The following is a 72089-nucleotide window of genomic DNA, read 5'->3' as shown; positions in this document are numbered from 1 at the left end:
CGAGATCGTTAAAGAAATATTTGGTTTTCGCAACGAAGGGTGGGAAAATCCGTGGTTCGTTGCAGCGAAGGCCGTGTACGCTGCAACAAGTCAGTTGCAATGAGACTTTGGTCGCTGCAACGAAGCCCACTTAAGTCTAATGACTAGTTTAAATAGTTATTTAGTGTCCACACTTCTTATAATCCCCAAAACAGTTCTCAAGAGCATAAAGGCTAGTTTCTAAGGCTAGGGCACTATTCTCCATCAAAGGTAATCCTTAATCACTAACTTTCTTCGCTTAATGTTCATATTAGATTCCTGTTTCAATCAAAAGACTCTTAACGGGAATTGAAGGGTAGAACACAAAAACCAAGAAAACCCTAGAATACAAATGTCTTATTGTTTATTGTTGTTTAATGCTATTTAATCATCTAAGAGTAGATATTATCACTTCCTAGGATGAGAACTGGATATTCCATGATGGAAATTGCTAGTTGAGACCTAGGGTTCCAATAAAAATGAGAACTTTGACTAAAATCAGATTTGTAGGGTTCAATATAGAACCCATAAATGGAGTTAATATGATTGTTGAGACTAGAATTAGGACGAATATGTTCCTAAGAAAAGTGAACCATTGATTAAGGGTAGAAGTGGAGGGGTTGTCTTCCCTAAATTGTTATTATTGAGTTAATACTCCATTACTTACTTAGCTTTATGATTTCTACACTTTGAACGTTTTGAGGCATTTATTGATGATGATTGGGATGGGACATATACATCTCTTAAGGCACATTTGACAGGGGGTGACGATGTAGCCTAATTATGAGCTCGTGGTCCGAGGTTCATTCCGGAATAAGTGGTACATGGACACCATGGGTCCCGTGCAGGTCATGGCTAATTGGGTAAAACATTACCATTTAGCATGTTCGTATAGAGGTAGAGATTTTATCATATGTTGCATTACATTTAGCTTGTCTAGTGGTGTTCTTTGTTGATGATTGGTGATTGATTTCTGAGTGAGGACTGTTCGAGGATACTTGTTGTGGTTTCATGTTTGTTGCGCCTATCTGCCTACTTCATTTATTTTATGTATGTATGCATGATACTAATTTTAGCCAGCCTATGATACCTACCAGTACGTATTGTTTGTACTGACCTACACTTGATGTACTTTTTTTTAGTGCAGATTTCGAGCTAGAGACGTCTTCCAGACCTAGCATCTAGTTGAGGTTATTCGTTACCAATATCAAAGGGTGAGCTCCTATCCGTGTCATGCCGCCTGAAGTCCTTTCTTTATTTCAGATGTCTATTTTCATGCCAGACATTATGTTTATTTTAGACAGTTATCTCTTTTCTTTAGACATTGTTGGTTAGAGTCCTTGTACGATGACTTTCAGATTTTGGGGATGTAATAGCTAGATTTCCGCACTTGTTATTTATTTATATTATTGTTAGATTTTTATCATTTATTCTTGAGTAATGTTTTATAATTGATTTAAGTAATTGAAATTGACTTGATAATGGGTTAAGTGATTGGTTCACCCACTAAAGAACTAGTGTGGGTGCCATTCACGTCTGTTTGGGACGTGACACTTTTATTATGTAAACGGTATTTTTCCAAAGGGAGCAGAAGGTGGTGTGTGAACCCTGCCTTCTTCTTAATATTCTGGTCCTTTTATAACGGACCAATATAACAACTCGACAAAATACAAATAATAAAAATAGCCGACAATTTTTCTTGGCCTACAGAATAAAAAAGCAAAATGAAAAATTTGGCTCAAGCTTTTAGAAAAGTAGAAAAAGCAAAGTCCAATAATATATACAAAACAAAAACTTTATTAAAGTTTCTGCAAAAGTTTTCTATTAAAGTTTCTGCAAAGGTCTTCTCTCCACTTTATTGTGAGGTCTTATGCATCACTTCATGTTTTCCCTGCCTCTGTCTTTTGCGGAGGTGGAAGATTCTTCCAATTGGCCTTTGAATTTTTCAAAAAATTTATCAACATCTTTTGTATCATCTAGACTTTGGGATTCCCTGCTAAACAGGTCTGGTCTTCATCATCATTATATGTGGTATTACAAGCAGATGCCATGGATATGTCTGAAGGCATCTCTGTGTCTAGATTTTGCATTAAATATTTTTTGACTTCTTCCATATAGGCAGCTATCATTTCTTCTCGGGATATAACACCTTTCTTCATCTGAATTCTTTTGACGATATGCTGGAAGGGACTTGGAATTTTCCTTTGCTGCCTGGAATTAATATAATCTCGATAACTGCCTTAATCTGATCTATTAATTCTTGGCCAGGGATATTACCATCATCTGTTTTCTGAATAAGTTTTTTCCAGAATTTTGTATAAAAAATTCTATGGAGACAAGGAAGGTTTTGCGGAGTATAACCCACTACTACCGACCAATTCATGATCCATGGAATAGAGAATTCTATGAAGAAATACATATTAGCTATTCCTTCAAAAAATGTATTATTAGTTTCCAAGTCTATTAACTTGGGAGAAACTTCAACCCATTCTGTGTATAAACTCTTGAAGGGTTCCGGTAATATTTTGACTGATGGACCATAATTAATCCACCATTGACAAAACCAATTTGGTATGCGCTGTTTATAAACATTGGCACATATTTTTATAAACCAAGAATGTTTCTTATTAGCATTCTCATATAAAAAGGCTTTATGAAAGCTTTCAACATAATCCCAATAACTAAATTTAACTTGGACTTTTTGCTCAAGATGGATATAATCTCTTTCCTTGAGTGTGCTCAATCCCCATATAGCTGGAGAAAAAATATTTTTTATTATAATTTTTGAAAAGTTATAAACTTTTTGGTTATTAGCAGGATAAAAGTGTTGAATTTCTCTTGTTTCGGTGGAAGAGAGAATCATCTCATAATGCATTCTATACTTATAAGTAGTGGTAGCGTATGACGCTACATCCAAATACCTTTACAATATTTGCCAAGGTTTATCTTTCCATTTAAGGTCATGATTTTCAAATAGAAGTATTACCTCTCGGCTTTCATTTTGATCATATGAATCTGTGTCCTCATGATCATCCTCAATAAGGGCACCAGAATATGAAGGTGGAGTATTATCGTCCTTCTTTTTGGATGTTATGAAATCCATAAATTCTTGATACATAGGGTCTTCTTTATTAATATTACTATTAGAAGATCCTGCAATATTGTCGGCTATTAGCCTCTGGTTACCCATTTGGGCAAGAACAGTTCCTCTGTCTGTTCCTTTGGTTGATCCTTTTCCTCTCCATCCCCTATTAGAGTGGGGTTGAAATTGCGGTCTCATCCTGCAAATAATGGAAATAAGAGTTGTGAACTCAAATATTCTTTTGTAAGAAAATCAGGGAGACTATTATCTGACTTTTTTTTTATATATATATTGAATTGTAAAATCAAATGGCTCTAATAAAGCTTGCCACCTTGCAAACATTTGGTTAGAAACATCATCATCATCATCATCATCATCATCATCATCATCATAATAATAATAATAATAATAATAATAATAATAATAATAATAATAATAATAATAATAATAATAATAATAATAATAATAGTAATAGTAATAGTAATAGTAATAGTAATAGTAATAGTAATAACAGTAATAAGAGAATAGATATGCTGAGGGATTTAAAATAAAGTATAGTAGGAGAGCGAATGCATTTGGGGGAAATGGAGATACAATATAAATTCAATTGCTCGTAGAGATGTTGGATCATCTTGGCTATAACCAGCTTTTCATGAAATTTCGTTTACCATAAATAGTTTTGTCGTTGTGCGCACGGTTGTAAAATACAATAATTAGTATACTAATGGGTCGTTTGGTACACGGTATTAGCTGGGATATCCCAGCACTAACTGTGGGATTAATTTTATATCATGTTTGGTAGAAGGAATAAATTTATCACAGGATAAATTTATACCTTGTACCAAACAAATTATAAAGTGCATCCAAACTTAATTATCCCATTAATCCTGGGATTATTTTATTCTATCTCCAACATGGGATAAATTAGTCCCAATAGATGGGATAAATTCCCAAGAGATGGGATAAATTAGTCCCGGGATTATAATCCTGGGATAATTTTGTCTTCGTACCAACGACCCCTTAAAGCTTTATGTCAACAGAGTGGTGCTAGGAGGTAGTATTGTAGGCGGCTTGAAGGAGAAAAGGAAATGCAATATGAACAGTGTAGCAGCTAACTTTGTTCAATGGAAAACAGGATCGGTTTAATATAACATGGTGGTGAAAGACTTCATTAAGCATAAGTATGAGCATTCCCTAATATAAGTTTAATACAGATAACTTAAAGGCCATTTGGTGTTAAAAGCTGTCATTTTAAGAGCAATAATCTGGATCATAACTTAAGAGATTCGACATTACCACATATCCCATCAATTGAAAGAATTCCAAATAACACATGGGGACATACAAGTTATGAAGAAACATAGTAGTATAGTACAGTCAGCACGTTATACTTGCAGTTCCTTTGGGTCGCATGTCAATGCTTTGTATGGGCGGTATCATAATTTGAGCAAGCCTTATACAAGCTTTTCTCCAATAGCGTTCTCACACTCGGGCGGCAACAGATTGCCATAGGTCTTCTCTTCGTCTTGAAGCTTGTAGCTTTTACGACTTATGTTTTAATACTTTTGCTTTTGATATTGTCATTTTACTTGTCGATCGTTAAAACAAAAATTTATTGTGTGGCTAGAGACCATGGATTCTTGGTAACACTGTGCTCTTTGATTGTTAAAGCTTAATTTATTATGTGCCTGCAGACCATGGATTCTTGGTAACACTGTGCTCTTTGTTTATGAACTCAAGGAAATTGGCACAATAATTTATAATCGTTTAGCAATGCTCAATTTCACAAGAGGGGCATTGAAAACGAATGAAGGCAAAGATCCCCTAGCATCCTAAACAGAGGGGTGCTAGAACCTAGTATTTTATGCGGTTTAAAGGAGTTTTTCCCCCTAAAATTTTTGGAAAAAAGAGAAAAATGCAAATCTTGTGATTCTATGATGCCACATCAGCAGGCCGTTTGCCTGCTTTTATATATATATGATAACGACCATCACATACATTACCTTGCATTATATTCGAATAAATATAGAGCCAGAATAGATGGTTTTGTGTCCATTACCGGTTCTTATTGTTGAGCCCGTTCAATTGTAGGTTTATTCTTCAAATTGCGTATGTCTCATTATGTAACAACGATAGACGATACAATTTATCCGAATATTGTATTCATCAAAACAATACAATATATGATATATGAAACAATACATAACAACCATCTAAACAAAGGTATAAGGGGTCCTTTGGAAACAAGTTATCCAGGATAACTTATCTTGGGATTAGTTATCACGGATTAGTTATTTCACCCTCCCACAGGAATAAAATGACACTACAATCCCGGGATAACTAATCTCAGGATTAGTAATAGCACGATTTTATTTCAATCAAATATGGGATAAATTCATCTAAAATATAATTTCGGAATTATTTATCCTCATTCCTCGTACCAAACGAGCCAAATGTCTAAATCCACTCCACGTATAGGTACAAATGATAGCGAGTTCACTCGGATCTATCGAAGCCGAAACGGCACATCCGTATTCTTTTAAGTTCTCGAGTCTTACTAGTATATAGAAAAAGCTAACCGATGATTATCTGTACTTGATCTGAAGATACACTAAACGGAACAGGCTTTACTATCCTGAGGGGATTCACAATATACGCAGCTTGTTCTAACCAGCACTAGATTTTCGCTAGTTATTGTGGTGACACCTAGAATGAAAACGACACTTAAGAATCACTTATTGCTAACGTAATACTGTAAATATGTGATGATAAGAAGTACAGTTAATCTACAACTCCAAATGATCATTCACCTCGAGAGTTAACAGGGACTTTCACAAACTTATATTGTTTCAATATATTAGTAAGAGAAATAGAATATTTTGTGCAAAGTATTTATACAAGTCATGGAAATAACTGCACATAACCCGTCTTTCAATTCCTAAAATGAGCAAGGGCTGGAAGGATGACAAATGCTCCAATTTTACTAAAGATATAGAGTCATTTCTCTGAGATACTTCGTCCTGGTAGGCTTGCATTCTGGTGTTTCTGTTCCGTGAAATAGTTATGAACTTGGCATTAACCCTCTTCAGATTCTTACCCAAGGGATCACAATCTCCAACCAACTTAGCAACAAATTGTAGTTTTATAGAGCTACTATCACTTTCATAACCTGGTCAAGGTTCAAGTGAATGACGGTCAGGAATAACTAAAGGGCAATTCGGGACTCAAAACAATGAAAGCCAAAAAGGAGCAAAGATGGCAAGTTTACTTGAACTCTTGCTATAACTTTTGAGCAGAGAGGATAATCGGGATAATGAATGGCCAAGGTCTATGGTTCCAATCCAGATGTTGACTGGATAAACAAAATAGAAACGTTTTTCCTAAAAGATGTTTTTTGGAGAACATGTTCCTTCATACCAAATACACATTTATTATAATAAAATAACAATTCTTCTTGTTTCTTCTCTTTCCAGCAGCTTTGAGATATCTTTGGATCCAGTCCATGGATTACTGCATCACTTTTTGTAACAATATCTAAGATCCTAGTTGCCCGTGGTTGTATCTACTCTTTACTTGTTTCCAAATTCAGTCCCTTTGTAATACTTCAGTGTGAGGAAGTAGTCATCATCAATTTGGATGTGACAATATAGGATTAAATCTAGAAAGAAAATATAAGATGAATTATGTTTTGGGCTTATGACTTATAAGAAGGAGAAGTTAACGAAGTGAATGCTATTGCAAACATAGGACGAGATATCCGTGCATTACCCATGTTAATTCAAAAAAGAATAAAGACAAGATATTGGTAAAATGAACAAACCTGTCTTATCCCATTTAATCAACTTCACCCCTGTCAGAATTTAATCAGTGCATAAACACTGACAAAATTCTTCTCTTTGCCAAAACATGCTTTTCCTAGAGTGAGAAATTCCAACCAACTCATTCAACATTCTATAAAGTAATTCTGATAAAGAATCTGTCTCCGCATTGAAGGGAACCTACATCTTCATTATTGCCTCTCCTAATGATTGATGATGCAGTTCATCATCGTGCATGATATTGTGCCCATCTGTAATGTAAAACTAGCTGTAGCTATTTGCAGCCTGGACAAGAGGACTCAGTCCTGCACAAGTACAGAACAGAAGTAAAACCTTCTGGTTAATATACACACTTTTATCAAGCATTTTGAGATGAAGAAGACAAGTTACCAAAGGAAGACATACTGCTCATGAACATTACCTGCCTTTGATCAATAAGTTGGCGTCATTCTCGCCCCGCAGTATCTATAGAGTACCTTGGCTGTGTGCTCAGCTAGCACACAAGACAACCCTTCCCATGAAACCACTCCCCTGAGGGATGAGTTCCTTAATCAAAGACTTTATATGATCTGTGGAGTCTGCGCAATGAAATCCTCCAGCAAACCCAAAGGCCTTTATTGTGCAAGACCAACTTCAATACATTTTACCCAACACATGCAACTTTGGTTTCATGTTGTCATTTGCTGTCACTCTAACCAATTTATGCCATAAAATATCAAACAACTATGGCAATATGGAAAGCAATTCAATGAAATACCAGGAGTATGGTACATTTTAGTAACGTCAGGTTGAGGTAGCCACCAGAATAATTAATTCAATCCTTACAAGCTAAATGTTTCCCTTCCCATACTTCATACACGACATGCTGAACCTTTCCCATTGCTTTGTCTGTTTCGAAATGCCCCATTAAGCAACATCTCTTTCGCTAAGTTAGACAGCATTTGATCTATCACCAATAACCATTACATGAACTCTTCCCATCAGCAAAAACAAAGAAGAAATCTATATTTTTAATAACAATGGTGTCCGGGCCAGCTTGTGCACACCCCGACTAATTTACTTGGTAACTGCTACCTCCCACCAGTACAGGTACATGGGTAACTCTGTCCACACTATTTTTACAAATGGGAAGAAATCACCTAACATCTTGCTGGCTCTGCAGGGATTTGAAGTTTTCAACCCTGGTTTCCCATGGCCCATTCCAACTTCATTGACCACTGAGCAAGTGCACAAAATGATGAAATCTGCAGGAGCAGTCTCACAATACTTTTTGTCTACCAACAAAGGTTTACATTGGGTTTGATATTCTTAATTCTCCATACATTCTCCATACTGCTTTGATTTCATGGTGTCATTTGTTGTCATTCTAGCCGATTCATGTCATAAAATGTTTAAGAAATATGGAAAGTAATTCAAACAACAGCAAGATTATGGCACGTTTTAATAACTTCATGTTGGGGTCCTCATCTGCAACACCCTTGCACACTAACTGCCTCTCTCCCCATACTTCAGACATGACATGCTTGAAACTTTTTGATTGCTTTGGTCTGTCAATGCCTCATTAAGTAGCATCCCTATCTCCAAGTTAGACAGCATTTGATTTATCACCAGTAATCGTTACATGAACATTTACCATCAGCAAAATGATGAAATCTGTTGGAGTCTCGTAATACTATTTGTCTACCAACAACTTGTGATATGTATTTGAAGGCAGAGTGACAGTCCCCACAAACTCGAAGGTTTTTCATTATTCTTATCGGCATATCTGATTTCCGTGTAAGAACAAAGGCAACTGCAAGTCTTTCACTATGATAGCTAAGGAGTTCTTCCTTATTCTCCAGTTCAAGATCATACAAGGCATATTTGATCTGTGGTACATACCCTGCGTCCCTAATCCTCTTGTGCAATTCCTTAAGTTTTTCATAAATTGCATGTTTATCTGGATGTGATTGATCACCAGCAACAAAAACATGAACACCATCTCTCATGCTAACCCAGCTGCATCCAGCTTCTTTCCTTACCGTTGCTTCTCGCATTGCACGCCGAGCCTCTGCTACATCCTCCCACTTCCCTCCTGAAGCATACATATTTGCGAGAAGCACATAATTCACAGCATTATGAGGTTCCAACTCTATGAGCATGTGGGCAGCTTTCCTACCTAGATCTGTTTTACGACTGCTTGCTCGACCACAGGCTCCAAGCACAGTCCTCAAGATGAGTGCATTGGGCTTTAATGGCATTTTATTGATGAAGTCCTCCAACTTATTCATCTTCCCGGCCCGACCCAGGATATCAACCATGCATGAGAAATGCTCAATCCGAGGTGTCAGGCCATAGTGTTTGCTCATGGAATCAAAGTAGTCCATGCCTTGCTCGACAAATCCTACATGGCTACAAGCTGATAAGACACCAACGAATGTGACATGGTCGGGTGTTTGACCTTCCAGATTCATTTTTGTAAAAAGCTCTAGTGCTTTATGTCCATGTCCATGCCGTGCATAACCAGATATCATTGAGTTCCATGAATATATATTCCGTACAGGCATTAAATCAAAAAACCTTGAAGCATAATCTATTCTTCCACATTTGGCATACATATCAACAAGAGCACTCCCAACAACAACGTCAGATTCCAAACAGGCTCTAATCGCACAAGCATGAACTTCCATGCCATGCTCCAATGTTGCGATTGAGGCACATGCACTAAGAACAGAGGCAAATGTGAAGCCATCTAATTTCTGACCCTTTTGCAGCATAAGCCAAACTAAATCCATGGCTTTTGGTAAGACCTCATTGTGTAAATACCCAGAAATCATTAAATTCCAACTCACATCATCCTTCCTGTCAGACATCCCAGAAAATATGTTCTCACAGTCATCCATTTCCCCACACTTACCATAGCAAGCAAGAAATGTGTTTTCAATAGAATTAGCATGCATTGCATTATATTTTAGCACCAGAGCATGGATTTGACGAACAAGACCAATAAGAGAAAGAGGTGATATTGCTGAAAGGATGTTTATAAATGTCACATTGTTAGGACTCCATCCAGAACACATCATCTGTATGAAGTACTCTATAGCATCAGAAATAGATGTCTCAGAATCACCTAATGCGCCGATAATGGTATTCCATGAAACTATATCATGTTCTGGCATCAAGGTAAACAATATCTTGCATTCAGCCACACATCCAGTATCAGCATATAAAGCAAGAAGAGCATTAGACACTGAAACATCAAAATCAAGTCCTAATTTTATCCCTTCACTGTGCAGTTGCTTCCCCAATCCTATCCAATTCAGGCTTCCGCAAGAACTCAAAGCACTTATCAATGAGTAATTTGAAGCCATCAAACCAGTCCTCCTCATAGTTTGGAAGGTCGATAGTGCATTTTCAAAACAATCACTTTGATCTAGAGCAGAGATCATAGAGTTCCATGATACCGACTCCTTATCAACCATGACCTGGAAAACAGAATGGGCAATTTGGATTTCACCAAATTTAGAATACATATTAATCAGAGCATTTCCAATAGCAGCCTTAGAGTTGCACAAACCCGTTCGGAGAACATACGCATGAAGCTCTCTGCCCCTTATTTCCCCTTCTTCCAACGAAGAGAATTCAGGAAATGCACTGAAAAGAACCACAAACGAATCAGAATTTATCTTAACCAAGTCTCTCATCTCCATGAAAATCTTAGCTGCTTCTTCTCCCTGACCAAGTCTCACCAATCCGACCATGAGCCCGTTCAAGGACACTGCATTCCTTGCACCCATCTGCTTAAAAACCTTCATTGCTGTATCGAGGGACCCAAACCTTCCAAAACCACTAAGCAAAGCACTGCCTACATACAAGTCTTCTAAAAGTCCAGACTTTTCAATATTTCCCAAAAGCTGCTCCAGTAAAAGCAAACCACAATTAACATGATTAGCAGCAGCAGTAATTAAGCTGCCAAAAGTGAACTCAGTTGGTTTAAAAGTAAACCCCAAATCCTCTTTTTGCAGATAAGAGAAGAGCTCAAATGCAGAAACCGCGCCTCGCTGAGAGTAAACCGAAATAACAGAATTGCAAGATACTGAATTCTTATTCTCTATCTCTTCAAAAACATGCCAAGCAGAATCACCATTACCTGCAGGGGGCGAATGTAACAAATTAGGTAGGGGTTCAATTGAACACATAACTTTCGACGCGGTGCATAAATTTACGTGTAAAAATTTATGAAAATTACAATAAATAGTAGACATGAACCCACAATTTTAAAATACAATGAGTTCAATGCTAAGAATCTTAAAGGTTGAATCTGTAAAGTTTAAATCCTGGATCCGCCTCTGATTACCTGCACAACTTCCGTACATCGAGATCAAGACATTGGACACAACTTCATTAGAAGCATGTCCTGTTTTCAAAAGCAAACCATGAATTTGCATCCCTAACCTCAACCCAAAAACACCTAAACCCTGACAAGACCTCAAAGCACTACCACAAGCATAATGGTTAGGAATAAAACCCGACGAAACCATTTCTTGAAAAACTCGACATGCCTCATCAGGCATCCCATTTTGAGAATAACCCGTAATCAAACACGCCCAAGTGACTAAATTTTGTTCAGGCATTTCATCGAACACCTCATGAGCAGATATCAAATCAGCATTTTTAACATATAGATTAATAAGGGTGTTACACAAATACAAATCTTGATCAACCCCATGTTTTATAATATCCAAATGAAGTCTTTGAGCATCGTTTTCAGAATTTGAAAACCGGTATTTTTGCACTAAAAACTCACACTTGTCTTGATTTGTATTGTTATTTAAGAGATTAGTGGAGTCTTTTGATTGAATTACTGGTTCTTGGGTTTGATGAAAAGATATGTTTTTTGTTCTAGTAGAGTGATTATTTGGAAAAGAGTGAAGAATGGAAGATGCAAATGTGCTGAAAAAAAGAGTGGGGTTTGGATTTTGATGGAGTAGTTTGTTTCGGGTTTGTATCATTGCTGTCATAAACATGGCGAGAAATTGTTACCGCTGATTGAGAGAAAAAAAAGGCTGTGTTGTGCTTCATGTTAATCTTGGCGCCATTCTCAGCGCTCTAAAAAATTTGGGTCGATGACTTCAAAAAATGCATGAGGGTATAAGGTTGTTCGCGGCAGGGTGTGTGAAAACCAGTTTAACTGATAAACCGAATCAAAATGTTATTGATTTATCGGTATCGGGTTATTGAGTAATAGGTTCGTAAATGGTTTTGTAAATTTTTTTTATAGGGTTATTTATGATTTCAACGATTTAATTAATGATTAAATCGATAATCCAATAAATTTATATTAAAATTATTTTTATATTCCTAGTTATATAATAGTGGCTTTATATTATTTACAAACCCTATGTTGCGTTGGCAGTGGAGTGGATCTGCTCAAGTATACAATGCTTTAATTTGTACATTTGTTTTGGCTTTATTTTGTTTGAGTTGACAGAGAGTGGATCTGCCTTGTTATGCATGAGGGCAGTAGACAGTGTATACATGAACAAAAGAAGACAAAGAAAGTAAAAAAAAATTGTGGAATATTTTCTTATTGGTTATACCAAAAATAGAACAGTTAAGAATCAAAAATTGATAACGAATATCTTATCGGTTTGATTATCGGTTGAAGGTATTTATAAATCGAAAATTGATAAACCGAACCGATCGATAAATACCTTAATTCATGGTCTGGTACAATATTTAAATACTCATTTCAGTTCGATAATATTTGCTCTTTTTTTTTTTTGGTTGATAATATTCATTTTTTTGCGTGGATTGCCATCTTTTGGGGTGGTCTTTAATTTTTGCCACTCAAATTCTTTGGTCTTTAACTTTTATCCTTCGCTTAAAAAGGTAGCCGAAAATACCCTGAAATTCTAGGTTCAATCCCCGCTCAGTCAAAAAAAAAAAAAATCGCAACACAAGGCTTTTGCAAAAATGTCTTAAGCGTAAAAGTTTGCCTTATAAGGTAAGGTCTGCCGTCTCCGGCATACGTTCTATGTAACTTCGCCCGAATAGGCATAGGTTCATAGAAACCTATGTCTTTCGAAATTATTATTACTTTTGACTCTACTACATTTCGAACCAAAAGACCAACAAATTGAGGAGCAAAAATTAAAGACCAGTCCGAAAAAAATTATTGTATTAGGGACTTATTTTCTAAACTATCTTATCAATTATACTAGTATACGTACCTGCGCGATGCGCGGTCGGTTGGTACGTGTAATCATGAATATACAGGTTTATTGAACATTTTTAAGATTCAGTTTGTTGTATAATAATGTTACAAAGCTCACCTGAGAGAATGTTAGCATATTTAGCACCTCGACATGTTACAATACTTAATACTTACAATTTGTTAACAATACTATAATTTTTTTTAAATACTTTTTATTTTTCTTGTTCCATATTTATTGTGTTTGCATTTTTAATTACTTTATCATACGATTATTTATTACGTTTTCTCTTATGTCCTTGCCTATCACGCCTCTTTAATATAATATAAATAATCATTTTGTACTCCTTAACAATATTTATTGCAACATTTCACTTTTATCACACAAGAAAAAAAGAACATTAATGAATTAATATAATGTCTATGAAGAAAAGATAGCCCTACTTGCTTACTTTCTCTCTTCTAATCGATGACTTATCAACCTACACATTGCTTAAATTATTGAATGTTCAAAGGTTCAAAAGTGCAATCGCAAAAGCGGATACAATATATCCAAAGTTTTCAGATTTAATTTCTATTATTAGATTAACTGGAAAGTTAAACTATTTGATCCGCGAACTCTGATAAGAAGGCTAACAGCAAAGGAAAATTCTTTTCCCCCCAACTTAAATTATGTAGTAATCTTGTGTTATGTGCAATAACATTTATAGGTTTATTAATGAATCATTATAATTTTTTAATAATTGGTTCATAAGTTACTCATAAATTCCAAGCTAAGATTACCAAGCAATATATTATTGTATTGATTTTCTATATGTAATTTAAATGGATTCTTGAAGGTTACCAAATATATATAAGTTACCAATTATTTATATTATATATTAAAGCAAACTAATTATAAAAAGTTATTATTTTATTTAAATCTAATAATAATTTTTATCGTACCTCTTAATATATTTAAAGTGATAAATATGAACTATGAAAATTAATTATCTATATAATAAAATTTTAGCGACATCGTTGAAGTAAAACCTAATTCTGAATTTTATACTGAAATTCGAAATAATAATCAATTCCCATATATATATATATATATATATATATATATATGTACAGTAAAGGACATAATTTTTAACTTTAATTGGTTAAGATAGCAAAAATAGTTTTTATCTGTGAAAACTATTATCTTTAATTAAAATTCAAGAAAAAGTTATCTTTCAATTCATGTTAAAAAATTTACTCACGTTTCATGTCAAATTAAGTCTTATCTTTATATATTTTATAGTGAAACATCTACAGAAAATTCATTTGTTATTATAAAATCTATCAATAATTTATAACAGATCAAGAGTTTCTAAAGGTAGAGATTCTGTAAGCTGGCACGTAGCCGTACACTATAGGAGTAACTTTTAATAAAATTAAAAAGCTCCTGGTGAAACACAACATTTATTGTTCTAATGAATAATTCAGTTAGCTCGTTAATAACACTCTCTGCTACACAAAATATTTGCACACTAAGTTGTGTAATTTTTAGTTTATACTTGTGTTAAAATCTTTACAAAATGACATCCACATGAACACTTATAATAATGAAATAAACAAACTAAATTTGATATAAGTTCAATACAATTCCACTTATCGGGACATTTTTCTCTAATAGGGCATACCGAAAACTTTCCTACTTTTTTGTTCCAAAATAAAAAATAGAACTTAGTCGAGTTAATAAAGTCAATAAAACTCCATCTCCATAAACCCGCGTCTTGAATATGTTTGAAATTTGGCATTTGTGCCAAATGCAATTAATATTACCTACGGAAACCTCTTTAGCGTACATATATAAAGCCTTTCTAATTCTATATATAGTTCGAATAAAATTAGGATAAATGTGGATTGCTTCATATGCGAATGTCTACAAAACAAAGTATGCAACAACCCAAAAATTATACTATGTGCGGAGTAAAAGATCAAGTTATAACTTTCAATAGAACAAAAGAAAAAAAGAAACGTAAAAAGTAGATAAACAAATATGAGTCATGAAGTACAAAGATGGTGCCTTTTTGGCAAGATTTAGATATGAAAAAAGGTGTCCTCAAAAAAGATAGAATTAAAGCATTGTCTCAATCTTAGGAGCGGTAAAAAAAATAACAAAAATTCAAATATGAGCTACACATCAAAATATTGGCAGGATTACCCAATCGTATTACTTCATAGCTATGGCATTACTACAAAGATGACTCCTTCCGTTGTAATATTCTACGCCCATCTTGTACACACATAATATATTCACAATCATTCGTTACACAAATAATTTAGTAAAACTCCTTTATATATTTGGGTTCTCCATTTTGCTTGTTGATTTTTCAAATATTCCTTTCGCTTTTGTGAGATATTTGTATACATCAAATCTATGAAAACTTCTGATTCCTTAATTATATTTGTGACAAAAGATAAATATAATATTAACTGTAGACAATAAAAAAGAATTTTTTTTCACAAAAAAAGTTAAATTAAGCATGAACAATATACCTTGACAATTATTCTGAGAAATTAGATGTGCATGACCTATAATATTTTTACCCATTGTAAAGATCATATTACTCCATAAGATATAAGCATATGAAAACTATAATAATTAGTTTATTTACTTGAACTATAATTAGTTTTGTCTTTAAATTACTAAAGCTATAAGTCTTTTGTCGGTCTGGATGACTATTTTGACAACTATTACTCATCATATAAATCGTCGTAAGTCATAACTGCTTATGGAAACTCAATGTACATCCTAAATACATTTATTGCAAATGTTCCCAAATTAAAACAATTGAAAAGCAGAAGGCAAACTAAGTACAAAAAATGTATGCTTCCTTACTACCCCTCCTTCTAGTAGAAAAACCAAAGTACAAAGTAGCTGGGAGGCTACATTCCTTTGATGCCTTACCAGGAAAATGGAGATCACTAAAATGGTGTTCAAATAGAAACTAATGAGTCTCTAATTTTTCATATAAGAAAGAGTAGGTAAAAAATAGAAAAAAAATATAAGACTGATTATAGAGCACATATTTTTTACATACCACACTTTTGTTGCAAGTTTCCTTTTTGGATAGCCACCTGCAAATACAAAATTCATATAATTCAGAATTTTAGATGTCATGAGGCTAAAAACGCTACATTCCGGATAAAGTAAAGCCATGCCAAATGCATATCATCTTAATTACTGAAGAATACAAACTGATAACGCATGTAATTAGCAAGTAAAAGCAGGAAACTGGATGCCACTAATAGCATAAAACATTTCGGGCCTCAGCATTTCTTAAAATAACATGCGGCATAAGCAATAATATCAAAACACGGATTAATCGAGAAGGTACCAAGAGATGTATGTGATTATATATGTGCATTTTTATGGAGTGTATATCGTGTGTGTTTTGTGGGGTAAGTGTTTGGTGAGAGCGTGGGGAGAAAATAGGGAATGAGGGCATGCAAGTGGAGTGAGTTAGGTTAGTTTTTCATTTTTTATTATCTCAATTATTTTTTACTCTTTCAAAACAAATTGAAAATTCTATATCGTCCTAAAATTGAGTGGCATCGGCTCTGTCTTTCTTGCCACTTCCTTTCTGTCCTATTTCCTTCTTAAACCACCTTCTCTTTTCTTTTTTCTTTTTTTCTTTTCCCCCTTCATTTTTCCTTTTCCTAAGTAGAATTTAAAAGAAAATGAATTACAAATTTTTAAAACTTAAACGTGGAAAAGTTGTACCACTTGACAATAATGCTAATTAACTATTTTTTTTTTTTTTTTTTTTTTTTAAATTGGTAACTTCCCTTGAACCTAGAGCACAATTTAAATTTTTTTTTTTTACTTTTTTTTAAATTTTTTTAACTTTAAATAGAACATAGAGATGTATATAATTATTAATTATTTTTAAATTCAAATTCAAAGACAATAACTAATAACTAATTATTAACTAATTAACTATTTTTTGTCTTCAAACTACCACTTGTCATAATCCTACGCTACCACTTGTCACAATCCTAGGGCAAACTATCCTCTTTTTAATATTATTTATTTATTATTTATAATCTCGATCTTCTAGAAAAGTAGATGATTTTTAGATACAAATAAGGTCAGTTTAACATTCAAATTATAAGATAGTATTTTTTAATGACTTGTGGTACAAAAAAAATATAATTACAATCAGCGTCTTTATGATAATGTGGTCAAGTTTCGAAGAGATTCAAACTTTACCATCATCACCTAGAGCACAATTTAAATCAGGCAGTATATCTTGATCGAGTTTGGATACTTGTTGTTAATTTTTTTAACATAAAAAGCTTAAAGAATAACTCAAAGTAGAAGCAAAAACTAATATTTTCTTTACAATTCTAAATTTGGTTGAGCAACTCACCAAACAATTTGAATTATGTGCAAGAGGTTTCCATGCAGGCTTCTCTATTAGAGAGAATCTATTACTCTTGATTAGCTACGTGCGAACCAACACAAACAAATCGAATCCCGAAATCCAAGAATCTAAAATTTCAATTTTTACTAAATTCAGACGAAGAGATGAAATGACAGAACTATAAAAAGTGTACACAGAAAAACTAAAGCATAGCGCCGGAACCACAAATTGAACCTCGAACGGCGACCTTGACTTATATTGTTGTGTTGGACGGAGCTATGGCGGCATGTCGTGAATGGCTATGAGTTCTTTGTGCTTGTGTGTGTGTGTGTTTTTTTTTAAAGATGAAAAACACATACAAGATTTTTTAATGATTTGTACAAAAATTTATTCATCGAAGAGAATTATTCATCTGTAGAATGAATATATGTATATACACATATGTCCCGAAATCCAAGAATCGCGCAATTTTTACTGAGAAAATATAAATATAGTGGTGTGAGGATGTGATTGTGAGGAGAATATGGGGAAAGTGGTGGTTTCTAAGTTTTTAAAATTATATATCTCAATTAAAACGAAGAACATCCGTGTGTGTGTGAGCAATAAGTCCGTGAACGAATATATGTATATACACATATGTCGGGCGCATTGAGAAAATAAAATTAATGGACGTGATCCATTAGTGGTTTAACCGCAAATAACCGGGAGCAAAATTTAGACGTGGTTATATTTTGAATTTGAATGGCATTATCTAAAAGTTTTAAAATATTATTATTATTATTAGCTAATTGTTTTGCCTTATGTGACGGTTACATTTTGATATATTTTGTTATATACTGGTACAAAAGTTATCTATATAACTATTATATATTTAGGAGGATATGTAGATATAAATATTAAATAAAATATGAATATTGATAGCTTCTACTAAAATTATTGAAATTCTTGTACTCCTAAAATTCTCGGCATTCATCTTTGAGTTCAAAACTGCCTTGGATTCGTTTTACTTAAAAAGAAAATTCAAAGTTTGAAAGAAGGATATGCATAAACGTGCTGTTGAGCACCACTACTTAAAACTAACTTTTCAGTTTCTTTTAAAGCAAACACGGCAGATTTTTCTCATGGTAACTTCTGAGTTTAAAATAGAATACAATATAATCAAATATAATATTTAATTATTTTTAAATTAAAATTCAAAAACAATAACTAATAACTAATTATTAACTAACTAACTACTTTTTGTCCTAAAACTATCCTCTTTTTAATAATATATAGATATAGATTTTAGAAATAAGTTTGACTACTACTATTATTTTATATAGTTACTTAATGATAAAAACAATATTAGAAAAAAAAATCCATCTTGATTTTTTAAAGGTCAAAGTCATAGATAGACCCTCCAACTTGTCCATATTTTCCACTTGGACCCCTCAACCGAGCCGCGTACCGTATGAACCCTTCAAGACTGCCTTTACTGTGCCACTTTGACCCGTCGGTCCATTCGGTCATTTAAAGAATTATGCGTGTTGGCACGCGCCGCCTACGTGTATAAGCCTCCCAATTAAATGTTGCCATGTCAATTACAATGCCACATACGCACGGCCAACCCACTTAAAACCCATTGAACCCGTTAATATACCCAACCATATCGGTACCGATCATTTTCCCTCCATCAAAGTCCATTTCTCTTCCTCAACACTTCACTATTCGAAATTCATGCTATTTCAAACCCTAAATTCATCTATTTCGACCGTAGAATTCGACATGTTGTTTAAACTTCCGCCCAATTCTAGCGCATACGTTGTTCGTTACCCCCAAAATAAACCCTAAGTTCATCGTTTTGTTCGGTTGATTTCGTGTTGGAGTCATAGTTTTTCTGTGGGTTTTGAAGACCCTGAGGTGGTGGAAGATGTGGGCCCTACTGGGCTTATTTGTGGGTTAGAGGTAAATGATGCATCTAGGGCAACAAATGTGGCTTTTGACAAGGATATAAATACCGGGCCGGAGAAAACATGTAAAACCCTAAAGTGACACGGCAACATTTAATTGGGAGGCTTATACACGCAGGCGCGCGTGCCAACACGCATAATTCTTTAAATGACCAGCCGGACCGACGGGTCAAAGTGGCACAAAAAGGCCCTCAAGGGTTCATACAAGACGCTTCTGGCCGAGGGTCCAAGTGGAAAATATGGACATGTTTAAGGCGTCTATCATCGTACTTTGGCCTTTTTAAAATAGACAAGTAAAAAATATATATTCTTAGTATAAGATCCAAGTAAAATGAAAAGGAGGGAATATATCAATATACAACTATTTAACTTGGTCGCATTCATCTTTTTTCTTTTTTCGATTTAAAAAGGTTAGTAATTCGAAGTTATTCGGCCTGTAAATAGAATCTTACTAGGTTTCATGAGGTCTTAAATTTATTTTTTAGCGGAGATAATGAAGTTCGGTGATTTCTTTCGTCTGTCCAATTTTACTGGACTGAGTTATTCGATATATGTCTTTGGTGAAAGAGGTGAGTAACAACGAAAAATAATTAGAACTTTGGTCGCACCAAATTGATTATTATACATGAAATGACTCTTTTAAGTAAATGACAATGTTGGGAGAGGAGAGCAGAAGTAGAGCTTCGATACCAAGTCGGTTTTACATAAATTAACTCTTTTCTAGATAACAAAAAAATTTAATAATATAATAAAGTTTAAATAATAATCAAAATAACTAGAGATAAGGGTTAAAAATGCACCTCAACTATCACCTTTTTTTTTTTTTTGTATTTCATATCTGAACTATTCGAAATGAGACTTTTCTACGTAAATTATTACCAAATAGTTAGTAAAACACACCTAAACGCTGACATACTTGAGGCCAAGTTCAAATGTTCAATAGAAACAATACTTAATTGAAGTGTCAAAATAAAAAATAAAAAATAAAAAAAGGAGGGATTGCATATGCATTAAGCGTATTTGAATTAATGATGCAACAGTATAGACTGGGTCACGCCCATCCAAACAGTGAACCTCTTTTCCATCTTCAGTATACCTTTGACTTCCTACTAAATTCCCAAAAGAAGAAGAAAAGCAAAACCAAAAACAAAAAAAGAGATTGTGCTGAAAGATTGGACCATGGAGAACCCAAAGCGCCACTACAAGAATGAACAAAGATATCAGAGAGTTGGGTTCTTCAATGAGTTCAGCATGCTAATTTTATCTACAAAGATTGCAACTTTTTGACACTTGGTAAGCAAATCATTCTCACCATCCTCACTTGTTCACTTTATCACCCCAAAAATTTTGTTTCATCATATTTGAATTGGGCTTTTGTTTTTTCTTTTTAATTTTGCAATTGAAGGTTCATTAAAAACTGATTATTCTACTCAATAGTGCTCATTTTTGTATCTGTGATATTCTTGAATAAATTCTCTATTGTTCCTTGTAATTTATCGTTCTCTAGTCATATAGCATAGGTGCCCAATTCAAGATTTATTGGCTATTCTGTTGTTTTCTTTCTTTGAAATGAAGTGGGGTTTTCTTGATTTGATGATTAGAATATGTTATTGGAAGTTTCTTGAAGAGTTGCTTTGGTTTTGAGAATAAAAAAGTCAGCTTTGAGGAACTTTTATTGGGTTTAGAAAGCTTGTTTGTGTGTATTGTTATAGAGATAATGGCAGCAAAGCCATTGAATGACATTTGGATTAAAAGACAACAATGCCCTTGTGGAGATTGGAAGTGTTACATAAAAGCCGATGGAGATGATCAACCAGCAGATGTTTCTCAAAGGGAAAAGTGTGAAACAATGTCGTCTTCGTCCCAAGAGAATTTCTTTACTCCATATGTTGGTCAGATATTTAAAAGTGATGATGAAGCATTTGAATATTATAGCAACTTTGCTAGGAAGAACGGGTTTTCTATTAGAAAAGCGCGTTCAACAGAAAGCCAAAATTTGGGGATTTATAGAAGGGATTTTGTGTGTTACCGATCTGGATTTAATCAACCAAGGAAGAAGGCCAATGTGGAACACCCTAGGGATAGGAAATCAGTACGGTGTGGATGTGATGCGAAGCTGTACTTGACGAAAGAAATTGTTGATGGTGTAGCACAATGGTATGTTTCTCAGTTTAGTAATGTTCATAACCATGAATTATTGGAAGATGATCAAGTTCGACTACTTCCTGCATACCGAAAAATCCAAGAGGCTGACCAGGAACGGATTCTTTTGCTGTCCAAAGCTGGTTTTCCTGTCAATCGGATAGTGAAGGTGCTGGAAGTAGAAAAAGGAGTTCAACCGGGTCAGTTGCCTTTCATAGAAAAAGATGTCAGAAATTTTGTCAGGACTTGTAAGAAAACTGTTCAGGAGAATGATGCTTTGATCACAGAGAAAAGGGAAAATGATCTTTTGGAGCTTCTTGAGGCTTGCAAAGCCTCAGAACAAAAGGATGAGGGGTTCGTTTACAGTTTTACTACCGATGAAAATGGCAGAGTGGAAAACATCGCATGGTCATATGGACACTCACTTCGTGCATATTCTTTCTTTGGTGATGCTGTCACTTTTGACACCACATACCGCTCTATCACCTATAATATGCTACTTGGTGTGTGGTTTGGAATTGACAATCATGGGAATGCACTTTTTCTTGGATGTGTTCTTCTGCAAGATGAGACATCACAATCATTCTCTTGGGCCTTACAGGTTAGGGCAAGAAAGCTTGTGTTTTTTTTTTTTTTGTGGGCATCCGCATTCACATTTATTTGACAGTTGGTTTTTCCTCTATGCAGTCCTTTGTTCGATTCATGAGAGGAAGACAACCGCAGACAATTGTGACTGATATAGATTCAGGGTTAAGAGATGCTATAGCACGCGAGATGCCTAACACTAAGCATGTTATATGTATATGGCAAGTTCTCTCAAAATTATCTAGTTGGTTCTCCTTGCCCCTTGGATTACAGTATCCAGATTTTAAATCTGAGTTTGATATGTTGTGTCGACTGGAAAATGTAGAGGACTTTGAGCATCAATGGAATCAACTGGTTGCTCGGTTTGGACTTGGTTCAGATAAGCACATCGCTCTTCTTCTCTCTTATCGAGCATCCTGGCCAATTTCTTACATGCGGAACTTTTGCCTGGCCCGAACAATGACCATTGAGTATTGGAAAATGGTAGAGACATTCATGAAGAATATCTTGAGCCCTCAATCAAGCTTACTCTTATTCTTTGAGCAGGTACAATATAGTTATAATCTGGGGTTCACATGAACCTAGTAGCTTTTGTCCATACCCTGTATATGTATTAGAAAGATCCATTAAGCATCTATAAATATTTGACTGTGAACCCAGTTATTGTTGTATATTAACTTTAGGTCATTATTTACCTCAAAAAAAAAAATTACCTCAAAAATTAACCTTAGGTCATTATAGGAACCCATAAATTTCAAATCCTAGATCCGCCTCTGCCCTTATAATTACTTAACTTTGCTTTATTGACATGTCTAGTACATGATTTGATGACAAATTCTGCACACTTTAAACTGTTGCAGGTTGGTTTAGTCACCAACTTTGGGAATCACAAGAAGGAAAAGCAACTTTATATCCCTGCTAAGACTTGCCTACCTCTTGAAGAACATGCTAGGAGCATTCTTACGCCTTATGCTTTCAATGTCATGCAGCATGAGATTATGCTATCCATGCAGTACTCAATAACGGAAATGGCTAATAGCTCATATCTTGTGAGGCATTACAAGAAGATGGAAGCAGAGTGTCTTGTGATTTGGATTCATGAAGATGAGCAAGTTCACTGTTCTTGTAAGGAATTTGAGCATTCTGGCATTTTGTGCCGACATTCAATACGAGTGCTAGTATCTAAGAACTACTTTCAAATCCCAGAAAAATATTATCCACTTCGATGGAGACTAGAGAGTTCCTTAGCTCTGCTGGATGATTCAGTTGTTCAAAGTAGTGCTAATGAGTATTCTCAAGTTTTCCATGATCTTAGTGGAAATCTATATTCAGAATCATTCATGTCTAAACAGCGTATTAATTATGTTAATAGAGAGCTCAAACAGCTCCTGGAGCATGTACAGAATATGCCTACTGTGGATGAAGTTGCTGTGAGTTCAGCACCTATCAATGTCAGCGGACTCTAGCGCTTACGATGTATTGCCTGGTGGCTAATTTAGCAATACTAGGGAACTAAAGATTTTGGGAAGGAACATTTGAGAAAGAAATTAGGCTGTATGTACTTTTAGTTTGTAGCAAAAAAGTTACAGTTTCAACGTGGAAAACCACGTAGAGTCGGTAAAAAGCAAATTCTTCTTAATTTTCAGCAGGCTTTCTTTCGATGATTTTTTAGCTCTTTGCTTGCTCTTGGAGTTGGCTAATGGCTGAATAGAAACGCATGAGTCACAAAAAGTATCATGTCACCATGTACATTTCCTTTGGAGGTGACTTTCACTAATGGGGTTCAGTTGTATTTTAGTTTATCGCTCAACTTAACAAATTATTTATTTATTTATTTTGGTCAAATGTATAAATTTTATTCAACCAAATTGACCATAATTACACTACTAGTCCTTTTTGACTCCAGGTACCGCTTCAAGTAAAGATCCAAATGTAAACTAACTTGTATTACAAGGATTCCTATCTATATCTATACAATGTAGTTAGGGATATCCTTGCATAGTATTCAATACTCCTGTCCATTTGTACTGTTTTTGTCCAGCAATATGCAGTTTCAGTGCAAACCCTCAGGGGTTATTCAATGACTTGAGCCTTGGGGTGCTCCCTTTCAAGGTCTCAAGTCGAAACTCCTGGGTGCAAACAATTTTTCGGTGGGGAAACCCTAAATTACCCGTGGCACTTGCGGGAAACTCCTTGCCGAGGGCCTGTGCACCCCCGGGATTAGTCGGGGCTCAAAGAGACTCGGACACCCGGTGCTTAATCAAAAAAAAAAAAAATATGCAGTTTCAGTGCAATTTCCTTCAAGATGGTCATGCTGTCCCTCCTTTTTTGTTGGAAGCTCCGACCATTTCGCTCTATCCAAATATGATAAACAGTTGCAGCATATAAGAAACCCAGTATGTTGTTCTTAGGCAACCTGTTGTTAACCACTTCAGACAGCCACCTGATTTCTTCCTCCCAGGAAAGCGCCTGCCTTTGAACACCTAACCAATTCAACAGTTTTGACCATATTTGTGTGCCAAAAGAGCACTCATGTAATAAATGAGTAAGAGTCTCTTCAGTTTGAGCATTACACAATACACAATTAGCGTCGACATTTATGCCCCATTTTGCTACCCTGTCAACAGTTGATAGTCTTTTGTGGAGAGCTAACCAAATAATGAAGCTATGCTTGGTAATGAGTCCTTTTACCAGTGCAAGTTTCTTCCAGGCAACTTTGGGGTACTGAGGAAGAAAATGCTGGTATGCCTTTTTAATGCTGAAACCAGTTGAGTCTACAAATTTATCCAGCTTATATATACATGATGTACCAGCAACTAACCATGATCTTGCATCAAACACTTTTCGAACCAACCCACTTGCTTGCTTAGGTGGCTGAATTGTTTCTACAGACCCTCTTTTGATGTAGAAACTCTGCACCCATTGGACCCATAGCTTGTCTTTCTTTTTTGCCACTGCCCATAACAACTTGAGAAGTGCTGCTTTATACTAGTTGTAGAAGTTCAGGATATTGAGCCCCCCAGTGGATTTAGGCTGACATATTGTATCCCAAGCCACTAGGGCCTTTTTATAATGATCACCCGAGCCTGTCCAAAGGAAATTTCTGCAGATGCTTGTGACCATTCCAGTAATTTTCTTAGGCAATAGAAACGCCCAGTAAGTTTGCATCTCAAAAAGCACACTCTTAATCAACCGGACCCTTCCACTATAAGAGAGAAATCTTGAAGTCCAACATCTCACCCTAGCCGCAATTCTCTCAACCAGTGGCATACACTGACTGATGGATAGTTTCCTGGCTAACAATGGCACTCCTAAGTATTTGAATGGCATGGTTCCCAAGGAGAACTGTACTCAACATTTGGTTCCCTGAGTCACCCCAGCCACATAGAACGAGCTTTTTTCCATATTTGCCTTAAGTCAAGATACATTGGAGAAATGATTAAAAGCTGCCAACAAAAGTTGTATGGAAGATCTGTCAGCCCTGCAATACATAAGCAAGTCATCTGCAAAGCGGGCATGCACCAATGCCATTTTTCACATTTGGGATGGAAGTTGAAATCAGGATTCAATTTTAATGTTACTCACTTGAAAAATTATTCTCCTTTATAATGTGGATTTCTTAACTGCAAAATAAGCTTCGTTGATGGAAGCCCGGTGATGATGTTGTTGCTATGTCCAGAAATTTCCTCTGTACGGAAAGATTTAAAAGGAGAAGTTCAGAGATTGATGTATTTCTTGGTCAAAGGTTTTCTGTAATTGAGTGGGAGACTTGCAAAGGTAAGTCATATAGAATAGTTGGAGTTTTTCATGTCTTTTCTTTTGCAAGGCAGTTGTTCATTTCCATATTAGGTGGTTGAAAACAATGAAATTATTTTAAAACTTCGAAATTTGCTTTCAAACTGTCATTACTCATTAGGCAGTTGCTCGCCACATTACTTTTCCTTTTCGTGGCATGTTTCTTATGTGTTTACTTTTCTTGCTTGTGTATTCATATTCATTTCGGATTGATGAAAGAATTAATAATTTAACGATTCATAAACTTTGGTGACTGTTAATTAGTTGGCTCCATAAATGATCTAACTAAAGCTATTGCTGGATGTGAGGTCAGTCCTCAACCACACTTAGTTTTAACTTCTGTCTCTCTCTTCCTTATATATATATATATTTTTTTTTTGGAATGATGGAGAATTGTAGTTTCACTATTGAAGTTCAGAAAAAATCATATACTTAAACTATTTTACATGATCTTCTAAATGTAATCATGTGGTGAACTCTGCAAGTTTCACTATGGAAGTTTGCCTGGCTCAAACAAAAGCCATTGGACAAAGATGTATAATTCAGATATGGCTGTTCATGGGTTCTTGATAATGATGAGAAAAGTTTTATTATTCTTGTTTGTTTCTTTTATGTGTTTGTTTCTTTCTCTATTTCTAGAGGCAGTCATGAGAAGTAATTTTGTATACTTGAATTGGATGCGACTATTTCTGGTGCTTACTGGTTTCATGTGCACTGTAGAGTTGGGAGGAACTTTCATAGAGCATAGAGGTGAGGGCCATTACCTATCAGATCTAAGCTGACTGACTACATTAACTAGATCTCATGTATCAGGTACCTTTCAGCATATGCAGTAATGCAGATTTAACCGCTGCAACAAACCATTTTTCTTTCTAGTACATGGATGACATTATGCTACTTGCGGTCTTCCGACCCATGAGAATTATATATATAGCTTAGGAAAATGAAAACAAGCTTTAAATAAGGTGCCAGATCAGGTCATTGGGTTAACATTGAAAGCTTTACAAATGTATAACAAATTAGCCTACTTGTGTACTGATTCTGCCTCTTCTAGCGTTTGATCAGTAAGCAGGTGACTGAAAAACCAACTAGTGTTGAGAATGATTTCTTGAATGTTTTGGTTTCTGCAAAAGGGTGGAATCAAATACTCTCTCTTCAAAATTTATTCCTCTCCTTCGAATTTTTTTCCGGTGACAATTCTTCCTGTGTAATGTTCTCATTATGTGGTTAATATTATGTATAGCAAGCACTGTTTCATCTCATTTGGACCATAGTTATCTTGTGTCCCAGCTAAGAGACTTTGTTAAAAGATTCTTGTGTATGTATTCACCAAGAAGCTGAAAAAAAAGAAGAAAAACTATTTTTTTGGTTTACTTTGTATCCTTCTTCTGATTTTATTATAGCCATGCTCTTGTTGATCCGTTGCATTTGGAACTACTTAGCTTTACCGGGTAGAGACACGATTGCTATTTCTACATCATCATGAATCAGATTTGCATGGTTATGAATATGTTCTGTAAGCATTTGGAGTGCTACGTGTGGAACTGCTCGACAATGCGGACTCAAGTTCTGAAGGGATGAGGATGAAATTCTACAAGTTGTTGAGCTACTAGCTAAATGAAGATAAGCTTTTTTTGCTTTGGATAACGACGGTGTACGAGTCAGCTTGCGTGCACTTCGGCTATTCCACGGGGCATGTGTTAAGTCTCACTAATGCAGGTATCAAATAACTTTGCCCACCTGGGTTTATCTCTCATTAGCACCGGTTTCGAGTAACTCTGCCCACTGCCCACTGGGGCTTATCTCTCATTTAGTGCTTATAATTTGATTTGTTTGTCTCCCATTGGTTTTCACTCAAGTCATCGTCGGTTAAGCAACACTCGAGTGTCTGAATGAAAATAATTATATCGACTAGAACCCGAGGGGGTGGAACATCTATTGTTATTTTCCAGCAGCGGTCTAAACTTGGAAATTTGAATTGAAATCCTACTTCTACCCTAAGTAGTGGCCCTCAAAACTGTTGGATAAGAGGTAAAATATCCAGGAATTTGTGTTTGTTATGACTTCTTGTGGGACTTTAATATAGGAACCTTTGACACCATTGTCCTTATCTTAATTTCTTTTTTTAGAGCAGCTATAGCCTATAGTCAATTATGAAAACAGCTAAGTTTTGGACCAAGACATAATTATCAACTAAGAAGTCTGTCCAATTATTTCTTGGTGAAATATTGTCTCTCCTAGTCTTTGCTATTTAGTTGTATATAGCAAATTAGCAATAAAAGAGAAGCAGGTGGGTAGTCTTTGTCTGCAAAAGTGCATCTTTTCACCAAATCTGCTTTTTGATAGGTGCAGTGGCATCTCTTTCATAAAACACAGTGCCACGTGAATTGTAGCTCCTTGGCTTTTGCATCTAACAATAAGGATTAATTAACTCTCTTTAGCAAGGAGCAGGGTAACCCGATATACACCCAAAAAAAAAAAAAAAAACGTATATTTAGAAAAATATAAGGCACAAAAGCTAACAGGCGACACGATTGCATAATTTTATCTAAATAGAGTTGTAAATAAGTAAATTTTGATACATAGCCAAAAGGATCGGTCCACCCTCCCCCTATCCGTTAAAAAATTGGTTAGAGCAATGAAAAAAGTAATTCTAGTATAAGTTTCGTCTAACATAATAGTATAATATTTGAATAGAGGAATTCGGAAAATAATATCCTTACAAGTTACAATTACGGCAGCATTTGTTTGACCGTATAAGAGAAGATAACTCACTAATGATTAATGCTACGTTTAACGGTATTATATAATACATGCATTAAGATCAATGAATATAGGGATGGAGCTAAATATTAGGTAAGGGTATGGACGGATTCTTTAGTTTTGCTTATCCCCTTATTTATATTAAGAAATTCATTAAATACGTATAAATATTTAGCTATGAACCAAGTAAATAAAGTGAGCTATGAGTTCACAGTAATTAAACGAGTTATAAATTCTGTGGCAAGTTTAGAGCTCATAAATATCAAATTCTGACTTCGCTACTACCTTAATTAAATAGAATGTGACATAAGAATACAATTTATTTAGCATAACTAATATGTATGTGAACCAAAAGACAACATTATATCACAGTGGTGTTAGATAACAGTATAACACAAATAAAGACATCTAATATGCTGAGGATAAAGTATTATTTTATTTGATCTTACTTGTCAATATGCTGTATATGTGCTTGTTGTATAGGTGTCATTATACCCACTCCAACAAAATTATTCTTAAATGGACTTGAGAAAAAAAAATATAAAAATAAAAATAACAGCCAGATGATCCAATCCTCCTGAGAATCAATCAGAAGCTTATGGACAGCCAATTTTACAGAGATGAAGATACATGATATCTGGGTTCTTAGTTGGCGTTGGAGTTTGCTTTTCCATACAAATGTACAATAAGATATTTAGTAGGCGTTTGGCCATAGATACCAAAAATAAATTCACTTTTTTTGAAATTTTTGTAGTTGGAGTTGGAGTTGTGTTCGGCCATAGTTTTTGAAATTGTAGTTTTTGGTGAAATATAATTGTAAAAAAGTGAAAAAAATTTGAAAAATAAGTTTTTTGAGTTTTGGTATTCGGATCACAACTTCAAGTTGTATTCTAATATTTATACCAAACCCCCAAAAGTGAAAAAAGTGAAAAAAAAAATCGGAAAAAAGTGAATAATTTTTATGGCCAAACGACACCTTAGCCTTTGGGTCCAATTTCAGGGAGACATAGTTGGTCATTGTGTCTCACTGCTACATGGATGTGGATCCTCCCACTTTATGCCTTTTCTAGAATTATTAAATTGGTTTTTTAAAACTATTCACCTTTTTTCTTTAAGTGGCAACAATAAATACTCCCTTCGTCCCAATTAAATGTCTTACTTTCCTTGTTGATCTGTCTCAAAAAAGAGTGTTTCTTTCTATATTTAGTAAGTTTTCTAATATCAACATTCTACATGGCAAGTTTAAGACCACAAGATTTAAAGGACTGCGCACATCTTTAATTTAAGACCACAAGATTCAAAAGTCTCTCTTTATTTCTTAAATTTCGTGCTCAATCAAACTAATACACTTAAATTGGGACAAGGGAGTAGGACTAAGACAATCACATTTAGTTGCTAAAAATTCTACCGTGTGTAACAAAAAAAAAAATCATATTCCACAATCAAAACCATTTATTTTGGATGAGTTTAGATATAATATGCTAACAATACAAAACAAAAAAAATTACACTTATCAAATCACCTAATGAAAGGTAAACTACAGATATCTGCCTCTAATAATTGGATTAATATCTGAAAAATAAGACAAATAACCTTGCAACATGTTATCCGGAATTATAATATCATTACTGAATAATAACCTGATTGTAATACCCTTTTTAATAATAACGAGATTATTTAATGGTATATATTGGGTTTGACGATAATATCTTGAGACTTTGCGAGAAAAGCTTAGAGAAGAATAGATGCATCATTTTGTTATTTTATTCTGGGATTAGTAATTTCGCCATTATTATTCACAGATTATGATATAAAAATAATATCATAATTATGATAAATTATCCCGAGATTGTTACTTTCGGAATCAACAATTCCACCAAACATGAGATAACATATTAATCCCACAATTTATCTTGAATATGAATCCCTTATTCACACTGACCTCTACAAATCAGTCAACCCACGCGTTAAAATTTGGGCTAGGTAGTCGGGAGATAAATATCTCTTTCTATGTTTCATGGTAGACCAGACCAGACATTCTTCTTAATTTCACAAACATAAAAAGGACATGTGTGGTGACCATGAATCTACTAATTGGAAATTCGTGGTCTGTGGGGTAAGCGTGTTATAGTAGAGGAGTACTCAATTGTCATGTAGCGGAAGACCAGGGTCAAGTTGGCAATGGCATCGTAAGTTCCTTTCTTAAGAATTTACTCTCTCCGTTCACTTTTACTTATTTACTATAAACTTTGCATATTCCTTAAGAGATAATAAATAAAGTGTTTAATTTATCATGATATTCATATTAATTGTTGCATATTTTTAATCAATTTGAAAGATGATTTGAAATGAGCAATTAATACTATGAGCAAAACAGAAAAAAGAAATTATTTTCTCTTGATATCTTTAAAAGTGATAAGTAAAAATGTAAATCTATTTTTAGAATATATGAATAAATAAAAGTGAACAGAGGTAGTAAAAAATTGGCAAAGGAACAAAAAATATCACATCACTTGTATTACATCATAAAAAGGCAACGTATCTTCAAGATTATCTTATGTTAGTTAAGAAAGAGCCGTGATAATCTCAAGATCCCTCAACTTGGATAATATTTTTCTTTATATCTCGTCTCATTTCTTAATATGAAAGTTGGAATATTTCTTGAACAAACTTTCTGATTAATTATAAGTTTCTTTAAGAATTTTTTTGATTAATTATAAACTAAGGGATACGGAAATCGTTTAGGACTCAAAATTAAATAGGTTCAAGACTGGCCAGGCAGAGTAATTTTGCTGATGCAAAATTAGAAATGACAAATGTGGAATATGCTTAAGAATTTTATATAAGTACTGATTAGCGGTTCTTTTAATTATTTGTGTTTTGTCCTAGAGAGCCACTATTAATAGTATTTCTTTGTTCTAAAAGTTTTCCTACACTCAAACAAACGTATATTAATTTATTAGGGGAGTGGAATTGAGATGAAAATGTGTGCTTATTTATCTATAATATAGTGATCATATGACGCTGAATATGAGTAAGTCTTTTTCCTACAACAAAATTACCAATAGCTTTTACGATATGTAGGTTCGCAATGTGAAGAATAACCGTCAATTACCTTCTTTTTCAAGGCATCTAGTACATACGTTTATTAGAAACTAGTGAACATGTATACGCTTCGTGCAATTGTGAAATATACTTTTCCTATAAGATATAATAACCGTCAATTAACTCCTTTTTCAAGTCATCTAGTACACACGTGTATTAGAAACTAGTGAATATGTATACGCTTTGTGCAATTGTGAAATATATTTTTCCTATAAGATATAATAACCGTCAATTACCTTCGGTCATCTAGTACACTCATTTATTAGAAGCTAGTGAACATGTATACACTTCGTGCAATTGTGAAATATTCTTTTCCTATAAGATATAATAACTGTCAATTACCTTCTATTTCAAGTCATCTAGTACACACGTTTATTAGAAACTAGTGAATATGTATACGCTTCGTACAATTGTGAAATATACTTTTCCTATAAGATATAATAACTGTCAATTACCTTCAGTCATCTAGTACACACGTTTATGAGAAACCAGTGAACATGTATACGCTTCGTGCAATTGTGAAATATACTTTTCCTATAAGATATAATAACCGCCAATTACCTTCAGTCATCTAGTACGCACGTTTATTAGAAACTAGTGAACATGTATACGCTTTGTGTAATTGTGAAATATACTTTTCCTATAAGATATAATAATCGGCAATTACCTTCAGTCATCTAGTACACACGTTTATTAGAAACTAGTGAACATGTATACGCTTCGTGCAATTGTGAAATATACTTTTCTTATAAGACATAATAACCGTCAATTAACTTTTTTTTTCAAGTCATCTAGTACACACATTTATTAGAAACTAGTGAACGTGTATACGATTCGTGCAATTATGAAATATACTTTTCCTATAAGATATAATAAGCGTCAATTACCTTCTTTTTCAAGTCATCTAGTACACACGATTATTAGAAACTAGTGAACATGTATATGCTTTGTGCAATTGTGAAATATACTTTTCCTATAAGATATAATAACCGTCAATTACCTTCTTTTTTAAGTCATCTAGTACACACGTTTTTTACAAACTAGTAAACATGTGTACGCTTTGTGCAATTGTGAAATATACTTTTCCTATAAAGATATAACAACCGTTCATTTAATGGAAGAAAGAAAAATACAAAAAATTGTTGTAGATAAGTAAAACAATGATATAAGCATTAATCTCGATATTTAGTTTATACATTTATTTCTACCAAGGAAATGAAATATTACAACACAAACGTATGAAAAGTTAAACTAACATGTTAATAAGAATTAAAATTGTAGATATTTTGCCAAAAAGAAAATTTTGTAGATTTACCGAAAAGATAGAAAAAATGTGAAAGTGAAAAAAAAAAAAAAAAAATGGAACATAGCAGCATTTGTTAACCTCACACCCTCAGACCACTTTCTGGGAGCACGGCCTTGATACGGAATTAAAATATTCAAAAGAGTTGTAACTCATAATCACAAAATAAAGATATTTAAGAAATAGCATGAAAATTACCTGCCGATTAAGAAAAATAAAATAAAAATAAAGCTACAATTCTGAAACCTATCAATGTTTTTTAAGAGCTTGTGATTTAAATATACAAAAGCATTGGATGGAAATGGAAGGAAATTTTATCCATGAGATAAGCTCAAGTTTAATTACCATCAGAGCATTATAATTTTCAGAGCTTAATATTTCACGTAAGTAATTAAGTGGTGGAACAGTTTAATTGTGATATATTTTTGCGTATTTTCAAGCAAAGTGATCAAAAGTGTATTCAATTAAATGAAAATTAAATGTGTTTAATTAAATATCACAAGGACTAAAATCATAATTTTTACTAGTAATAAATAAAAGACCAAAAATGTTGCGCCATTAATGATAAAATAAAGAGATTTGTGTTATGGACATGAAATTTTTAAAATAAAATAAATGAAAATCAGATAGTGCGTGAGGGGCATTTTCCACCTTGCCCTTGATTTAGTTTATCCTTTAGACTCACTTCAGTTCCGGTAATGCTACATCTAAGAGCTTATTCTTCATGAAAAAAAAAAGAAGGAAAAAAGTATTAAGAAAGGGAGAAAATGATGGGGTGGCCTAAGATGTGTTATATCATCTCTTTCTTAGACCACAATTTATTAGTTACCTTTAGTTAAATTTTGAATTGCATGATATTTCTTAAAAAAGATCAAATTTATATAGAGCAAAGGTTTTTTACACTATCAGTAAATTTTAATCAGAAATAATAAGTTAATTACTTTATTTTTATCAGATTTATACGTAATTACCTACAGATAACTTGGCTGTGTAATACTTCTACCGCTCTACAGCAAACTCTTTCAACATTGCATGATTCATAATTAGTTCCTTTTTCTGTTTGGGTCTGAATGCCAATAGCACTGTTTTGTGTCAAAAATGTTCTTTTCGCCTTTTGCTTATAAAGCTTGAATGAATAGCTAGAACTTTTCCCTTGAAGGTGTTTATTTACTTTTTTGGGAATCTTTTCTACTACAAAATATGCCATACAATACAGGGGGAACAAAAGAAAAACAAGAAGTGAAACAAATCAAGTCAACTTGATATTGAGCTAGTATGGACCCTTCACCTACAAAATTTAGATAGGAAGCACTTTCCTTTAACGGACCCTACAACCATACCCAATACGAATCCGAACAAGACGAGATCATCAAAACAAATACCGAACATCGGTTAAAAAAGAAAGGTAAATACATGGCTAAATTATATTGTCATAGCTGATACTAACCCCTGATGGTTAATTTTTCTAGCATTAATTCTTCCCTTTGATCTCTTTCTTTATTTTCATAATAAAATCATCACACTTCTTGTTCAACTCTTCTAATGTTTCCTCTGATTCTTCTTCTTCATCATCATCTTCCAATTCTTCAATAATTTCAACATAACTTTCTTGATAAGCTTCATCTTCATTCTCATCAACTGTTCCAACAGTAACCAAATTATCCTGACTCATTGTTTCAATTTGCTCTTCTTCAACTTTATTTTCAGTTTCAACAACTTTTTCAAGAACTATTTCCGCCTTTGTTTCTAAAGCAACTGGATTATTATGAGATTCTCTAAATTTCTCCTTGTGGCTTTCTTTGGGGTACTCAGAAATGTTACCAAATGAATTCTTGATTATGAAAACAAGAATTCCATTGCATAGAAGGAAAATATAGTTCCTCTCTGAGCTATAGGTAAAAAGTTGAATTGAAAAATAAGAAGAGTATTCATGAAAAGAGTGAAGAAGAGAAGGAAGCAATGAATAAGATTGAGTAAACACTAATGAAAATACTGAAACTGGGAGAAGAATTTTCATTGCATTTTTCAGAAAATAGAACTGACTATTCAAGCTCACCTTTTCCATTTCTTGAAATGAAAAAAAAAAAAAAAAAAAAAGTTCAACTTTTGGAAGGGTAAAGAACTTTTATAAAAGAAGAGTTTTCTTAAAAAGTGTTTGGGATTTGCACTTTGCAATGTGTGTGTAAGAAAAAGTGGTGAAATACTTTAGATTATATACTGATTTCATGTTTGAAGTCGTCAAGGGGTTGAAAGTTGATTTCTCAAATCTACCCTTGTGTTTATTAATGGAAGAAAGGGAGTTGTTGTCCTTTCGATGGTTAGGCCAGGGGTAATTTGAGGAAATTAGGTAGTCAAGTAGGTCCAAACAATATTTTAAAGAATATTAATTTGAAGGACCAGTGTGGACTTTGGAAGTTCACTTTGTTAGCTATCATCATCTCTTTATTTATATCCTTTTAAGAGCCTTGTTGGTCAAATTTGATAGGGGATTTATCTTCTTGTAGATAGCAACATTTCCACTTCTAGACACTCGTTATTATATTAAAATTCTGAGCCAGAACCGTCAAACATTGTGATGTGATAAACAAGATTTCTCCCTTTTAATCAGAGATTTTGAATTTGAATTGAGAAACTTTCGGTAGGGAGCATCAGAGAAACTTTTCTTCTTAATGAATCTTATGCTATTAATTGAGGACTCAAAATAAATATCCAACATCGAGTGTGTAATAAAAAGAAATCTAGAAGTCGGCTAGGACTCAAAATAAATATCCAACGTCGAATGTGTAATAAAAAGAAATCTAGAAGTCGACTAGGTTGAGCGCTTTCAATAACTTGTCGTTAGGAGATGGTGGATCTATCATTATAAGATTATTTTTGTCATTTTTCTTTCTAATTTGTTCCTTTCAAAATGAATGACACAATCGTCAAATCTTTGAATGAAAGTTAGATGTAGTATTGCAAAATTTAACTCTAATAATTCAAAATATTAAAAAGAGTACAACAACAACAACAACATACCTAGTGAAATCCCACAATGTGAGGTCTGGAGAGGGTAAAGTGTACGCAGACTATACCCCTATCTCGGAAGATAGGGAGGCTGTTTCCGAAAGACCCTCGGCTCAAGAGAAATCACAATGAGAAAGGTTAGATAAGCACAAGCAGTTCAAAGCAAAATGCAAATGAAACTAAAGAAAGCGAATAAGTCAAAATAGAGCAGTCTAAAAAAAGGGAGCAGTAAGTAGCTACCACAGATAAATAAGATAATCGAAGTACAAGAAACCACATATAGTAGCAAGAAACAAAGGACAATAGACTATAGATCGAAACAACGACTACTACTAGCCTTCTACCCAACTTTGAGTCCTCCAAAACCTCTATCTAAGGTCGTGTCCTCGTAAGCCGAACCTCGCGCTATGTCATCCCTAAAGCGCCTCTCCCTAATACTTTTTCGACCCCTGCCTACCTACCCTCTTCGAAACCATCCATAGCTAACCTCTCACACCTCCGCACCGGGGCATCCGTGCCTCTCTCTCACATGCCCAAACCATCTCGGCCTCGCTTCCCTCATCTTGTCCTCCGTGATGGTACTTCAACCTTATCCGGACATCTTCATTCCTAATCTATCTCGCACGGTGCGCCCACGCATCCATCGCAACATTCTCGTTTCCGACTTTAAATCTTTTGGACGTAAGAGCTGCGGGCGCGCACTGCACTCGTACAACAAGGTCGGTCTCACAACCACTTTGTAGAACTTTTGCCTTTAAGTTTTGGTGGCACGCCATCACGCGGCACTCAAAGCAACCTCGGCGGTTTCATCCATCCTGCGCCAATACGATGTGAGACATCATCGTCAATATCCCCATTTTCTTGTATAATAGACCCGAGATATTTGAAACTTCTTTTCTTTGGGATGGCCGGGTACCAAGCCTCACTTCCACGCCGAGCTCGTGTGTCCGTCACCGAACTTGCACTCATGTAGCCCTTGTCTTGGTCTGCTTCGACTTGAACCCTTTAGACTCCGCAGTTTGTCTCCAAACCTCGACGACGCATTCACTCATTTGCGTGTCTCGTCGATCAAGACTATGTCATCCGTAAATAACATACACCATGGCACCTCACCTTGAATTCGTCGCGTCAGACAATCCATCACTAGAGCAAATAAAAATGGGCTAAGAGCTGATCCCTGGTGCAACCCCATCTCCACTGGAAAGTGCTCTGAGTCTCCTCCCACTGTCCTTACCCTGGTCTTGGCTTCCTTATACATGTCCTTGATCGCCCTAATGTACGCTACAAGTACACCTCTGGCCTCCAAGCATCTCCATAAAATCTCTCTTGACACTTTGTCGTAAGTTTTTTCTAGGTCGATGAAAACTATGTGCAGGTCCTTCTTCCTCTTCCTATCTTTGCTCCACCGGTCTCCTCAATAAGATGGATGGGCTTACATAGTCGAGCGCCTTGACATGAATCCGGCGGTTCTCCGAAATGGACACGCCCTTCTCACCCTCATCTCCACCACCCTGTCCCAAAATTTCATAGTGTGACTTAGCGACGATCCCTCTATAGTTATTACAACTTTGAATATCGCCCCTTGTTCTTATACAAAGGGACCATCATACTCCGCCTCCGTTCCTCGGGCATCTTCGCCGTCTTAAAAATAACATAAACAATACGATCAACCACTCCAAACACATACCGCCCGTACTCTTCCAAAACTCCCCAGGGATCTCGTCAGGACCGGTAGCTCTCCCCCTGCGCATCCTGCGAACAACACCCTTAACCTCGTCCACCTTTATACTCCTACAATACCCAAAGTCGCGACGCCTCTCAGAGTACTCCAAATCTCCCAACACAATGTCTCTATCACCTTCCCCGTTCAAGAGTTTTTGGAAGTATGACTGCCATCTCCGTCTAATGAGAGCTTTCTTTACCAATACTTTGCCATCCTCGTCCTTGACGCACTTTACTCGATCCAGGTCCCGTGCTTTTCTCTCCCTCACCTTGGCTAGCCTGAACAACTTCTTATCCCCGCCTTTGTCCTCTAGTTCTGCATATAGACGTTCGAAAGCTATCGTTTTTACCGCCGAAACTGCCAACTTCGCTTCCTTTCTCGTAATCTTATACCTTTCCCTATTCGTCCGCTTCTCCTCCTCATCTTTGCTGTCTACCAACCTCGCGTACGCCACTTTCTTTGCTTTTACCTTTCCCTGGACTTCTCCATTTCACCACCAGTCCCCTTGTCGCCTACCACGGCGACTTCTCCACTCCCGTGGACATCTCTAGCCACTTCCGGCACGCCCGCCGTCTATCCCACATCTTTGCTCGCGTCCCCCCTACTCTCCCAAGTCCCCATAGCCATCAACTTCTCCCCCATCTCCTGGGCACTCGACAAAGTCAGACTCCCCCACCTGATCCTTGGCAGGTCATCCGCGACCCTCTTCCTCTTCTTTCTCGTAATCCCCAAATCCATCACCAAAAGCTTATGTTGGGTCGTAAGGTTCTCACTCGGAATGACCTTGCAGTCTTTACAAAGACCTTTATCCTCTTTTCTAAGGAGCAAAAAGTCTATCTGCATCGCAGCCTTCGAACTACGAAAGGTTACCAAGTACTGCTCCCTCTTCGGGAAACTCGAGTTGGCTACCACCAATCCAAAGGCTTTAGCGAAATCCAGAAGTGAGACTCCTCCTCCATTCCTGACTCCGAAGCCGAAACCTCCATGCTCATCATCATAACCCCCCGAGGTTGAGTCGATGTGTCCATTGAAATCTCTTCCTATGAATAACTTCTCGGTGGGCGGTATACCTCCTACCACTTCATCCAAATCCTCCCAAAAGCGCCTCTTCTCCTCCTCGTCCAAGCCCGCTTGTGGCACGTAAGCACTAATAATGTTCAAGGTAAACCCTTCCACAACTAACTTAATCGCCATCATCCGGTCATTGACCCTCCTAACCTCTACGGCCTGGTCCCTTAGCTCACTATCTACTAAAATGCCTACCCCATTCCTATACATTGACTTACCCGAGAACCATAACTTATACCCGTCCACATCCTTAGCTTTAGATCCTACCCATTTAGTCTCTTGGACGTAATCTATATTAATCTTCCTCTCCTTAAGAATCTTAACTAGCTGTATGGACTTCCCGTCAAAGTCCCAATGTTCCAGACCCTACTCAACCTAGACGTTCCCCGACCCCACTTACCCCTCTAACCCTAGCCCCCGTCCCCGACCGAGAATATGATCCTAGTCTATCATCACTCACTATAGCCACTAAGGGAAATAAAAGCAAATCAAAGATTTATCTAAAACAAGAATGTAAAGTCAAGAGTCAAGAATGTGCAAGTCAGGTTACTATGACAAGAAAGATAGCACTATAAGCTAAAGGAATAAAGACAAGAATGTAAAGTCAAGAGTCAAGAATGTGTAGCATGCAAGATTTAACAAGGTTAAAAGACACATGAATTAATATGAGCCACCAGAGGTACCAACTCCTGTGTGAAAACAATTTTAAAATAAAAAAACATGTTCACGCCGGAGTTAACAGTTCACCACCGAAACCCACCGGCGGAGGTTTCCAAGTGCGTAAACGAGAAGACAAGAGGCAAAAAAACAAAGAAAAGAAAGGAAAAGAGAAGAGAAGAGAAGAGAGAAGGAGAGAAAAGAAGGAGGCTCCGGCCGGAAAGACCTATACCGCCGGGGGGGGTGGTTCGCCGCCGGGGAAGGAGGGGGGTGGGGTGGGGTGGGGTGGGGAGTTGTTAACTTACCGTTGAGAGAGAGAGAGATAGGAGAGAGAAAAGATTAAAAAGAGGAGAAGGATAAATTTGAATAAAAATAAAAATAAAAATAAAAGATTGTAAATATCAAACGAAAATAATTCGAATCTCACCCAACTACGAACCTCTTTTTTCCCCTCACTTAAATAACATTAATTTTGTCATCAAGGCCTAGTTAGCAGCCCGCTGAAATTCCATTAAATGTATTCCTTCTTTTCATCCATTATTTTCTTCTATATACTCAGTAGATAAATCTATCGACCTGTTTTTTCCCTCAAGTCTATAGACTTTGTTTTCTTCTATATACTTGACCTTTTCAAATATTTATCGAATCTTTTCTGATGGAGATTGTTGACTTAAATTTTTTTGCGCCCGTCTCAATTTATCTGATGCATTTTTACTTGCCTTGTAATTTATGAAAGAATGAACGAATTTTAACATTTATGGCTAAAATAATATCTGACATGCACTGCTAGTCTAAATATATTTGACATCATATTTTTGTGACTATAGAAGCTTGATACTCTCTTAAGTCAAAAATAATTGATGTTTTAATCTTAGGCACATGGATTAAGGAATACACTAACTTCTAAAAGTTAAGAGGGGTTTTCTTAATTATGATTTTCTTATCTTTTTAGGTTGACATAATTATTATGAGGATTTGAGAACTGGTGAAGGGCGAGTTTGGAAAAGAGACCTAATTACATTCTTAATTTTGTGAAATATCATTTATTTTGGACTGACTTTTAGAGGCTAAAACCTCAATTATTTTGGACTGAAGGGAGTATTAAGAGTTGAACGAAAAATTTAATATTAAATTATTTCGAAATACATACAAGTATATCTACTTTCATTACGAAGTAATAAGAAAATAATATCGCGTAAAACAAACCAAGGAATTTAAAAAAAAAAAAAAAAAAAAAAAAACAAGAAAAGAAAAGATTGTACTAGTATACTTTCGAACAATTGACTGGTGAGATTGAGCGTGGGGATGGGGGCATCAATCAATGTCATTGACCAAATACGACTCACTATAATTTCGTATTGATTTTGAGTGCCAGTATCTATGGAACTGACTGACATTTAAAGTTAAAAGCACCTCCTTTTGCTCAAAATTTTTTTTTTTTAAAGCTCCTCCTCTAATCACTATCGAAATAAATATCCGCATTTAAATAGAGTAGTATTTATTTGGTATTTTGGAATAGGCAATCATAAAGTTTTGCAATTTTCCTGTTCAAAACATCAAACCCTCAAAAATGTTCTGTAGCGAACATCGTCACGCTTTGGATTTTTATAAAAAAAGAAGCACAAAATTTGACTTCTATATACCGTTCTAATTTACTTTTGATCAAAGCCATAGAATTATTCTTTTTTTTTAAATATACATATATGAAGTGCAAACATGTGTGATATTTCTTTTGCAATAGTCTTCTCAATATCTTAGTTTTACCTGAGAATGCAAGAACCTTCATAATATCAAATTTTCATAAGTCGAGTGCTCTAGAGCACCGAAAGCGTTTAACGAGTCAATAGAATAGTTACATATGAAACTCTAAAGGGGTTAAATTTTTCAATATTTGGTTTGTGCAATTATGTCATAGATAAATAATCAGACAAATTCTGCAACTCCAAACACCAAAATCTTTATTTAAAAGAAAAACCTCACACAAAACAAAACCAAAAAAGTTAGTTTCTTATATTAAGGAGCACTTTGGTTATTTTCTCTCTCAAAAAGGGTTATATATAGTCTCCAATATCTTATGCTTCTTCTTTTTTCCCAATATCTTATCCTCGTCCTCATTCTGAGATAAAATAGTCACGATTTCTCGAATGATTCATTTATCATAATCAGAATCAAGCTAAACGACATACTAAATCAGTTGAAAAATATATATACCGTCCAATACCATATACTCAATCTATGGAAGCAAAATATAATACTTAATCCATGTATTAAACAACTCATCTAGGAATGGCGGAGACACCCTTTAGTAAGAGGTATTATTCGATATAACTTCACATAAAAAAAGTTTAGTTTGTATTTGTAAATAAATCATTTATGTGCATATATACACTACACCGATACCGACCATTAATTTCAAATGGAAATTAAAGTCTTCAATGGACATAAGTCCACATCCAAAACTATAGAGGCTATGAATTAACAAGTCGGCGTACCAATGACGCCTAGCAATATGACTAGCAATACATGCCCGTGCGATGCACGGGCCAAGCATGTCTATTCACTTTAATTAGCCAGTCTTTAAGGTTTGTATTTTGAAAATAACTTTTAAAAATATTTTAATTGTTATTATATATACAAAATGTGTTTTATGTACCATCACTTTAGTTGTAATTAAAAGTCTTTGAGATGGAAAGAGTCAAACTTTTTTATCATTATCATGATAATGAAAGTTGTTTATTGATGTAAACGAAAATTAGTAAGAATATGAGGGAAAATTAATATTTTGATTCTAAAAAATTTCTTTTAAATTCTTTAATATTTTATATGTATATCGACAGGTTGATATCCATTTCAATTAAGTAAATGTTCAGATCCAAACATAAGAACCATTTTGTTTTATATATTGGATTAAAAAATATATAATAATTTTTTATATTAATTGTTACAAAGAAATCAAAATTAGAAAGATATATGTTATATCACTAATCACCAAATTTTAATTCTGAAATGAAAATATAAAGTAATACATTTTATAAATGTAAAGAAACAATAATCAGAGACCGTAAATGAGAGTGAATAAGTAAAGTATTGACAATGAAGGAAAATTGGGATAAATGTCACTCCTTCCCTTTACTTTTACTTGTCGACGTTAACATATCAAGGAAAAAAAATTCTTCTTCTTATTTTACCCTTCACATTAATTATTCATTTTCAAATCATTTTCTGAGGCTATTGAGTCTATATACCAATAAATATGAATATTATGATAAAATATATACTTTATTTATTAATTTTCAAAGAATGTGAAAAGTCAAAATGAACAAGTAAAAGTGCACGGAGAAAATAAATATGTGTCGGAGAATTAAAATAGAAGTGCACACGTGTATACATGAGAAGAAAATAAATATTCAGTACTATGTCATATATCCACGTGGGATTTATTAATTCTCAAAGAATGTAAAAAGTCAAAAGTGAACAAATTAAAGTGCGTGGAGGAAATAAATTTGTGTAGGAGAATTAAAATTGAACTGCATATGTCTATACATAAGAAGAGAATAAATATTCAGCTAGAACGCGAAAAGTCAAAAGTGAACAAGTAAAAGTGCACGGAGGAAATAAATATATCGGAGAATTAAATTTAAAGTGCATACGTCTATACATGAGAAGGGAATAAATATTAAGTACTATGACATATGTCTACATGAGATATAAAAATAGTTAGCTAAAGTGTACAAATTATATAGCTTATGATACAAGAATTTAATGCGGGTACAATTCGTGAAGCTGCGGGTACAAGGAGGGACTGCTGTGTTCGTCCCTCCTTGGCACTTATTATATATAGACTAGCAAATTATGCCCGTGCAATACACGGGGCCCAACATGATTAATTTGATTACTCATTTTAGTTAGTCTTTATCGTTTGTATATTTTGCAAAGGATACCGTGATTTTCCTCAGTGAGTGTTCATATTTTGTTTCTTTTCCTCTTATTTTTCCCCTTAATTTCTCAATTGTTGTTAAAATTTTGTCTTATTTTGGTTATGTCCGCCTCTTTTTATATTTAGTAAGTTGACAATTCAAATATCCTACATGTCAAGTTTATAATCACAAGATTCAAAGGATATTTTATTATATTATACACATTTTTAATTTAGAACCACAAGATTCAAAAATCTATATTTATTTCTTAAGCTCCGTCACTTTAATTATCTAGTCTTTCAGGTTTGTATTTTGTAAATAACTTTTAAAAATATTCTAATTGTTATTATATATTGCAACATATACAAAATATTGTTAAAAAATGACGGAATTAAATCTTTGAGATGGAAAGAGTCGAACTTTTTTTCTCATTGTCATGACAATGAAAGTTGTTCATCGATGTGAAAAAGAAAATTAGTAAGAATATGAGGGGACATATTAACAATTATAGATAAAAAAAAAAGAAGAAGAATTGTTACATAGAAATCAAAATTAAGATTTAATTAATTTTATCTTGGTTTTGTAAAGGAACAAGTAATTTGGACATATATTTTTAGTAATGTGGCCAAGTAATATGGGACCGAGAGAGTACTTCATTTATTAATTATTAAAGAACGTGAAAAGTCAAAAGTGAACAAGTAAAAGTACACGGAGGAAATAAATATGTGTCGGATAATTAAAATTGAAGAGTATATGTGTATACATGAGAAGAGAATAAATATTCAGTATCATGACAAATGTCCACGTGGGATAAAAAAAGTAGTGTAGTAATGTGGCCAAGTAATATGAGACGGAGGGAGTACTTCATTTATTAATTCTTAAAGAACGTGAAAAGTTAAAAGTGAACAAATAAAAGTGCACGGAGAAAAAAAGAGAATAAATATTCAGTAGCCAAGTAATATGGGACGGAGAGAGTAAGATGAGAAAGCTTTAATTAATTTTATCTTGATTTTGTAAGTAAACAAGCAATTTGGACATATATTTTTAGTAATGTGGCCAAGTAATATGGGACGGAGGGAGTACTTCATTTATTAATTCTTAAAGAACGTGAAAAGTCAAAAGTGAACAAGTAAAAGTGCACAGAGGAAATAAATGTGTCAGAGAATTAAAATTGAAGTGCATAAATAAATTTTCATTTTTACTTATCACTTTTAGCATATCAAGATAAGACAATTTTTTTTTTTGTTTTACCCATAGTATTAATTACTGACTTCAAATCATTTTTCAAATCTAATAAAAATATATACTAATTAATATGGATACATTGGTAAATTATGCACTTTATTTATTATTTCTTAAACAGCGTAAAAAGTCCAAAGTGGACAAGTAAAGGTGAACGGAGGGAGTACATGAGAAGAGAATAAATATTCAGTACTATGACATATGTCCATGTGGATTAAAGAAGTAGTTGGCTGAAGTGTACAATTTATATAACTTTTGGTACAAGTATTCATTGTTGTGTTAAAGTGTACAATTTATATAGCTTCTAGTACAAGTGTTCAATGCCGTGTTAGTCCTCCTAAGGCACTTATATATAATAGAAAAATGCAAGCTACATTTGGTAGGAAAGATGACGTGGACATGAAAATCTATTCCAAAATTTCCAATTTCACCAATTCTCCTGTAAACTTTGAAAATGATATGAGCATGTTTTGGGCCTGTTATGGGCTAATTCTTTTTGGGTTGGATTATATACCTGTCCAATGTATCAATTGTACCTGGGCAATTTGCATGATTGGCCCTCGCTGGGGTGGTCTTTAATTTTTACTCCTTAAATTGCTGGTCTGTCTTATGCGGCATACTTTTTGCAAAGGCTTGCCTTGATATTTTTTATTTTATTATTATGACTAAGCCGGAGTTTGAACTCAGAATCTCGAGATATTTTTGGTGACCTTTTTAAGCGAAGGATAAAAATTAAAGACCAGCAATTTGAGGAACAAATATTAAAGACCACCACAAAAGAAGGCCAATCCGCGCAAAAAAATGATTGTACCTTGTATCCAGTTTTCATTATTTCATTTGAGTTATACCCAGAGTTTTAAAATTGTTTGACTAGTAGACAGTGTTGATAATACTTCAGACAAAAGTTATACACTTGTGTTGCACGTGAGTCCCAAAAAGTAGTACATTTTATATAGGTGATATTAAAATCGCATTGTAAAAAAATTTCAACAGAAAGATACAAGTTGGAATTATGAACAATCAGCCTATTTGATGGATATTCATTGAACCTGCAAAAATTGAACAACTAAATTAAGTTTGGTATTTAAAATATATAGTGAGTTACATTTTTGTGTTATTAGGTGCAAACATGTAATATAATTGTATATTACTCTCTGGGAGCATGGCCTTGATACGAAATTAAAAAATTCAAAAGAGTTGCAACTCATAATCACAAAATAAAGATATTTAAGAAAAATCATGAAAATTACCTGCCGATTAACAAAAAAAATAAATAAAATAAAGCCACAATTCTGAAAACTATCAAAGTTATTTAAGAGCTCGTGATTCAAATATACAAAAGCTTTGGATAGAAATGGAAGGAAATTTTATCCATGAGATAAGCTCAGGTTTGATTACCATCCGAGCATTGTAATTTTCAGAGCTTAATATTTCACATAAGTAATAAAGTGGTGGAATAATTTAATTATGATATATTTTTGCGTATTTTCAAGCAAACTGATCAAAAGTGTATTCAATTAAATGAAAATTAAATGTGTTTAGCTAAATATCACAAGGACTAAAATCATAATTTACTAGTAATAAATAAGAGACCAAAAATGTTGCTCCATTAATGATAAAATGAAGAGGGTTTGAGTTATGGACATAGAATTTTTAAAATAAAATAAATGAAAATCAAATAGTTCGTGCGGGGCATTTCCCACCTCGCCTTTGATTTAGTTCTAACCTTTAGATTCACTTCTGGTAATACTACATCCAAGAGCTTATTCTTCGTGAAAAAAAGAATAAGGAAAAAAGTATTAAGAAAGGGAGAGAATGACTTGGTGGCCTAGGAGGTTTTATATCATCTCTTTCTTAGACCACAATTTATTAGTTACCTGTAGTTGACTTTTGAATTGCATGACATTTTTTAAAAAAAGATCAAATTTATATAGATGCAAAGGCTTTTTACACTATCAGTAAATTTTAATCAGAAATAAAGTTTATGTAATTACCTACAGATAACTTCGTTGTGTAATACTTCTACCGTTCTACACCAAACTCTTTCGACATTGCATAATTCATAATTATTTCCTTTTTCTGTTTGGGTCTGAATGCTAATAGCACTGTTTTGTGTCAAAAATGTTCTTTTCGCCTTTTGCTTCAATAGCTTCAAAAATTACATCATAAAGCTTGAATGAATAGCTAGAACTTTTCCCTTGAAGGTCTTTATTTATTTTTTTGGGAATCTTTTCTACCACAAAATATGCTATACAATACAGAGGGCACAAAAGGGAAAACATGAAGTGAAACAAACCAAGTCAACTTGATATTGAGCTAGTATGGACCCTTCACCCTACAAAATTTAGATAGGAAGCACTTTCCTTTAACGGACCATACAACCATACAAAATACGAATCTGAACTAGACGAGATCATCAAAATAAATACCGAACATCGGTTAAAAAAGAAAGGTAAATACATGGCTAAATTATAATATGTCATAGCTGATACTAACCCCTGATGGTTAATTAAAAAAGAAAGGTAAATACATGGCTAAATTATACTATGTCATAGCTGATACTAACCCCTGATGGTTAATTTTTCTAGCATTAATTCTTCCCTTTGATCTCTTTCTTTATTTTCATAATAAAATCATCACACTTCTTGTTCAACTCTTCTAATGTTTCCTCTAATTCTTCTTCTTCATCATCATCTTCCAATTCTTCAATAATTTCAGCATAACTTTCTTGATAAGCTTCATCTTCATTCTCATCAACTGTTCCAACAGTAACCAAATTATCCTGACTCATTGTTTCAATTTGCTCTTCTTCAACTTTATTTTCAGTTTCAACAACTGTTTCCGCCTTTGTTTCTAAAGCATCTGGATTATTATGAGATTCTCTAAATTTCTCCTTGTGGCTTTCTTTGGGGTACTCAGAAATGTTACCAAATGAATTCTTGATTATGAAAACAAGAATTCCATTGCAAAGAAGGAAAATATAGTTCCTCTCTGAGCTATAGGTAAAAAGTTGAATTGAAAAACAAGAAGAATATTCATGAAAAGAGTGGAGAAGAGAAGGAAGCAATGAATAAGACCGAGTAAACACCAATGAAAATACTGAAACTGGGAGCAGAATTTTCATTGCATTTTTCAGAAAATAGAATTGGCTATTCAAGCTCACTTTTTCCATTTTCTCGAAAAATAAAATCAACTTTTGGAAGGGGGAAGAACTTTTATAAAGAGAAGAGTTTTCTTGAAAAATGTTTTTGGTTTTTGCACTTTGCAATGTGTGTGTAAGCAAGATTATATACTAGTTTCATGTTTGAAGTCATCAAGGGGTTGAAAGTTGCTTTTTCAAATGTACCCTTGTGTTTATTAACGGAAGAAAGGGAGTTTTTGTATTTTTAAACGGTAGGCCAGGGGTAATTTGTGGAAATTAGATAGTTAAGTAGGTCCAATGTTTTAAAGAAATATTAATTTGAAGGGCCATTGTTGGACTTTGGAAGTTCACATTTTTAGCTGTCATCATTTCTTTTTTATGTCCTTTTAAGAGCCTTGTTTGTCGAATTTGATAGGGGATTTATCTTCTTGTGGATAGTAACATTTCCACTTATCGAACACTCGTTGCTCCCCCGTCTCAAAATATTTATCGTCCTTATTAAAAGTATTTGTATCAAAATATTTATCGTTTTATTATATCAAGGCAAAATTAAGTAACTTTTTTCCGTTTTACCCTTATATTAATTAGCAACATTTAATAAGTTTTCACCATTGATGGAGTAGATATTTATTGAGGAGAGATTGCATGTAATATGTTAAGAGGGTAAAATAATCAAAATGCTATCGTTATAAATGCTTTTTTAAGGGGTGCGTAAATGAAAAATGCGACAAATATTTTGAGACGGAGGGAGTATTATATTAAATTTCTCAGCTAGAATACAAAGATTATGATATGATGAATAAGATTTCTCCATTATAGATTTTGAGTTTCAGCTTTAAAAATTGAGAAACTTTCGGTAGGGAGCATCAAAAAGCTTTCCTTCTTAATGAATGTTATGCTATTAATTGAGGACTCAAAATAAATATTCAGCGTCAATTGTGAAATAAAAAGAAATCTAGAAGTCGGCTAGGGTGAGTGCTTTCAATAATTTGTCGTTAGGGGATGGTGGATTTATCTTTTATAAGATCATTTTTGTCATTTTACTTTCTAATTTGTTCCTTTCAATATGAATCGACACAATCGTCAAATGCTGAATGAAAATTAGATGTTGTATTGTAATTTAACTCTTACAATTCAAAATATTAAAAATGAGTAGAACGATAAATTTGAATAAAAATAAAAGATTGTAAATATCAAACGAAAATAATTCAAATTTCACCCAACTACGAACCTCTATTTTCTCCTCACTTAAATAACATTAATTTTGTCATCAAGGCCTATTTAGCAGCCCGCTGAAATTCCATTAAATGTATTCCTTCTTTTCATCCATTATTTTCTTCTATATACTTAGTAAATAAATCTATCGACTTGTTTTTTTCCGTAAGTCTATAGACTTTGTTTTCTTCTATATACTTGACCTTTTCAAATATTTATCGAATCTTTTCTGATGGAGATTGTTGACTTACATTTTTTTCCCCCGTCTCAATTTATCCTATGCATTTTTACTTGCCTTGTGATTTATGAAAGAATGAACGAATTTTAACATTTTAGGCTAAAACAATATCTGACATGCATTGCTAGTCTAAATATATCTGACATGATATTTTTGTGACAATAGAAGCGGGATACTCTCTTCAGTCCAAAATAATTGAGACTTTAATCTTAGGCACATTGATTAACGAATACACTAACTTCTAAAAGTTACGAGGGGTTTCCTTAATTATAATTTTCTTGTCTTTTTAGGTAGACATAATTATTATGAGGATTTGAGAATTGGTCAAGGGCAAGTTTGGAAAAGAGACCTAATTACTTTTTTAATTTTGTGAAATATCATTTATTTTGGACCAACTTTTAAAGGCTAAAACCTCAATTATTTTAGACTGGAGAGAGTATTAAGAGTTGAATGAAAAATTAATATTAAATTATTTCTAAATACATACAAGTATATCTACTTCGTAACGAAGTAATAAGAAAATAATATCGCGCAAAACAAACTAAGGATTTTTTTTTATATATATAAAAATAATAAAAAAGGATTGTACTACTATGCTTTCGAACAATTGACCGGTGAGATTGAGCGTGGGGATGGGGGCATCAATCAATGTCATCAACCAAATACGACTTACTATAATTTCGTATTGATTTTTGAGTGCCAATATCTATGGAACTGAGCTGACAACTAAAATTAAAAGCACCTCCTTTTGCTCAAATTTTCTTTTAAAGCTCCTCCTCTAATCACTATTGAAATAACTATCCGCATTTAAATAGAGTAGTATTTATTTGGTATTTTGGAATAGGCAATCATAAAGTTTTGCAATTTTCCTGTTCAAAACATCAAACCCTCAAAAAATGTTCTGTAACGAACATCGTCACGCTTTGGATTTTTATAAAAAAGAAGTACATAAATTTATTTCTAGATATCTTTCTAATTTACTTTTGAGCAAAGCCATAGAATTATTCTTTTTTTAAAAATAAAAATAAAAAAATGAAGTGCAAACATGTGTGATATTTCTTTTGCAATAGTCTTCTCAATATCTTAGTTTTAACTGAGAATACAAGAAACTTCATAATAGCAAATTTTCATAAATCGAGTGCTCTAGAGCACCGAAAGAGTTTAAGGAGTCAATAGAATAGTTACATATGAAACTCTAAAGGGGTTATTTTTTTCAATATTTGGTTTGTGCAATTATGTCATAGATAAATAATCAGACAAATTCTGCAACTCCAAACACCAAAATCTTTATTAAAAAAAAAAAAAAAAAAACCTCACACAAAACAAAACCAAAAAAAGTTAGTTTCTTATATTAAGGAGCACTTTGCTTATTTTCTCTCTCAAAGGGGTTATATATATAGTCTCCAATATCTTATCCTTTTTTTTTTGCCCAATATCTTATCCTCGTCCTCATTCTAAGATAAAATAGTCACGATTTCACGAGTGATTCATTTATCAGAATTAGAATCAAGCTAAACGAGATACTAGATAAGTTGAAAAATATATATATATACCGTCCAATAGCATATACTTAATCTATGGAAGCAAAATATAATACTTAATCCATGTATTAAACAACTCGTCTAGGAATGCCTGAGACACCCTTTAGTAAGAGGTCTTATTCGATATCACTTCACATAAAAAAAAAAAAAAAAAAAAAGTTTGTTTTATATTTGTAAATAAATCTTTTATGTACATACACTACACTAATACGGCCGACTGAAAGTAATATAAAGTAAACATTAATTTCAAATGGAAATTAAAGTCTTCAGTGGCCATAAGTGTGGTCCAAACTATTGTGGCTATAAATTAACAAGTCGGCGTACCAATGACGCCTAGCAATATGATGCAAGCTATGTTTGGTAAGAAAGATGACGTAGACATGAAAATCTATTCCAAAATATCCAATTCTCCTGTAAACATCATTTTTTTGCGCCGATTGCCCTTCGTTTGGGGTGGTCTTTAAATTTTGCCTCAAATTTGTAGTGCTTTAAAGCCTTCATATTTGTAGTCTTTAAGTTTTTTTCGCTTTGGAAAGGTGGAAGAATATATGAAGTTAGGTTCGAATCTTTGGGCATAAAAAATAAAAAAATAATTTCGCAAGGCGAGAATTGGGGGGAGTGTATTAATCCAAAGATACTGATCTTTAAGGAAAAGTTAAAGTTATGCGGATTGCAGATAACTAAACATAATTAAAAGTCCGTTTCTACAGACTTTTAGTTAAACACAACTTCGGATCATAACTAAACATAACTAAAAGTTCTCCAAAGGATTTCTAAGAAAGTATCTGATCGAGCTTGCATTTTAATCTTTACGAGATATTGTTCCAACTCACATGCTTAATCTCGGTTTACAAATTAACAACAATTAACATAAGTATGAATTCATTTTGAGACAAGAACCAAGCGATATGTCCAACTTAACGGAATATGAGTACTAGATTTTTTCGAATCTGAGCTATTAAATTTAAAGTAACCATAAAACTTTGCGTCGTGACGGAGTTTGTGGTAATTAAGTTATATCAAAGAAATTAACAAATCAATATTATGTATTCGTGGATCCTCGTATATATATTTAAAACCTAACAATAAATTGTTTGAATTAAAGGAATAGTAGTTAGTATCTCACGTTAATGACAATGGGTTCGTGCCTTGGTGTTTAACAATTAACATCTTGCTATACAATGCAACCCATAATTAGTTTGGAATGACAAATACATATATATGTATTTATAAGTTTGATAATTCGTTAACAAATTTATGAGCATACTTTTTAATCAAACTTGTATGACCAAGACCGGCATAAATTTGTGAAGGAATTATATGTAATCCCAGCATACTTATGCCAAGTCTCGCCCATACGAGGCATAAGTATCACGCGTCCGCATAAGTAATTCCTTCATAAGTGTATGCCGATGGGGGCATAGCGAAATTTAAACTCTGCCTTGCGATTTTTTTTTAAAATTTTGACTGTGTGGGGGTTCGAACCGGAAATGGAAGGGCAAAATTTAAAGATTTCAAATATGAGGGGCAAAATTTAAAGACCACCCTAAAAGAAGGACAATTCTGCGAATTGCCCTGTAAACATTGAGAATGATATGAACCTGTTTTGGGCCTGTTATGGGCTAATCCTTTTTTGGGTTGGATTTATACCTGCTCAATGTAAGCAATTGTACCTAGTATCCAGTTTCCGTTATTTCATATAAGTTATACCTAGAGTTTTGAAATTGTTTAAATGGTAGACAGTCTTGATAAAACTTCAGACAAAAGTTATACTCTTGTGTTGCACGTGAGTCCCAAAAAGTAGTACATACTCCCTCCATTTCAGAATAAGTGGTGTTTTAGATTTTTTATTTTGTTTCAAAATATATAAGTGGTGTTTTAGGATTTCAAGAAGAAATTGATCTTATTCTTCCAAACTTACCCTTATTTTTAATCAAGAATCATTAAATAGCTTTTCTTTCTCTAGGCATTAATTAGAGGTAAGTTAGTAAAAAAACTCATAATTATTTAGAAATAATAGTAAAAACACTCATAATTTTTTTAGGAATAAGCAATTTCTTAAGGAGTGTGCATAAGCTAAAAACACCACTTATTGTGGAATGGAGGGAGTAATATATAGGTCATATTAAAACCGCATTGTACAAATTTTTTCACAGAAAGATGCAAGTTGGAATTATGAACAATCAGCCTATTCGATGGATATTGATTGAACCTGCCAAATTTGAACAACTAAATTAAAATTTTGGTATTTAAAATGTATAGTGAGTTACATTTTTGTGTTATTAGGTGCAAACATGTAATACAATTGTATATTACTCACTACTAAAAGATCTCTATTTTCTCACTGAATTTTTCAATTAAAAATATTCAGTGGCTATTCCCACTGAAAAATGTTCAGTGGCTATTCCCACTGAATGTCGGTGGAAAAACCCTAAATTGTATTTTTTTCACATGGAAAAATTATGAAGTTTCCTAGCGTTTGAGATTGTTGATATGTTTTGATTGAGAAAATAGTGCATTTAATGTCGTTTACTTCCATTTTATAGGTTTATATTATTGAGAAGAGCGTCGGAAGAAACCAAGTGAAAATAAAGTCAAAAAGAGGCCAAACTGGACAGTTTTGCAAAAACTGACCAGCGCAAAAGCGGGATACTTTTGAAAACTTGGGGCTTATTTTGTTATTTTGGGACTTGGAAAAAATTGGGAACTACAAAAGCAAGACATGGGGCAAATATTTATCATCTTTGGCCATTTTCAACACAAGATTTTTGGAAGCTAGGGTTCTTCAACTAACACTTTGGAAGAGAAGATTGGAGCACTTTAATAATAAATTTCTTAACCCTTTCTTTAATTTCTTGCTTTGTATTACATATCTAAGTGTGTAGAATTTTATTCCATCACTTTAATCTTATTTATGAAAATATTCATGCAAAGTTGGATGAAATCTCTTGTTATACTTATGTATTAAATGATTTTTATTACTATTGAAGTGGGTCTTTGTTGTTTTAATTAATCTTGTTCTTTAATGTTTCTTGAGAGATTAACTAACCCTAAGACCCGCCCATTTACTTCGATTTGAGCTCGAGAGAGAAAGATTGAGATTGGGAAAGATTAATTAACAAGAATTTGGGGCTTTAAAACCCATCTAATAACTTGAGCTAGAGATAGGAAAGTTACTTGAGATTATATTGATTGTGCTTAATATCACACTCTAAGGCTTGAGAAAGCTTAGAGTGAAATTCATTGATTTGGTCAAGAGACTTTTGATGAGATTTTAGAGATCATTATCTAATTAGCATAAACTCACTCATAGTTGTAAAATCGCGAAATACATTGGATCTTTACTTGAGCGTAATTTCCTTTGTATCCATACTTGTGGCCATTGATCATTTTACCCCCTTTCTAGTTAGTTTTATCTTTGTTAGTTGTTAAAACAAAAATTAATATTGAAAAAGTGTTTGGCTTAGTGTAGAAAGTGATAATTCCTTACTTGTTTAAATCGCCTAGTATATTATTCCATGTGGGATCGACCCCGACTCATATTTGAGTAAATTATATTGCGACGACCGTGTACACTTTCTCTTTGAGGAGTGGATTTGGATGTTATCAGCTAGTTTGGTGGGAATGAGGTGAGAAAATCATGTTTTATAGTACAAATTTCTCACTAAATGTCGGTGGGAAAAACCTCTATTTCTAATAGTAACTTAATACTTCTTTAACAACGATGCTCTTGGTGTAAGTTCCATTGCTTTTCTTCGCTTGGTCTATCATGATTAGAACCCTTGTTGTGGTCATTGCTATCCTTTTCAAAGTTCAACCTATAATTGTGCATGTGAAAAAACATGTTGCAATAGATACAAGCCAACATTAGGAATCATTTGACCTTGTGCTTTATTTATTATCATTGCAAACAAAGGCATACGAAAAATTGCTTTTGAACGAATTTGAAAGGATATCCTTCGTTTTCAGGGGTGATAATTGTATTCTTGGAATAAACACATTCTTTGTTGCACAATGTTCAGTCATTATTTCAGCATGTATGACGTTGTTGTTAAAGCCTTTACGTATCATTTTTGTGCCATTACATAAGTTTTTGAAGGATCCAAATTCCCATCTCCTTGAAAACTAATATATCCAAAAAAAGATATATATTTTTATTTTTCATATTTTAAGTACGTATCACATGCAAGCACATGTTACACAGAGGAAATATTAATTGATGCATATAACATTTTTTTTTTTTTGGCTGCAAAAAACCTGTGGTAGCAGTTCATTTAATGTCAAAGTATTTACATATTCTTCCTAATAGTAATTGTTGGTGTATTAAAGATGAAAGGGTAAAATTATTAAAAATTTTGTCATGTCTTAATTCATAGCCTGTTAAAAGAATTATAAAGTTTTAGTTATGGATAATTTTAGTGGCTATGGTATTGAAATGAATCTGTGATGGTAGTTCGATGATAAATTTAATGGTGATTTGGAAGGGATAGACGCAAGTGTGTATCCACTGTATAATTGTCGCGTTCACACTATTATACATTACTATTTAAGTAGTTTTTTATGCACTAATACAATTACCATACATTATATAACGATAAACGATCCACATATTTTTAATGGTGACAGGGAGGGGATAGACACTATAAGTATAGTGTATATAGTGTATAATAATACGTAACAAGTTTATAACAGGCATAACTTGTTTTACACTGACATACAATGTATGTATATTAATTGTACATTATATAATGGTACAGAGGTGGTAATGATTATTGGATGGAAAAGACACCTTTATACATGAATGTCATGGGGATATACATGCATATCACAATGTATATCATTGTATATCTGGTGAAGGGAGGCGTGGAATTTGACGGTGGAAGAGGAGCTTTAGTTTGGGGAGATTAGGGTCGGGGCTTTTAGCTACCAAATGAATTTCTACAATTTAAGTATATTTATTGCCAACAAACAGTAATAATAGATTGCCTCACAATTATTTATGAAAAATTCCTAAATTTAACCCTTTTAATACAATTAATATGTGTGTCTTAAAATATTTCTTACTAGTGAAGGAATTGGTATCAAGTAATGAAGGTGTTATCAAACTTCAATTTGCTGAGGTTTATTTGTAAATGTTTTTAACAACATTTTAAGACCAAAAAAATTATGAGATATATGCTGTATGTTAATTAGGGTAACAATGCTATTAAAATTGACCCACCTTTTTAAATCTTATAAAAAATGACCCACTCTCTCCTTCTCCTCCTCTCTCCCACGCTATCTCTCTCTGCCTCGTTTCCTTTAACATCTCCTCCTACACTCAAAACCCTCATCATCGGAATTATAATCAAAGAAAAAGAAGACTAATATATATTTGATGTTGTGAAACCCTAGATCATCTTATTAACATCTCGTATTTCAAGGTATTTTTTTTCGATTCAGTTACACATACTATTGAAGTTTTTCTTTCTGTATATCTTGTGCTTTTTAATGATCGAGAGCATTTTTTTTTTTTTTTTTTGAAATTGGATAGATGGTGTCGGGTGCGAGTAAGAAGAGAGAGGCGCAGAGAGAGGAGTTGTAGTAGCAGGAGCTGGTGGTGGAAATTGGATTTCTTTGAGTTTATTAATTGTTTGGATTAGGTGGTGCTCCAATTGATTGGAATTAGGTGGTGCTCCAATTGATTGGAAACATCAAGAGGGCTTCAAAACTTAAATTTGAAGTATATTTAATTAGATTTGAGTTAAACTTCAGAAGAGACACAAGGAAGAAGACGAAGTTATTTTTGTATATTAGTGTATATTGTTGTATAATAGTGTATATGAGTGTATACACACCTCTTATACACTATTATACACCTATATATATCATGTATCTTTCTTGCATAAAAGTGCAATTTTTATTCAAAATCAGTCCAGATCTATGTTTCTACCCACTTATACAATATTGTATAATTGTGTATGAATTGTATTAGTGGTTGTAAATGTGTATAAGTGCACAATACTTGTATAATTGTTTATAAATATGTATACGTGCGTATTTTCGTGTATAATATTATATAATTATAATTTTAGTGTATATACCTATATATTATACAATATTTGTATAATTATGTATACGTGCATATTTTCGTGTATATACCTACACATTATACACCTTCAAACACCTATACATAATGTACCTGTCTTTTGTATATAAGGGAATAGCACTTTATAAAAATATTTTTGAGCTAAAGCTTTACAATGTAAATTTTGAACTATTTTTTGCAATGTAAATGAGCAAATTGTATATTTATGAAATTTTCTCGAAAATAATTTACACACTTTTCTGGGAGTATTATTTTAGCCTCAAGGCTGGAAGGTCCCACAACAAAAAAAAGAAGTTGAAAGTTAAAACATGGAAATTTATAGCGGGCAGGAGATGACAATTCCCTTTATATAATACGTTCTACGTTTTATTTAGTCATGAACCTTTTTTTATTAATGATGCATATTTCTTTCCCATCTTTTTTCATCTTAGATTTTTCATCCTCTCTTTTTCTTTTTCTCATGTTCTTAGTTTAAATTATAACAACATACCAAAAAATTATAATCCATGTAGGGTGCGAAAAGGGTTTAAGACCACTTGCCAAAGCTCAAACAAAAAAAATAGTAAAGAAAACATGACAACTAATAAAGAAAACAATACAAAGCAGTCAGAAAAGAAATACTAACAACATCCAAACAGTGCAATAACCAAAACACATTAAACAAAAGATGTTACCGGATATCAAAAAGTCTTATTCTAAATTACGAATTATTAAAACATTATTCCATAATATTTTTCATTTGCTCATTCAGTAAAGAAAGTAATACAAACGGATTCAAGAGGGGAGTAAAATTTAAAGAAAAATGATAAACTTGTGAGGGAAAAAATATGGACCTCATATAAAGGATGAGGCATTTGAAAGGTGGACTTCACTTAAGCTTTTCAGTAAACTTAGGGGACAACATTCAAATTCTTTCCTTCTAAATTCATCAAAAAATCTATCAGTATCCAATAATATCCTCAACAACAAAACAGATAAACTCATCTTTTTCTTATTTTACATTAAGGAAAAAAAAAAAAAAAATCTTGCGCAAAGGCATTACACAAAAGCTGCATGGGTGGGCAGTTGAGATTGAACCATTGTTCTTCATCTTTAGCTGCAACTTGTCCTTCTACTTTCCATAATGGGACACCATATTTCTGCAGAAAGTTTAATACTTTACCATTTAGAACCCATTCACTTAACTGGGTATGTAATGGAATTTTTTCAAGAATTCAACCAAAAAAGCATTTTGAGATCATGTCCTCAAATGGATTTCCTCTAAATGCAGTGTCTTTGCAGGATGGTGAGTTTTTCCTTCATGTAAAAAAATGTAGTCTTTATCATTTACTCTTTTGTTTATTACTAGTTCATTTTCCAGTCTTTTTTATTGGTGCTATGAGTGTTTTCTAAGTGATTGATTATCATATTTAATTGTGTGATTTGGTAAACTATGACTCTGTACATTTACTTACTAACTTGCCTGTACCCATAGCTGAAATTCTTTTCTTTATATGCTGGTAAAGGATTTTCTTTTCTTTGATAAACTCAAGTCTACAAGTGCAGCTATTCTTGAGTTCGAATTTAGTCCAAAACTAGTGGAGTTATTCAAATTTCAAACCAAATTATGTACTGTACTAAAGTATCCTACAAGCATAACTTGCTCACCATTTGATTGGACACGAAAGTTAAAGTGAAAAAAAAAAAAAAAGAAAAGAGAGCGGCCATGCTCTTTGCATTGACAAATCATAGACAGCATTATAGTAAAAGATCTTCTTTTAAGTTTTTTAAAACCTCTTGTAAGAGTTCTTTTGCTTTTCGATTGTAGACTATAATATTGACACTGAAAATCAAATTCTTGATGATAGCTCACCTCCATCTAGGGCTGGGCATAGTTAGGGGAAAACCGAAATCCGAATATTTTAGATTTTTGGATTTAGACCTCCGAAAATTCAAATTTTCACCTCTTATATTTATCCCTAACGATTAGACATAGCCCATATACTAATACTAAGTCCAAAGACTAGAGGGGGTTGCTCAGATGGTAAGCACCCTCCACTTCCAATCCGAAGGTTGTGGGTTTGAGTCATCAAGGGAGCAAAAAGGGGAGCTCCGGGAGGAGGGGTTAAAAATAAGTAATACTAAATCCAAACCCTACTAAATCGGGTAATATACCTATAAGGCAAATGAATACTGCACACTGAGATGCATCTGACCGTATATTTTATTGTCAGTTGAAGAGCTGTGACACTGATCCTTGAGGAAGCATGTTAATTGATTTTTTAAATCGCAAAGAGTTATAAGGATTGAGTAGTGGTTGACTTGAATATGAACTATATGTATGATCTATCTAGACATGATTTTACTTTGTTTAGATTAAGAATTTCCTTGATAATGGTTTCATTGCTTGAATGAGCATTTTATCTGGATGATTGTGGTGGGAATGAGAAAATTTTAAGGCAATCTGACATGAATACTTTATCAGGATGTTCATATTTGTAAGAAGAAGAAACTCAACTTATAGACTCAAAACCGAAAATCCGAAATAACCAAACTGATTAATCCGAAACTGAACATAAGAAAACTGATCCAATCCAAACTTATTTGAATTGGATTTGGCTTTTAGTCTTAAATCCGAAAACTTAAAATCCAAACCGAAATTTCCATATCCAATCCGAACTGCCCGAACCCCACCCTAACTCCATCCATGAACTGCGGTTTGTTCTTTACACCTTTTTCTGTTTCTATCTCTTATGGTTAATATAAATACCAAATATCTGACATGTATATATATATGTTCGGCTTCAAAATCAATGCCAGAACAATTGCCTTTGACAGAGTTAGGAAATGCAGAGGACACTGTCAGCATAACTGTTATTGGAGCTTCAGGTGACCTAGCCAAGAAGAAGATTTTTCCAGCTTTATTTGCTCTTTTCTATGAAGATTTTCTGCCTGAGGTTAAATTTCATTTCTCCAACTATATATTGTTATCTACTAATCACACACAAAAATAAGTGGATCTTAGATTAATTAGCAGACACATCTTAACCACCCTGGTAGCTTCTGCAGTAGCTCATGATGTGTTTTTGCTTGCATGTTTCAGAATTTTGTAGTTTTTGGTTACTCGCGAACAAAAATGAGTGATGAAGAGTTGAGAAACATGATCAGTAGGACCTTAACCTGTAGAGTTGATCAGAGGTATGTATTATGTCAAGTCACTTTAACATGCAATATTTGCTATGTTTATGGTTTTGGAGCTGATGGAATCCATGTCAATGAGGGTTTGCAGAGAGAATTGCGAGGACAAAATGGACCATTTTCTGCAAAGATGCTTTTATCATTCGGGTCAGTACAATTCTGAGGATGATTTTGCAGAACTGGATTACAAATTAAAGGAAAAGGAGGTAATGCACGTGGCTTATTGCTATCTATTGCTTAGCATTGTCGATTGGAAAGATCTCTACCTGAATGAGGATATAAGTGATACTTCTCTTAAGAACTTCCAAAATTCTTGGGGTGACAAGTTATGGAAGTATTTATGAGATAACTTTATGTGGAAGCCTGTACACTGTCTGCAGTCCATTTTTTCATGTCTACAAGAAACTATAACAGTAAATTGGATGTAATCTTTACTTCTTAGCCGTATCAGTAACCAATCATCTTAATTAGTTTAATATTGTTCTAATACTGAGATTTTAATTCTTGTTTAAGTCTCCACATATTTATTCAATTAAGTAGGAGATGGCAGGTGACTGAAAATACATGGATCAAGTGAAAGCTTCATCAGGTGCAACAACATTTGATATCGGAGGAATAGTAGGATCAGTTGTTTTTTCCAACTTTGGAAAAGTCTGAACTATGGGGAAATATGTAAAAACTCTGACTCGGGGGAAAACGTGTATGTACATTACCTACATGTGTACGAAATAAAAAAATAAGACCTTACTTTCCTTCGTTGACTGATTCTAATTTGATCAACCCCTACAATACTTTTAAGTTGAAGAATCCGGAATTGCCCAAAACGAGACTCCTATTATTATTTCCATCTAAAGCAGTGACAAGAGAGTTACAGGGGAACTTCCATAACTTTTCTTAGTTCAATAAGATCCTAGCATGCACACATCAAATATAATAACTGAAGATTATTTTGAGTAAGACACAGAGATTCTTAAAATTCAGCGTCAATAAGTACGTGAAGTAAGGTAATAAACTTTAATCTTACATTCTAATTGAAAAGAATCCAGAGTGGGAATCCATTTGGACAGTAAAAATTACTTAATCCAATTGCATTTCTTAAATCAGACGTCCTGATCTATTGTCTAGTTATATAGGCACATTTACCTGGCATCTTAATACCCCTTCAGATGAAATGAGAGGCCAAAAAAAATAGAAATTCCGGATTATACATGTTATCCTTATTGTATCTTGGGGTTGGAGTGGCAAGCATTAGTCTCCACTTGATGCAGTTTATGGCTTTATGCCATATTTTAATGTTCTTTAATTCAGAATCCTAAACTATGTTACTGATGAATGATACAAAACTAATTGTGAGTGCTGATCATGTGATTACATTTTAGGGTTGTAGGGTTTCAAATAGGTTGTTTTACTTATCAATACCTCCAAATATATTCGTGGATGTGGTGAGATGTGCAAGTCTTAAAGCTTCTTCAGCAAGTGGGTGGACCAGGGTCATTGTTGAGAAACCTTTCGGTCGTGATTTAGAATCATCTAGTGAGCTGACCAGATGCCTAAAGAAGTACCTAACTGAGGAGCAAATTTTCCGGTAAGATTACTGCATTTTCTTTGGCAGGTAATGTTGTGTATATAACAAGGTTTGAAGTTTGATTATGTTACTTATTCTTTCAGAATTGACCATTACTTGGGAAAGGAACTTGTTGAGAATCTCTCGGTTCTTCGTTTCTCAAATCTTGTCTTTGAGCCGCTTTGGTCCAGAAATTACATCCGCAACGTCCAATTTATATTTTCCGAGGATTTTGGTACTGAGGGACGAGGAGGGTGAGTTCATTACTCTGCCACAGGTAGTTAAAAAGTGGTAGTATTCTGTTGGAATTGGATCTCTAACTTATTGCTCTTTCGGCCCAGGTACTTTGACAACTACGGCATCATCCGTGATATTATGCAAAATCATCTCCTTCAAATATTAGCATTGTTTGCAATGGAAACACCTGTCAGCATGGATGCTGAGGACATCAGAAATGAAAAGGTATTCAGATGTATGCAACAAATAATTCTCATAAATCCTACCAATAAAAAAGAATCATTCTCATAAATCCGGCATTACGTACCTCCTCCAAGTTACTATGACTATAAACTAGAGAAGATACATAATGGGATATTTACTTTTTTGGACCGCTCAAAAAGACAATAGCCGGTAAATGTATATGTTTTGTATAGTAAGACAAATATACATATGTTTTGTATATGTTGGCTAGCGCATGTAATTAATTTCGGCCGACGCGCCAAAAATGAAGAAAGCCCATGTATAAATTGTAAGATCATAAACCTGACTTCATTAAACATGGTCGATAACTAGAGACTTGTCTATGTGATTCAGGTTAAAGTTTTAAGGTCAATGAGGCCATTACAGCTTGAAAATGTTGTTCTTGGCCAGTATAAGGGTCATAGCAAGGGTGCTAAATCATATCCAGCTTACACAGATGATCCAACTGTGCCAAAAGACAGTATCACTCCAACATTTTCTGCTGCTGCACTCTTTATTGATAATGCACGTTGGGACGGGGTTCCTTTCCTCATGAAAGCAGGAAAAGCTCTCCATACTAAGAGGTAGGTGCATTGTCGTTTTCCCGTAATATTATTTTCTGGTATATATCCTGATTGCCACAAAATGATTAGAATTCTTGTTATATTAAAACTGCAGGGCAGAGATCAGGGTCCAGTTCAGACATGTTCCCGGAAATTTGTACAAAAGGAACTTTGGAACTGATCTGGATAAGGCAACCAATGAGCTGGTTCTGCGCTTACAACCTGATGAAGCCATATATCTGAAAATTAACAATAAGGTTCCTGGTCTTGGAATGAGACTTGACCGGAGTGACCTCAATCTTCTTTACAAAGCAAAGTAAGAGACCCCTGCTTGACTAGAGTTAGTAATAGCTTATGACTGCAAAAGTTTTCTTGTACTTCACCATGTCCCTTGTTTGTTCTATGAATATATGCTGGGATGCTCTCAGGGATGGATGAAATACATCTGATATAGAACCAGATGTATTTGCACCACATTATCTGTTACAGCGTGACAAACACAACTTATAACAGATTCCTCACTATTCGTCCAATGGGATCTGTTTGAACTTTGAAGTTGACATTTTTCCCATGTAAACTAGAAATGGACAGTCGAAAATTTTGGTTTATAGAAGAATTGGCAGGATTGAGAATTTAATTTATCTGGATTACTAACTTTTGATGCATGACTTATTTGAGTGATTATTTTAAGATTACATGAGAAGGACATTTATATTGACTTCAAAGTTATCTAACTCTATAATTTGGGCTGTTTGTGAAGGTATCGAGGTGAAATACCAGATGCATATGAGCGACTTCTCTTAGATGCAATGGAAGGAGAGCGAAGATTGTTCATTAGAAGTGATGAGCTTGATGCTGCATGGGCTCTATTTACACCATTGCTGAAGGAGCTGGAAGAGAAGAAGATTGCGCCAGAGCTATATCCATATGGCAGTAGGGGGCCAGTAGGAGCTCATTATTTAGCTGCAAAGCACAATGTTCGTTGGGGAGATCTATCCGGTGAGGATTGATTTGTATGTGAGATCTTCTTGGATCCCAATATACATGTTGGGATCGCGAACTTCTACAAATATCGAATATCTATATGCATGAAGTTTGAGGAGTATGAATTGAGGAAATCTTTCCTCAGAAAAGGGGACAGTTGATTCATTTTAGTGTATAAGAGTTGGGTGGCATTTTGCAGATTATTTAAATTGATCTACTGCAATTTCAGCTTATCAAGAACGCTGAAATTATGGACAACTTGGAACTGCTGTTAGCAATTATTGTATAGCTTGTCTATTTTTTAAGAATATACTCATGTTTATGCTTGTTATGTTACATCCTTGGCTATTTTTGCTAATGACTAATAAGAATAAACTTGCATATTTTTGTTACGGCTGGTCGTTTTTTGTTTTCATCAATTTGTTTTTGGCAGATCAAGAAGTTTATAGCATGTAATACTGTGGCTTTTGCGACAGAAAATGTCTCTTTCCAAGTGATCTAAAATTCAAAATAACTAAATGTAAAAGTTAATCTTACAATCTTTATATAATAATGCGCCTAGTCGCCCAATTCTAGTTATGAATAAAACGTCTTAATATTCAATAAGAGATATAGTCAAATATCAAAACGAAAACTTAAAAATTAATGTTTTGAGGCGTGTGGAAGTTGGAACAGAGAACTCTAGGAGTAAATAACATGCTTGATTAGTTTTGTTTACCCTAAAAAATGGATAATAATTAAATTTGTAAGGGGTTGGTAGGATATGTGGTTAGATTAATTTATAATATAAGGTAGTAGCAAATAAATAGCAATATATTATGAATAATAGCAAAGAAAACAAGGAAAGTCAAGTTAGCGAGTTCTGCAAACTGGTCCGGTCTGGAAGATGCTCCCTTTAACCGAGCCAAAATACTTAAGAAGATTTCACTGTCGAGTTTCTGATTACAAAATATGTAGAATGATGAAAAGCTAACCTAAAAAAGGAAGGGGTGATCCTTTATTTATAGCTAACAACAAATGGGCCCTAGTACTATGTAAGAAAAAGCCTTTGTAGAAAAACCCTAAAATGGATGAGGCTACGTCCGTATGGTCTGACAACCATACGGTTGTCAACGCAAATGGCAGAACGGTAATGTGACGCGTGGCTTGCCCCATAACTGATTCTCCGAACCTACATTGAGTGTGTTGTTTTTAGGCTCGTGTTAACCGGGCTCATTAGAATGACCTCAGTTTTGATGCAGAGTTGAATATACTCACGACCCCTCGGTTTTTGTTCATATCGGTTGTGACAACCGTACTCTTCCTCGATCTTATATCAGACGGCTCTAAACTTTACCCCCATTTTCACCGGATGCAAGTTGTATTGATTTTTACCATATACAGATAATCCCCACACTTTCCGGATCAAAGTTTTACCGAAGAGACGGGAAGTGGAACAACTGCCTCGGTGACTTCTCCAGTAAGCCTTTACTTTTTACTTTGAAAACAAGCAGGAAACAAAGCATTCTTTCATGTCACGTCCCTCTGACTTCGGGCACCTGTCACCTTTTAGTTGGTCAGCTCCGTAACCCCTTTAGGGTCACATCTCTTCATACTCCGTAACATGTCCTCACTTCATTGGACGACTCCGGTAACCGCTATGAAATTTTCTTTATATAAGGAGTTACAGTGATCTCATTTCTTTACTTTTCACCCTTTTCACCCTTCGTTCCTTGATCATATTACTCACTTTTCTCTGTTCTTGGTTTTATTTGCTCCGAAATTTCGTGTTTTTGAAGAGTTGTTTAAGAAATTTCATTCGGGCTCCGAAAGTCTTCTTCATTTTCTGGAAAATCTTCTTGAACCTTTCTTAACTCCATCTATTCATCTCCAAATCTTCACATCTTCATATGTATAACCTTCAAATCTTCATATCTTCAACCGTAACTTTATATCTTCATCATCCAAACCTAAGAATGGCAATGGGCCCAGACTCTGCTTCCCAGAATGTTCCATTGGTTTCTTCTCCGCCTACCGAGCCTGTTGCTAATCCCGGGGACAAAACACAAGCCACTCCCTTCGAATCGACCAAGGACATAATTCCTTCGAAGTATAATTTTAACCACGAATTCACCGTTGAAAAAGCCATACAGACTTCCAACCGGGGTTTTAATGTGAGACATTACCCCTCGTCGATCAAAGAGGAGCACCTTTCTCGAGTCCGGGCCGAATGTGGCTGGGATAACCGCCCCATGGATAGTTTTGCTTCCGGTGATGATGAGTCGGTCACTGACTTCAAAGAAGGGTTTTTATACCTTTATACGTATCCTTTCTCTCTGACGCTCACCCCTCCAATAGATTCGGTTATTCTCAATATGTGCCGGATGTATAAAGTCTGCCTCGCTTAGATAGGCCAGAATATTTGGAGGATCGTGACCTGCCTTCGCTTTTTGGTTAATAATGCCAAAATCGATTTTACTATGGCCCATTTTATCTGATTATATTGCCCGAGGATCTTTCGCGGAAGCGTTATAAAAGTCTCCAAACGGGGCAAAAATACCATTCTTTCAGTGTCAACGAGAACAGGTATCGGGGTTGGCACAAACATGTTGTCCGGGTTAGGACCAAGGACATTATACCGGCCGAATATATGCCTTTCCCCGAAAGGTGGAATGATAAACGTAAATTTGTTTGCTTGTCTCCTTTACATGTCTTCGAGCATTTTTTCTAACCTTTTTCAATGTTACAGCGGAAGCATGTATTCCGAATGCAATTACTGGATTCGCCGAGTGGATTGAAAAAATCATCGGCCAGCATCCGCATGATGAGCGGACATGGGAGAGTTTTGTCCCGCGACCGATGGATAGCTCAAACCACGGTATCCTCTTCTTTCCCCTAATTTTTGTCATTCTTTTTCATTTCATTTCACTCCGATTTAACCCTTCAACACCCAGGTTTGGGCAAAGGTTCTGCAACCCCGCGGCCTGCACCAGCGGATGAGCCCGCAACACCGAGCTCGGATTATGATATATCAGGATCAGCACGGCTTATCGCCGTGGCTGAACAGAAAAGGAAAATGACCACCTCCAAGGGTCAGAAGAGGAAGGAAAGGTCGAAGGACGCTGCAGGCTCGTCTGATGTTCGAGGCTTGAGGGATGAAGCCGAGGATGACGTTTGGATCGCAAATGTAGCATCAGGGCCTTCTATTGCTACTGCTATTGGGTCCGAGACAACTTTGATGGAGGCCCTCGAGGAAAATATCGCGGCTGATCTTCCGACCCCAACCACTCGGGGAGAGGCTGAGGTTCCTTTCCCCCCAATAGCCGAATCTATTCAAGCTCCGATTCCACTAAGGTCCGTTGATTTTATTGATATTACAGGTGACACTTCACTCGAGGTGGTGTCCTTGGTAAAAAAGCCTAGAAGGGCCGGCCCAACTTCAGGGGCGACGACTCAAAGGGTCGAAACAACAGCAGCTACCGACCTGCCCCCAAGTGGCGAACCAGCTACTAAGGCCAAGATACAATCAAGGGCTGGTACAACCCCAACTTCTCCTCCTACTCCTTCTTTGGAAGAGGAGAATCTCAACTATATGTTTGCCAATACTCCTCCTGCAACGGCGGAAGCCTCAGGGTTTGGCCACCTCTCTATCCCACGAGCAACGAGGATTGCTAGCCAGTCCACTGAATCTGGTTTGAGAACTAGACTTGTAGATATTTTTTCGGCTTTGAGTGTAGAGCCTAAGAGGACCAGGTCGACCACATTCACCGTCCCTGAGGACTGTAGCTTTTTTATCTCGCCCCATAGGGGTTGCCAGCTATCTAAGACCTCTCGTTTCAGATTTGGACAAAGAGAAGATAGAGGGACTCTCGTGGCAGTGTCTTTTAAATGAGGGTATGCATGCCGACAACCGGGTAAGCATTCTTACCTAACCCTTCTAACAAGACTTGTCCTTCGTGACTTCCACCGTTCGCCGATTTCTTACCCTTGTTTATTATATATTTTTTTTTTGCAGAGTGTTATGCTTGTGAATGAAGGTGAGGCTGCAAAAACGAAGGAAAAATTCAAACAGCTTGAAGCCGAAAGGGCCGCGGAAAAGGACAAGTTGAAGGTTATGGAAGAAAAGGCCGAGTCTCGAGCCCGGATCAATGATGAACTCAAGAAAGAGCTCGAGGCCGCTGTCCAGGCCAATGATGTGCTTCAGGCCGAGCTGGCATCTATCAACGAGGTACGGGTCACTCTGAGTGACATGAAGTCTGAATTAGAGGAGAAATTAAAGAAAGCTTAGGCCGACTTGGAGGAAGCTTGCAAAGAAATTAAGGCTACCGAGGCTCGTTCTAACCTTTTAGCTGAACACGAGAGATAGAAATCTCGGAGGATTACACTCGAGCAGGTCCAACGGGGTATGAAAGATATTCCGACTTGTATACTTGATGCAAAGATGATCGAGGATAAGGCTAAGAAAGCTCTCGAGGATAGCTCTGAGGAAGACCCTGAAGAGACCGGTTCTGACGACTCGAGTTCTTCTCAAACGGAGTAAAATAGGGCTTGTAGAAGCTTTTTTTGTTTTTGTTTTTGTTTTTGATCTTTGAAAATCACAAGTGTAAAGCTTCGGCCTGTCATGTTATATATGAAATTCTCATTTCCTTTTGCCAGCGTTTTCTCCGATCTTTAAGTTGGGCACACTTTATGATATTGCTTCGTATTGATGTTTGCTTCGTATTGATGTATGTTTCCAAAAAAATGGCAGAGGTTCGACCTTAAGCCTTTTAACAATTTTTCTATTAGAAAATCGAGCCAACCTCAAGTTATGAGTTATGGACTTTACTTTATTCGGTTCCTTCTTGACCACAGACTTATTGATGGCTTGCCCGCGGGAGCCTTTTTATGCTTTGTGAATTCGAACATCTCCGAATCACCCTGGGTATTTAAGTCGAGGTTTTTAATTATTTGACCCTCTTCCGACTGTTTAAATTTGGGTCGGTTAATTATAATTTTTATGCCATCGTCGATTTTGTGACAACAGCCCCAGTCGAGGGTATTATTCATGAAAAACCGTATTTGAAACGTACTTTTCAAAAGTATTTCTCTTCATTTTTCAAATATTTGTTTCATACAAAAACTAAGGGTTTCATCCTACCCCTTCTGTTTTTGCAATAGCAATGCTATCTGGGCACGATTCATTTGATTGTTTGGCCCTTACATCGAAACCTAATACAGAAGGCTCGGTTAAATTCGAAAGAAAACAAAAATTGTTTCAACGTTAACTTCGTTTCTTACTTTGCTTCTTTAAGCTTTTCTCTGGTTAGGGTACCATAGTCCCCTAGTGTTTGTTCGTGAAGCACGAACGGGGAAACACTACATGGAAACGAAGTTGTTGAACATCCAGTCCCCAGTACTTAGCTGGTCTTCGAGTTTACGACACTTAGCCTCGTCTTCTAAGGTAACACGTTGTACTTGTTTCCTTGTTAAAAATCTTGACGGAAAACCCACTTCCGGACAAAACCGAGCTAAGGAAAAGAGTGCAACACGTATTTTCAGGCCTAATTCTAAGACCTTTGAATTTTCTCCGATTTGACCCTGTAAAGAAGATAGATAAGAATTTTTAGAATTCACAAAGGGTTAATGGATCATACCTCAGCAATGATATTTCTTCAAGTTTGCTACGTTCCAGTTATGGTGCAGCTGTTGGCTGTCTCCGGTTTCCAATTGATATGATCCTTTGCCAGTTATTCCGGTTACCTTATACGGTCCTTCCCAGTTCAGCCCCAACTTTTCATCATCGGGATTCTTAATGTGCAGGGTAATCTTCCGAAGCACTAAGTCCCCAACTTGGAAATGTCGAAGGTTTGTCCTTCGATTGTAGTATCTTCCTATTCGTTGTTTTTGAGCTGCTAAACGGACCAGTGCATTCTCGTGTAGGTCGTCTGTTAAATCAAGCTTTACGGCCATAGCCTCTTCATTTGACTCGTTTGTTGCATACTGGAACCTCAAGCTTGGTTCACCAACTTCTACGGGAATTAAAGCCTCGGCCCCATAGACCAAAGAAAATAGTATTTCTCCCATACTTGACTTTGATGTTGTTTTGTAGGCCCATAACACCTCCGGTAAAATTTCCTTCCATTTGTGCTTTAACGACTCTAATCGCTTCCTCAAATTTTAGATTATGGTTTTATTCGTTGATTCCGCCTATCCGTTTGCACTTGGGTGATACGAAGTTGATATAATCTTTTTGATCTGCATTCCTTCGAGGAAGTTATTAACTTTATTGCCAATGAATTGACGATCGTTATCGCAAGTTATCTCGGTTGGGATGCCGAACCGACAAATGATATAGTCCCAGATGAAGTTAATAACTTCCTTCTCTCTAACTTTCTCGAAGGCCTGTGCTTCAACACATTTTGAAAAGTAATCAGTCATAAATAAAATAAAACGAGCCTTACTTGGGGCCCATGGTAAAGGACCAACGATATCCACTCCCTATTTCATAAACAGCCAAGGGGACAGGACCGGGTGCAGCAACTCCCCCGACTGGTGTATCATCGATGCGTGCTTTTGGCACCCATCACATTTACGGACAAAGCTTTTCGCGACCTCTTCCATCTGATTCCAGTAATACCCTGCTCTGATTATCTTCCGGACTAAGGCTTCGGTACCCAAATGGTTATTGCAAGTTCTTTCATGGACTTCCCTCATCACATAATCCGTTTCTCCGGACCCTAAGCACTTAGCCCAAGGTCCGTAGAAACATCGGCGATACAATTGATCGTCGACCAAGCAAAATCTTGTAGCCTTGGTCCGAAGCGACCTCGATTCCTTTGGGTATGTTCGGAGCTTCCTTTCTCGCAAGTAATCTATGTATTTGTTGCGCCAATACCAAGTTAAACCTATTACATTTATATTGGCGTGACCGTTTTCTACTGTCGATTTTATTAATTGGACGACCGTGCCCGAACTGAATTCTTTCACTTTAACTGACTAACCTAAGTTAGCGAACACGTCAGCTTCGTTGTTCTGCTCCCTTGGCACGTGTTACATAGTCCATTCTTTAAAATGGTGTAATATCACTTGAGTTTTTTCCAAATATTTTTGCATTCGTTCATCTTTAACTTCGAAAATGCCATTGACTTGATTTACAACTAGAAGAGAGTCGCATTTTGCCTCGATAACTTTAGCCCCTAAACTCCGAGCCAATTCCAAACCTGCAATCATAGCCTCATACTCGACTTCATTGCTAGTCAATTTTAAAGTTCTTATCGATTGTCTAATGACGTCACCTGCGGGGGCCTTAAGAACAATGCCCATTTCGAACCCCTTTAGGTTGGATGCGCCGTCCGTATACGGGGTCCAAATCCCCGAGACCTTTTTCGAGGTTAACAGATTCACCTCGGGAACCATTGCCTGGGTAAAATCCGCTACGAAGTCGGCTAAAATTTGAGATTTAATAGTCGTTCTAGGCCTATACTCGATATCATAACCGCTAATTTTCACGGCCCATTTAGTCAACCTACCCGACAATTTCGATTATGCATGATATTTTTAACGGGTAAGTAGTTACTACACATATGGGGTGACATTGGAAATAAGGTTTCAGCTTTCTTGAAGCACTTACCAAGGCCAATGCTAAATTTTTGAGGTGCGGATAACGAGTCTCTGTATCTCCTAAAGTCCTACTTACATAATAGATAGGGAGTTGCACACCTCCTTCTTCTCTGACCAAAACGCCGCTTGTCGCAACCTCAGATACTGCTAGATATAGGAATAATTGTTCGCCTGCTTTCGGCGTGTGCAACAAGGGCGGGCTCGACAAGTACCGTTTTAAATCTTTCAAGGCCTTTTGACATTCTGGTGTCCATACAAAGTCATTCTTCTTTCTTAGCAAAGAAAAGAAACGGGGACGTTTATCCAAGGACCACAAAATGAGCCAGCTCAGAGCTGTTATCCTTCCAGTCAACCGTTGTATTGGCTTCACGTTGTTCACTACTTCTATGTCTTCAATGGCTTTGATTTTATCCGGATTGATTTCTATCCCTCGGTTCGACACCATGAAGCCCAAAAACTTGCCAGATCTAACTCCGAAGGCGCACTTCTCCGGGTTCAGCTTCATGTTATCCTTCCGAAGTATATCGAAGGTATCCTGCAAGTGCTTTATATGGTATTTTATTTCCAGGGACTTAACTAATATGTCATCAATATAAACCTCCATTATTTTACCTATTTGTTCTTCGAACATTCGGTTAACTAGGCGTTGATATGTTGCTCCAGCATTTTTTAATTTGAACGACATTACATTATAGCAATAAGTCCCATATCGGGTTATAAAATAAGTTTTCTCTTGATCTTCTGGGTCCATCCGAATCTGGTTGAACCCGGAGT

The 72089-nt window shown here is 34.8% G+C and overlaps 5 protein-coding genes and 1 long non-coding RNA gene across 7 annotated transcripts; 2 read left to right on the top strand and 4 right to left on the bottom strand.

Moving 5' to 3' along the window:
• Window positions 1-5876: 5876 nt before the first annotated feature.
• On the bottom strand, window positions 5877-12069 carry LOC132036453 (putative pentatricopeptide repeat-containing protein At5g09950). 2 transcript variants are annotated; one of them, XM_059426798.1, is made up of 5 exons: window positions 11255-12069; window positions 7340-11047; window positions 6921-7223; window positions 6369-6758; window positions 5877-6269 (listed from the first exon to the last, which is right to left on the bottom strand). In XM_059426798.1, exons 1-2 carry the CDS (start codon window positions 11922-11924, stop codon window positions 8523-8525), a joined length of 3195 nt encoding a protein of 1064 aa, XP_059282781.1. In that variant the 5' UTR covers window positions 11925-12069; the 3' UTR covers window positions 5877-6269; window positions 6369-6758; window positions 6921-7223; window positions 7340-8522. The 2 variants fall into 2 exon arrangements, with proteins under 2 accessions (XP_059282781.1, XP_059282782.1); XM_059426799.1 differs by lacking the exon at window positions 6369-6758.
• An 8417-nt stretch (window positions 12070-20486) lies between these two features.
• Window positions 20487-23981, top strand: LOC132036287 (putative protein FAR1-RELATED SEQUENCE 10). Its single transcript, XM_059426590.1, has 4 exons — window positions 20487-20750; window positions 21059-22200; window positions 22287-22730; window positions 23045-23981. Exons 2-4 carry the CDS (start codon window positions 21175-21177, stop codon window positions 23648-23650), a joined length of 2076 nt encoding a protein of 691 aa, XP_059282573.1. The 5' UTR covers window positions 20487-20750; window positions 21059-21174; the 3' UTR covers window positions 23651-23981.
• A 10305-nt stretch (window positions 23982-34286) lies between these two features.
• Window positions 34287-47268, bottom strand: LOC132036964 (uncharacterized). The gene is made up of 2 exons (XR_009409719.1): window positions 47138-47268; window positions 34287-34466 (listed from the first exon to the last, which is right to left on the bottom strand). It is a non-coding gene; the product is annotated as an uncharacterized LOC132036964 (long non-coding RNA).
• On the bottom strand, window positions 34391-35230 carry LOC132036963 (uncharacterized). The gene has a single exon (XM_059427382.1). It carries the CDS (start codon window positions 35213-35215, stop codon window positions 34622-34624), a length of 594 nt encoding a protein of 197 aa, XP_059283365.1. The 5' UTR covers window positions 35216-35230; the 3' UTR covers window positions 34391-34621.
• An 85-nt stretch (window positions 47269-47353) lies between the features above and the next one.
• Window positions 47354-47935, bottom strand: LOC132038436 (uncharacterized). The gene has a single exon (XM_059429107.1). The coding sequence runs from the start codon at window positions 47933-47935 to the stop codon at window positions 47354-47356; it is 582 nt and encodes a 193-aa protein (XP_059285090.1).
• A 9990-nt stretch (window positions 47936-57925) lies between these two features.
• On the top strand, window positions 57926-64117 carry LOC132036232 (glucose-6-phosphate 1-dehydrogenase, chloroplastic). Its single transcript, XM_059426512.1, has 10 exons — window positions 57926-58272; window positions 59787-59923; window positions 60070-60164; window positions 60256-60370; window positions 61544-61749; window positions 61833-61982; window positions 62070-62190; window positions 62542-62771; window positions 62866-63066; window positions 63511-64117. The coding sequence occupies exons 1-10, from the start codon at window positions 58041-58043 to the stop codon at window positions 63758-63760; spliced, it is 1737 nt and encodes a 578-aa protein (XP_059282495.1). The 5' UTR covers window positions 57926-58040; the 3' UTR covers window positions 63761-64117.
• The last annotated feature ends 7972 nt before the right edge of the window (window positions 64118-72089 follow it).

The sequence above is a fragment of the Lycium ferocissimum genome, chromosome 11 (assembly GCF_029784015.1).
Source record: "Lycium ferocissimum isolate CSIRO_LF1 chromosome 11, AGI_CSIRO_Lferr_CH_V1, whole genome shotgun sequence".
Lineage (NCBI taxonomy): Eukaryota > Viridiplantae > Streptophyta > Magnoliopsida > Solanales > Solanaceae > Lycium > Lycium ferocissimum.
The sequence above is the reverse complement of the archived record's forward strand: the minus strand, read 5'-3'. Positions and strand labels throughout refer to the sequence as shown.

Bases quoted from the DNA above. Each gene is read 5' to 3' on its own strand.
- LOC132036453 (XM_059426798.1), bottom strand. From the start codon at position 11,924: ATGTTTATGACAGCAATGATACAAACCCGAAACAAACTACTCCATCAA. The intron at 11,048-11,254 runs GTAATCAGAGGC...CGCCCCCTGCAG, and splicing joins GATGTACGGAAGTTGTGCAG to GTAATGGTGATTCTGCTTGG.
- LOC132036287 (XM_059426590.1), top strand. From the start codon at position 21,175: ATGGCAGCAAAGCCATTGAATGACATTTGGATTAAAAGACAACAATGC. The intron at 22,201-22,286 runs GTTAGGGCAAGA...TCCTCTATGCAG, and splicing joins CATTCTCTTGGGCCTTACAG to TCCTTTGTTCGATTCATGAG. The intron at 22,731-23,044 runs GTACAATATAGT...AAACTGTTGCAG, and splicing joins TACTCTTATTCTTTGAGCAG to GTTGGTTTAGTCACCAACTT.
- LOC132036963 (XM_059427382.1), bottom strand. From the start codon at position 35,215: ATGGAAAAGGTGAGCTTGAATAGTCAGTTCTATTTTCTGAAAAATGCA.
- LOC132038436 (XM_059429107.1), bottom strand. From the start codon at position 47,935: ATGGAAAAAGTGAGCTTGAATAGCCAATTCTATTTTCTGAAAAATGCA.
- LOC132036232 (XM_059426512.1), top strand. From the start codon at position 58,041: ATGGGTGGGCAGTTGAGATTGAACCATTGTTCTTCATCTTTAGCTGCA. The intron at 59,924-60,069 runs GTTAAATTTCAT...TGCATGTTTCAG, and splicing joins ATGAAGATTTTCTGCCTGAG to AATTTTGTAGTTTTTGGTTA. The intron at 62,191-62,541 runs GTATTCAGATGT...TATGTGATTCAG, and splicing joins AGGACATCAGAAATGAAAAG to GTTAAAGTTTTAAGGTCAAT.